Source organism: Lactuca saligna, chromosome 4, assembly GCF_052625555.1.
Source record: "Lactuca saligna cultivar CGN05327 chromosome 4, ASM5262555v1, whole genome shotgun sequence".
In the NCBI taxonomy this organism is placed as follows: domain Eukaryota; kingdom Viridiplantae; phylum Streptophyta; class Magnoliopsida; order Asterales; family Asteraceae; genus Lactuca; species Lactuca saligna.
Genome location: NC_136420.1, coordinates 196,789,270 through 196,861,358, shown reverse-complemented (window position 1 = coordinate 196,861,358; position 72,089 = coordinate 196,789,270). Strand labels below are relative to the sequence as shown.

Genomic DNA, 72,089 nt, shown 5'->3' with positions numbered 1-72,089 from the left:
GAATTTTAGCAAACAATCCCATATTCGACTTTTTGACCACTTCAATATCCCACATATTGATGTTGGAAATTACCCATTTATTCCATCTTGGGATGAGGTGATTGGTGCGCGACGAAGTGGAGCCGGAGGAAGTGGAGCCGCCAATGATGATGAGGAGGATGAAGATTGATTTTTTGTGTTTTAATCAAACAATTTTTATTTTCTATTTTGTTTTTATTATTATTATTTGGTGTGTATGACTTGTTTAAGATTTTATTTTGTTTAATGATGGTATGCATGAGTTATTTTTCAGGATTGGATTAGGATTGCTTGCTTAGGAAGAGTTTAGAGTTATAGCGAATAGATGTTATCACGAGTGAAAGCGAGTCAAGGAAGCGGAACTTTAACGTCAAAGTGTTGAGTCCGGTCCTAGGGGTATGAGCAATTGAGTCCAAACATGAGAAAGAGTTAGAGAAGTTTTTAGAGGCTAAAACAGTTGCAAAATGCCAAGTTTTTTTCATTCAGTGGCCTACTCGTCGAGTGCACTTAACTGACTCGACGAGTCACCTTGTATTTTCACATATTCTGAGAAGGCGCGCTGGTACTCGACGAGTCAACCATAAGACTCGACGAGTCGTTCAATTTTTATACCGACGGACTGCAGATTTGATGCTGCTACTTGTACCATTTACTCACTTATTCTTCCATTTCCATTCTTGAAGATCTTACACCGATTTCCGCGTATTTGGAGCGATCCACATGAGATGAGACACCCAAGACATGGATGAGATGTTACCATGTCTAAAGTTAATTGAAGTTGGAGCTTAAATGCAAGTGATCAACCTATCCACTGCTATCCCACGGGAGTTTGTTCCAATTCCCTCTTTAGTTTTTTTTTTATGTTTTCATATGCAATGAGGGCATTGCATCACATAAGTGTGGGGTAGGGGGTTGGTTACATAATAGTCAATTTAAAAAAAAAAAATTGCATACCAAAAGTATTATTTAGGACTTAATTAGAAAATTTTGGTAAAAAAATAGGATTCCATGTTAGAATTGTGTTGATAATTGCATGAAGACCCAAATGTTTAGTTGAGCTTATATACGTTCTAGTGTATTTGTGGCTTCCTTATTTCAGTGAAATCATGAGACAATAACACAACCTTGCTCAGCCTGAGGGATGCAATATGTTTAGCAGCCTAAACCTGAAATGTATCCAAGAAAATTTTTATCATTAGCCAATAAAGGTTGAGATTGAGCGCCCCTGCTTAAGCATGTAGGGATTTGAGTGAAAAAAAAAGTGAGGTATACATGTAAAAAAAAGAGAGAGAATTACAAGAAAAAGTGTAAGAATTTTGGAGCAAATGAAGTGAAGATCTAAAGATCAAAATTCCAAGAAATCCAAAAAGTTAAAGATACCAAAAGTCAATACAAGGTGATGAATTCAAAGATATCAAAGATCAAATTATCAAGAAAGTGAAGAATTCAAAAAGCTCCATAGTGGTATCGAAAAGTTGTAATTCTAGAATATGTATGCTTGGGTTGCTCAATTAAAATACCTTGAGGGTAAAGAGGTTTTCTAAGGATGGATTCGGAGGGTTGCATAAAATGAGCATAGTTCGGGGTGAGTGGGCGAATGTTTATGAGGATTGTGAATATTTGGAGTATGGGGGGTTCTTTAGGAAAAATTTTAGACACAAATGTATGCGTTGCGGTCTTGGCATAATGGCTGGGTTAGATTGGAGTTGTCATACATAATTCTAATGTGTTAAAATTCAGTTTTGCTTGGGGGCAAGAAAAAGACAAGTGTGGGGTATTTTGATATGTGCATATTTAGTGTGTATTAAGTATAGTTTTTTATTCATATATTAGCTAAATTATCGCATATTATGGATAAAAGGTACTTAAAAGTGCTAAATTATGTTTTTCAGTCCAAAGATGAAGCTTGGAAGCAAAAGGAAGCAGGAGAAGCGGTTAGGAGCTCGAGAGTGGAATGAAGAAGAAAAACACTAAAAAAGGCTTCTACTCGTCGAGTCAGATAGTCTACTCGACGAGTCCGGTCGTGGAATCAGAAGGATAATGACTCGGAATTCCAGATAGTTATCGCAATACGGAGAATGTGAGAGGGACTCGACGAGTCACCACGTGACTCGATGAGTCGGATCGCTTATTTAAAGATAACTCCACAGATCGATAAAGGGAGTTTTGGGACGATTCAGAAGTGTTTTGCTGCGATTAAGAAGCCAGAAGAACCCTAGAAGTCGACAAAGAAAGCTAGAATTCAATTCCGGAAGTAATTAAGGCACAATTTCATCATTCTACTTATTCTTTTGTTTTGTCAATATGATTAAGCAACTTGAACTTGTTTGTTTGCTGTTATTTACTTTAATTATGAACTAAAATCTTTAGACTTCTGTTTGGGGATACAAAGTTGACAATATGGTTTGATTGATTGGTAGGATTAATTCCAAGTTGGTGAATTTTTGTTATTTTAGCTTGCTAAAGAACCTTGTGTATGAATAATAATTAATTTTCTGTTAATAGGAAGATAATAAATTAGCATGAACATCTATTGATTATCATCCTCATATGATATGTGACCACTATACTATATGTCTAGGATTAATGAATATGAAACTAGAATTAATAAGGAAATTGAGTAAATTCATGTGCAAGCTCGTAAGATGACCATCAAACAAGAGGTTAATTAAGAATAATAAATTAATTAGCTATTGCAAGTCTAACTTAACCCGAATAATTAATCTAGTAAATATAATTAAATTAAGCAATTGGCCACTGTTTGAGTTAGTTTATTTGCTAAGGATTAGGGTAGTGAACATGAACCTAATCACTTGAATCGGTAACCAATGAAAGAATTAATCCATTGCACCATTACCTTGAAATCAACCATAGAGTTAACCGAGTTGAACTAAACAGAAGTTCCTTTCCAATTATTGAATCTAGTTAAATTGTTATTTTCTAGTCTTAAATTAGTTATAGTTAGTAAGTTTCTAGTCTTGTAAAACTAGAGAAAAACCCTTATTTCTTAATCAACTTAGATAGAATTAGTTTTTAATTTAATTTGCCGTTCCCTGTGTTCGATACCCTGCTTATTTAGCTATACCACAATTGATAGGTTCACTGCCTTTTGTGTGTTATTTGATAATTAAAGTAGGTTTAAAACTAAGTGAGTTTTACACACATCAGCGAGGTTCCTCATTTTTCTTCACACCTTCACCCTTTTTTCTCTTTCAAACATCTCTCTAAACCCTTCCCAATCCCTATTACTTCCTAAGTGCTAGAGGTGAGACCCAAAGCACCAAAACGCTCCAAGAAGAAGAGCTTTCAGCTTAAAAGTTCTGCCCCCTTAGAGCTCGGTTCCTAGCCAAACCTCCAAGTAAGTGAGTATTGTTTACCCTACCTTAAGTATAACTTATGTTTAAGTTCAATATCGTTATTATGAACCTATAAACAATACATGTATTATAAAAATATAATATACAAAATGTAACGACCCAATTTTACGTCCGAAAATTTCATTTTAAGATATTACTTTAGAAAACATTAATAAATAAAAACATTGTTTGATCACACCATAACACATCGCAACCATGTTCTAAAAGGTCAAACCATACATCCCATCAAAATATCAGAGTACAATCCCAGTAAATCTCGTAAATGCGGAAACCGAAGAGTGTGTGTATGACGTGCCGCTACCGCGCCGGCTCCTTCCCCTTCGGTGCAGAGGTACCTGAAAACAAAACTGTAAATGTAAGCACAAAGCTTAGTGAGTTCCCCCAACGTACCACATACCATACAAACACATAACATACGTACTGCCAGGCTATTCTGGGGTGCCTGACTACCCGGTACGGCCATTCTGGGGTGCCGACCTACCCATACGGCCATTATGGGGTGCCGTCTTACCCGTGTCAAGCCATTCTAGGGTGTTAACTACCCATGTCAAGCCATTCTGGGGTGCTGACTACCCATCGGTCCTAACAACCGATCCTCAGGGACTGGTCCCCTCCCGCTACCTCTATCGCATAACATAACAGACCAACATACAAGCATACCATCACATACAGTCAGATAATTCTGGGGTGTCTGACTACCCAGCGGTCCTAACAACCGAACTCTACTACTATTGCATATAACGTATCATGATAGCATATAACATAATAGGTAATAGCAAACCTAGATGATTTCACAAAGACAATCACCTATCATACGTCTCCTACTGGTGGGCCGGCATTGTGGCCTTAGACCCACCGCTACTGGAAGGTAACTCACCTCAAAGTAGCTGCTGAACTGATCGGGAACTAACTGACTGCTGCTGCTCCGGGAGTCCTCCGGCTGTAATTCCCACAACATACTCAATCAAACACTGCTAACTGTCCTTTAGGTAAAATGACCATTTTACCCCCGGTCTAGCTCTAAGCCAATGCTAGAGTCAATTTTCAGTTGACCCGACTCGCCGAGTGGATCTCCACTCGCCGAGTCCCTGGCAAACTATTGTCCTGGGTCCCTGGTTCTACTCGTCGAGTTGGGCTATGACTCGACGAGTTCATCTTCTAACTGTCATTCAACTCCTTCATCCTACTCGCCGAGTTGTATGAACAACTCGTCGAGTTCATCTTCATCCGAAGAACACTTTATGCTAAGACTTGCCGAGTTGTATGAACAACTCGCCGAGTCTGTTCTTGATCTATGAAGATTGCCTTGGACTCGCCGAGTCAGGGCATTGACTCGCCGAGTCCTAACATGGGTGAGTTCAGCTCCCAACTCACCGAGTCACCCCCTGTGACTCACGGCTCAACTCGATACATCATGAAGGGACCAAATCGGTGACTCGCGACCAGACTCGCCGAGTCGCCAATACGACTCGCCGAGTCGTCGCCATGCATCCACCAAATACACCGATTTACTCGATTTCAGTCCATGCCATTCATAGATCTGGACTTCTAGGACACAAATCACACGTAAAGTTTCCAACTTTACGTGTGGATATTCACTAATGTGGATTTTAGGGTGCAAAATGCCTCAAAAGGGTAGATCTAGGATGAACAAGCCACATTGGGCCATAAAGCTAACAGATCTGAGCTCCTGGAGCTCAATCTTGCCTAGATCTAAAGGTTAATCCACTTATTACGAAACATTAAGCACAAACAAGCTTGAAGAATTGCTCAAGAGTGTCCCAAATGAAATCCTAAGCATAGAAACAGGGGAAAACGAGATATACCTCAAGGAAAATGTTGAAATGACACAAGGATGGCTGATCTCCTTCTCCTCTTCTTGATCTACTCCTCTTTCTCCTCAAAACCTTCAAGAACACACCAAAAACACTTCAATCTCTCAAGGAAATAAGGGAAAACGATGTTGGGGGAGTTCTGGGGGTGAATGGGGACGAGTTGGGGCGGAATGAGGGTTTAAATAGGGTGCAAACCCTTGAAACTTAGGGTTTCATCCAGCAGCGGTGACTCGCCGAGTCCAGGATATGGACTCGCCGAGTCGCCCACTTAAACGTGTCCTGAGTCTCGTCCCTACTCGGCGAGTCGGACCTTATGACTCGCCGAGTCCAAGGCTAAAATAGGGCAATGCTCAAATAAAATTCACATACCGGAAACCAGGTGCTACAAATCTCCCCCACTTATTTTAGACTTCGTCCTCGAAGTCTGCTTCCCGGTCCTGAAACAGCTCGGGGTAATGCTCCATCATCTCGTCCATCGGTTCCCAAGTCCATTCCGAACCCTTGCGGTGCTGCCATTGCACCTTTACTAATTCTACCCTCTTGTTTCTCAACATCTTGGTCTTTCTGTCAAGTATTGCGACTGGGCGCTCAATGTAATTCAAGCTGTCATCAACCTGAATATCCTCCAACGGTACCACTGCTGAATCGTCCACCAGGCACTTCCGCAGCTGCGAAACATGGAAGGTGTTGTGGATCTGACTGAGCTTGGCTGGCAAATCCAGCCTATACGCCACCTTGCCCACCCGGGCTACAACCCTGAACGGCCCGATGAACCTTGGGCCCAACTTGCCCTGCTTCCTGAATCGAATGACACCTTTCCAAGGCGACACTTTCAGGAGGACCATATCCCCGACTTGGAACTCCAAGTCGGATCGACGTCTATCGGCGTAGCTTTTCTGCCGACTCTGTGCAGTCTGAAGTCTGCTCCGAACCTGCTGGATCCTCTCGGTCGTCTCTAGCACCACCTCGGTGCTTCCCATGACTCTCTGGCCAACCTCCCCCCAACATATCGGGGTTCTGCACTTCCTCCCATACAACATCTCGAACGGTGGTCGGTCAATGCTCGCGTGATAGCTGTTGTTGTAGGAGAACTCAGCGAAGGGAAGATAGGTATCCCAGCTACCACCGAAATCCAACACACACGCCCGCAACATGTCCTCCAAAGTCTGGATGGTCCGCTCACTCTGACCATCTGTCTGCGGGTGAAAGGCGGTGCTGAAATGCAGACGAGTGCCCAACTCGTCATGGAATTTCTTCCAAAATATGGAAGTAAAACGCACATCTCTGTCCGAGATCACCGATACTGGCACCCCATGCCGTGCCACAATCTCCCTGATATAGATGTCGGCCAATTTTTCGGCCGATATGCTCTCCTGAATTGGAATAAAGTGAGCACTCTTGGTCAATCTATCCACGATGACCCAAATCGAATCCACTCCACGTGCGGTCCTGGGAAGCTTTGTGATAAAATCCATCGTGATATCTTCCCATTTCCACAGTGGAATGTCCAACGGCTGCATCTTGCCATGCGGTCTCTGATGTTCGGCCTTGACCTTCCTGCAGGTCAAACACCGCTCGACGTACCATGCCACATCCCGCTTCATGCAAGGCCACCAATAATCCGGACGAAGATCCCTATACATTTTCGTCGCCCCGGGATGAATAGAAAATCAGGACTTGTGCGCCTCCTCCATCAAAATATGACGCACGCCACCGTGATACGGCACCCACACCCTACGGTGCAATGTCAAAAGTCCTCTGCCATCATAATCAAAGGAGGAAACCTGACCCACCACACGCTCGCTCTTCCGATGCTCCTCCTTGATAGCCTCCTGTTGAGCCTCCCGAATCTGCTCCAACAGGGGAGTCACCACAGTCATCCTCAAGCAAACGTCCTTGATCGGTGCCGTCTTGCGGCTAAGCGCATCGGCCACCACATTGGCCTTCCCCGGGTGGTAAAGGATCTCGCAATCATAATCCTTCACCACGTCCAACCACCGCCGCTGTCTCATATTCAGATTCGGCTGGTCCATGAGGTACCTCAAACTCTTGTGGTCCGTGTAGATGGTACACCGAACCCCGTAGAGGTAATGCTGCCAAATCTTGAGGGCAAAGACCACCGCCCCCAACTCCAAATCGTGCGTCGGGTAATTTGCCTCGTGAGGCTTGAGCTGCCACGAAGCGTAGGCAATGACATGCCCCCTCTGCATCAGAACTGCGCCCAACCCTGAAATGGACGCATCGCAGTAAACCACAAAATCCTCTACGCCCTCAGGCAGGGCTAGGATCGGTGCCTCACACAATTTCTGTCTCAGCATCTCAAACGCAGCCTGCTGCTCGGGTCCCCACCGAAAGACCACGGCTTTCTTCGTCAGTCGTGTTAGGGGTACGACTATCTTGGAGAAATCTTGGATAAATCTCCGATAGTAGCCCGCCAATCCCAGGAAGCTCCGAATCTCGGATGGAGACTTCGGGACCTCCCATCTCATCACGGCCTTGACCTTGGCCGGATCAACCAGAATCCCGTTTTGGTTGACGAGGTGTCCAAGAAATTGCACCTCGCGCAACCAAAACTCACACTTGGAGAACTTGGCATACAAGCTCTCCTTCCTCAGGGTCTCCAATACCTCCCTTAGATGCTCCTCGTGTTCCTCCTGAGTCTTGGAATAGACCAAGATATCATCGATAAAGACTATCACAGACCGATCCAGCATCGGTCTACACATGCGGTTCATGAGGTCCATGAACGCGGCAGGAGCATTGGTGAGCCCAAACGGCATCACCACGAACTCGTAATGACCATAGCGTGTCCGAAACGCAGTCTTCTACATATCCTCCTCCCTGACCCTCATCTGATGATACCCCGAACGCAAGTCAATCTTGGAGAACCAAGATGCTCCCTGAAGCTGGTCAAATAGGTCGTCAATCCTCGGAAGCGGGTATCGGTTCTTCACCGTTACCTTGTTCAGCTCCCGATAATCTATACACATCCGATGCGACCCGTCCTTCTTTCTTACAAACAGAATCGGGGCTCCCTAGGGTGAACTGATCGGCCGAATAAATCCCTTGTCTAGCAGCTCCTGTAGCTGCGTAGACAACTCCTGCATCTCGGGAGGAGCCAACCGATATGGTGCTTTGGCTATCGGAGCCGCACCGGGAATGAGGTCAATCCGGAACTCCACCTGTCGCTCCGGAGGTATCCCAGGTAGTTCCTCCGGGAAAACATCAGCAAAATCTCGAACCACCGGGACCTCGCTCACGGTCGCCTTACCCGCCTCCCGCGTATCCATCACATACGCGACATAACCCGCGCATCCCTGCTGAAGGTAGCGCCTAGCCCTCGCTGCTGAACATACAGTGGGTCCACACTGCGGCCGCTCTCCATGGATCACTAACTCTCCCCCGCTTGGGGTCCTGACTCGCACTAGCTGCTGCGCGCAATCTATCACTGCCCCATTAGGGCTCAACCAATCCATACCAATAATCACCTTGTTCCCACGCAATGGAATGGGAACCAAGTCTACCAGGTAACGCTCCTCAAACAGTCGCAGAACACAATCTCGAAACACCATCGATGCTCTCACCGATCGATCGTCAGCAATCTCTACCTCTAACGGGCAATCTAACTCGCCTGAAGTCTCATGAAATCTCTTGCTAAGAGCAAGAGAAACGAACGATCGGGATGCACCCGAGTCGAACAATACCTGAACCGGGATGCCGTTCACATGGAACGATCCTAATACACATGTATACACACGGAGTACATATCAATATCATAACAACGTAAAATAAAAGATAGAAGGAAGGAATCATACCCGTCACCACATCGGGCGCGGCGCGTGCCTCCTCGGCAGTCAACTGAAATGCCCGAATCCTCACCACTGGAGCCTCTGCCTTGCCCTGACGGCCATCCATGATCCGCAGGGTCGCTGGAGCCGGCGCCTTCACTGGCGCTGAAACTGTCAACATGGGGCAATTGGCCTTCTTGTGGCCCCTCTGGTTGCAGTGGAAACACAGCAACTCCGATGTCTGAATAACTGTCGCAGGAGCAGTGCAATCCCTGCTGATATGCCCAAACTTGCCGCACTTGTAGCAGCCTGACGATCCCATCCTGCACGCCCCCTCGTGCGGCCTGCCGCACCTCCTGCAGCGGCTCGGTCCCGACTGGCCTTTCGGCCTCCCATCTGATCCCTTGGGCTTCTTCCCCGAAGCCCCTGCTGCCTGTCCGTCCTCAAGTTTCCGTTTCCGGATGTGCTCCAAATCTATCTCTCTCCCTAGCCCTGGCAATCATGGAGTCCAGGGTAGGGCAAGCCGAAAAGCTAACATGCTCCCGAATGTCAGCTCGTAGCATATCATGGTAATGAGTCCTCTTCATATCCTCGTCACCTGCATACTGGGGCACCAATAAAGCCCTCTCTCGAAACTTGGCGGTGATCTCCGCCACGGTCTCTGTCGTCTGCCTCATGTCTAAAAACTCCCTGGCCAGCTGCTGAAGCTCGACCGCTGGTGCAAACTCTGCCCTGAACCTAGCCACAAAGTCCGACCAGGTCATTGCCTCGATAGCCGAGGCTCCCAATGAGTCACCCACTGACTCCCACCAATCCCGGGCTCGGTCCCGTAAACACCCTGCTGCGTACCTCACCTTCGACCCCTCGGGGCAGAAGCTGGTCAACTGGGCGGACTCAATATCCGCAATCCACCGCCTGGCGACAATGGGGTCCTTCACCCCATGGAAATCCGGCACACCACTGCCCCTAAAGTCCTTGAAGGACAGTGTGCGAGATCCCGACTGGCTAGAGGCCAAGTCGCTCCTGAATGCCCGTAGGCGATCCTCCATCAACTCCACGATCCCTTCCTTGATCGACCCAAAGATGATGGGGGTTGACTCAAGGATGCCCCTAGTGATCTCCGACGTGATGAACTCACGTAGCCTCTCATCGATCGGCTCGGTGCCTGATCCCGAACCTGACCCCTCTCCTGACCCGCCATCTATCGGTCTCGGTCGAAGTACCACCATTCTGCAAAACATCATAATAATCATTAGTGGTACTGCTATTTTCTGAGGGATCTCAACCACTTATAGGTTCCTTGGTCTCGTCTTGGCCTTCCTCGGCTCGGGTACGGATCCTCTGCTTTCAGTAGTACGGGCCCATACTACCTTCCACATCTATCCGTACCTTCTCCGAGGAATTCCTCGACTCCACCAGCTCCCCTTTACTACTGCTACTCTCTGTTATTCTCATCCTAGGCTTGCCCTAGGGAAAACTCAAGTTCAACACGACTGGTCCTCAGCTGCTGTAGGTCTCCTCATAATGCCAGTTAGCCACCACCTAAACACCATCACATGTGATGAGGATTAGATAATCCTTCAAGTAAAAGATCCATCCCTACAACGGTTGGACTCAAACAAGAGCTGCGCAATAGGGCCAGTTCCAATACTTTGGGATTATTCAACCCTGATTACATGCGGTGTGACGTGTTTACCTAGTGGCTAATTCCCATTACTCAGAATCCCACCAAGCACGAAGCAAGCAGCATTCAGATAAGGGAAAAACAGACTCAAGCCAAAACTATTCTTATAACAAGAAACGACACTTAACATAGAATGCTAAGCTCATACTATCAGGCATAACCTAAACAGGCTATCCTACTGTTGTCTACTCAATTCTAGCATGCAACATTCATAAAGCTGTAACACATAAGCAGGCACATAAGGCATCACTCCTAGATCCTTAGCCTATTCTAGCATGCAGTTCTACGTAAGCTGATAAACATAACATAAACTTGTATGGGTACTATGGGGAATACTTACTTGAGCTCGGCCGGTCGCGCACGTCACACACTTTGCTCTTCCTTATGACTCTTTTCCGGGTTTTATAGAACAATTTCTTTTGGAAAATCTTTCAATCCCTCGATTTGAGTTCAAACACTCCCGAAGGCGTGTCCGAATCCCTCAAACCAGGGCTCTGATACCAACTTGTAACGACCCAATTTTACGTCCGAAAATTTCATTTTAAGATATTACTTTAGAAAACATTAATAAATAAAAACATTGTTTGATCACACCATAACACATCGCAACCATGTTCTAAAAGGTTAAACCATACATCCCATCAAAATATCAGAGTACAATCCCAGTAAATCTCGTAAATGCGGAAACCGAAGAGTGTGTGTATGACGTGCCGCTACCGCGCCGGCTCCTTCCCCTTCGGTGCAGAGGTACCTGAAAACAAAACTGTAAATGTAAGCACAAAGCTTAGTGAGTTCCCCCAATGTACCACATACCATACAAACACATAACATACGTACTGCCAGGCTATTCTGGGGTGCCTGACTACCCGGTACAGCCATTCTGGGGTGCCGACCTACCCATACGGCCATTCTGGGGTGCCGTCTTACACGTGTCAAGCCATTCTAGGGTGCTGACTACCCATGTCAAGCCATTCTGGGGTACTGACTACCCATCGGTCCTAACAACCGATCCTCGGGGACTGGTCCCCTCCCGCTACCTCTATCGCATAACATAACAGACCAACATACAAGCATACCATCACATACAGTCAGATAATTCTGGGGTGTCTGACTACCCAGCGGTCCTAACAACCGAACTCTACTACTATTGCATATAACGTATCATGATAGCATATAACATAACAGGTAATAGCAAACCTAGATGATTTCACAAAGACAATCACCTATCATACGTCTCCTACTGGTGGGCCGGCATTGTGGCCTTAGACCCACCGCTACTGGAAGGTAACTCACCTCAAAGTAGCTGCTGAACTGATCGGGAACTAACTGACTGCTGCTGCTCCGGGAGTCCTCCGGCTGCAATTCCCACAACATACTCAATCAAACACTGCTAACTGTCCTTTAGGTAAAATGACCATTTTACCCCCGGTCTAGCTCTAAGCCAATGCTAGAGTCAATTTTCAGTTGACCCGACTCGCCGAGTCCCTGGCAAACTATTGTCCTGGGTCCCTGGTTCTACTCGTCGAGTTGGGCTATGACTCGACGAGTTCATCTTCTAACTGTCATTCAACTCCTTCATCCTACTCGCCGAGTTGTATGAACAACTCGTCGAGTTCATCTTCATCCAAAGAACACTTTATGCTAAGACTCGCCGAGTTGTATGAACAACTCGCCGAGTCTGTTCTTGATCTATGAAGATTGCCTTGGACTCCCCGAGTCAGGGCATTGACTCGCCGAGTCCTAACATGGGTGAGTTCAGCTCCCAACTCACCGAGTCACCCCCTGTGACTCACGGCTCAACTCGATACATCATGAAGGGACCAAATCGGTGACTCGCGACCAGACTCGCCGAGTCGCCAATACGACTCGCCGAGTCGTCGCCATGCATCCACCAAATACACCGATTTACTCGATTTCAGTCCATGCCATTCATAGATCTGGACTTCTAGGACACAAATCACACGTAAAGTTTACAACTTTACGTGTGGATATTCACTAATGTGGATTTTAGGGTGCAAAATGCCTCAAAAGGGTAGATCTAGGATGAACAAGCCACATGGGGCCATAAAGCTAACAGATCTGAGCTCCTGGAGCTCAATCTTGCCTAGATCTAAAGGTTAATCCACTTATTACGAAACATTAAGCACAAACAAGCTTGAAGAATTGCTCAAGAGTGTCCCAAATGAAATCCTAAGCATAGAAACAGGGGAAAAACAAGATATACCTCAAGGAAAATGTTGAAATGACACAAGGATGGCTGATCTCCTTCTCCTCTTCTTGATCTACTCCTCTTTCTCCTCAAAAACTTCAAGAACACACCAAGAACACTTCAATCTCTCAAGGAAATAAGGGAAAACGATGTTGGGGGAGTTCTGGGGGTGAATGGGGACGAGTTGGGGCGGAATGAGGGTTTAAATAGGGTGCAAACCCTTGAAACTTAGGGTTTCATCCAGCAGCGGTGACTCGCCGAGTCCAGGATATGGACTCGCCGAGTCGCCCACTTAAACGTGTCCTGAGTCTCGTCCCTACTCGGCGAGTCGGACCTTATGACTCGCCGAGTCCAAGGCTAAAATAGGCCAATGCTCAAATAAAATTCACATACCGGAAACCAGGTGCTACACAAAATGTTATTATAATATCTTTTAACTATTCGCGGTACGGGGAATCTGGTTTGAAGGGCCGCATATGGTTGTTGGATTTTAGAAGTGCTTAAATGCCAAAATGGTATTGCCCTCCGGTGTTTCATGTCTGACCACTATCTGTACATAGTGATTGAAAAGTATTTTTTAACACTTATTAAACAATATTTCTCGTAAATTGTCACTATAAATATTAGACTAAAATCTAGCGGTAATGGTACTAGGTTTCGCCGAAAGAAAATAGAATTGTTAAAAGCGAAGCGCTGCCCGAGTTTGGAATCATCACTTTAACAAGTGTGTGCATAGTTACTTTCATCTTACACATAGATATGAAGTATTTAAAATAAATTACATGCTATGTGTGTATATTATATGTGTTCCTGATATCTATGCTAGACGAACGATTTATACATGCTTACGTGATTTAAATTGCATATGTATTTTTATATTTATAAATATATATTTGGTAGTGACGGGTGATAATAGATAGGTGATGATAAATAGATGATAAATAGGTAATGTGAGATGTGAGGAGATAGATGAACCTAACGCCACTTAATTAACAAAAACTATTGTCTAAAAAGTATTTAGGACCACATTATGCATACACATATCACAAAATAGCTATTTTATGAGGTTTGCAAAATAACATTGTTATATCTCTAAATGTTCTACAAAATATATTGCCATATATAAACTATCAGCTTACTTTCTTTACAAATTATATCCTTTTTAAGCATTAAAATGAAATTTTTTTACCTTTAAATAGGAACTGATTGGTACATAATAATTTTTTTTTCATACACAATAATTGGTATTAAAATATTATATTGTACAACTTCATAAAACATAAATTGTTGTGTATGAAAAAAAAATTATTATGTATAAATCACTTTCCTTTTGAATTGATATAATTTTAACCTTTAAAATTATATAATTTAACCTTTAAAATAACATTTTAACCTTGTAGATAGTAGTTTTTTTATTTAAAAATAAAAATCATATATAAAAATAAATGGAAGTTTATCCTCCTAATTTGTAAAATTATGTTGTTATATATCTAAAGGTTTTCAAGCATAATCAACCAAATTCCACTCCTTTCATTGTGAACCAAGGTTTCCATTAGTTTTTTATATCTACACTCCACACTACTACACTCCATCCTATTTTAACTAGTTTTGACTTTAACTAGTTTTGACTTTTGACTATCGGCCTGTTAGAGAAATTAAATTGTTTCTTATATTTTATTCTTACAATTATTCCTACCCATTAAAATTATACCAAATCACCATTCAATTTAATTGTATTTGATATATTCCTAATATAGTCTTAATGATTTAGTTTAAAAAATATGGAAAGATGACACTTGTCATAATTTTATTGGGTAAGAATATTTGTAGGCATAAAAAGTAGGAATCAATTTAATTTGTCTTTATTAAAAACAAGCATAAGTTACTGTTTGAAGAAAAAAGCCACGCTTCCTGTTTTTTTTTTAAATTCACCAGGCAACTTAGTTTTGTAGATTTATTTTAAACATATTACTTCTTTTCCTATTTAAAAATATGTCAAAACCCATATGTTTTAATAACGTTTACCGGTAATAGATACGTATAATTTTTTTGTTGCTGGTCCGCGATCAAAACCCATATGTTTGATCTATTAGTAAATGATATATTATTATATTTATTATTATTTATATGTAAAATAAATTTTGCCATTTAATTTTATTATTTTATAGGTATTTAGATCTTAACTTCCGTTGCTTTTCATTTTATGTTGTGTTTTAATCATTATGTTGTAATCCGTTAGTTCATGCTTTTTTTGATTTTCTTATGTTGAATTCATGTATATAACAAGTAACAAATCATTTTTTAAAACGTAGAAGTTATTAGTTTAAAACACATTAGTTTGAAAAAACCATTCCAGGGTATTTAATTAAAAGAATGAATAGTTGAGATATGATGGTGCATGTTCTTAACATGCGCTAACATTTACTATATAATTATATTTAATTAATTGTAAAGGTAAAATAGTAAGAATGGTTAAAAAATATATATGGAATATGAGATTTTCATGAGAAATATTATTTTTAATATCATTTTCAATTTGAATTTCAATTGTAATTTCCCTTTTAATTTACCGTAATGGAATATTTTTTTTACTGAGTAGTCAGAAAAATAAAACATACTTCATTCCTTAAGAATTTGAATTTCTTTTTTACCACCTATAAATTTCATTTTTTTTGTGATCATGGAAACAGTTAAGAATTAATGACTTATTTTATATTATTCTTATGCTTAAGATTTACTATCTTTTAATAATTCTAATGGTAGACGATAAAATTGATTAAAAAATGACATTCTTGTAATTAGATGACCATAACTAACATTCTTGATTAATATTTGAACATTCTTGAAAAAGAGTTTATAATTCTTGAAGAATAAAACATTAATTTCAAGTGCATAACCAAAATTCTTGAAGACTAATTCAACATTATTGAAATAATAAAAAAAACTTTCTTGAAGAATAAGACAATAATAACTGAATATTCTTGAAGAATAAGATAAAAATAAAATAAAAACCTTAAATTCAAATACATAAATATAAGATTCCCATAAGGATGTAGATGGTTCACAATTGCAAATGAACATTCTTATGAGAATGAAAATTAAGTGTAATTGTATAAATCTTATGGCTTTTTGTACAATATAGGAGTTGATTACAACAATCATGAAGATGTTATAGGTCTTTGTTGCTTCCTATAAGGTGGATAAGGAACCAAAAGGTGTGGATTTGTTCCTTGTTTTGTAAAAGGAGCATGATAAGATGATTTTCTAGTGACCTTGCTTGAAAACCCATCATTGTGCCTTCTTGTACTTGATCATCATGCTCCCTTTCATGTAGTATTTATCTAAACCGTCTTCATGCCCTTGATGATAAGGAGTAAGAATGCATAAATAAGAATAAGAATAAGTGAAAATTGCAAACAATTCTACCAGAATTGAACATGTTTATATTAGCAAAACAAACCTACATTTGGGATGATTCTAAAAGAACACATGAAAGTAAAAATAAAAGAAGGAAGAATGAATTACAATATGTAGTGTGATATTTAGATCATTTTACTTAAAAGAGCAGACACATAGGAACACATTATTTGCAAAAAAATGTTGCCAACAATCAGTTAGTATGCATCATCATACTTAAATAAACTTTGTTACATAGATGCTATATCTCAGAGAATTAAAGATGTTAGATCTCAAAGAATCAGCAAGCATAACCATTTTTGAGTGAGATCTATAAGTAACTGCTAACAATTTCCCTTCATCAAAGTTATAATTTCTTTCGTTTCATTCAAGAGATATTAACATCAAACCTTGTTTAACATTAAGAAAATCATGAGTTGATAATACAAAAAACCCACAAAAAAGTCACTTTATTCTGACCAAAAATCAAAGGTTACTCTACAAAAAATCGTTTAATCTTATGCATAATAATTTGGGGTTTTCATGATTCATCTTATAAGTATTTGTGATTAGGTGAGCATTAGTAAAGGGGGAAGAATTTGAAGTGTAAATCAATAGCTTCTCTACTTTAGTAACCAAGAAATTTGAAGCAACACAAAGTATAATAACAATATTTTTAACCGAATTTAGCTTCTAATTCATAGTTATAAGAAAAAAATAAAAGATTGAGATGATGATGATTGATTTTAAGGGTAGTGTAATACCTGGAATCTATGGGCCAGTTGTAGATGGCTTATTCTTTTTCTTCACCTCCTTAAGCTCTAGGTGAGTTTCCATAAACATATTCAAAATATTTTGATGTTCGATGATAGAATGTGAATCCAGATCCACACTAGGCGCCTTGATAAAGCCACCTCAACTTAGATTGAGAGATGAAATCATATGGACATGCTGAATAATTAATCGATGGAGATGGGATAGAGGTTGGACGATCGTAATAGAGGCAGTGGATCGTCAGAGGTGGACTGCGATATTATCTATATATTACCTGAAATCTTGATGGAAGTGGGTTGCCGGAGGTGGACTGCGATATCATAAACCCTAATCAAATTGAAATCACGATTGTAGTTTATGTAAAGCAACTCAAATATATAAATTAGTTACAACAAATTACACTACTAACTCATACTGGGAGATAAAGAATAATAAAAAGAATTAACAGAAAACATTGTATAATTGAAATTAAGTGAAATAGAAATTTATATAACCTGCGAGAAGGGAGATTATGAAAGCAAAAATTGAATCGTGGAGACCACATATATGCCGACGCCGTTGAGGGTGCCACCTCAGCACAACGAGCACGCTACAATGCCCATACCGTCTGCTCTAACAAATGTTTTTACTTTTGCTTTCATTCAAATTTGGACAACGCTAGTTAGAAAAAAAATCAAAGACCACAACTACATTATATACATTGCAAGAACCCAATACGTAGCCCAAAAGGCCAACAGACAATAGTGTTTGCAATGCTATTGTATATATTTTTTGGAAGTGAATGCAACACAATTTTTTCAATGTGATCTTTAAAATGTTTTGGGTAACATACAAATGTATAGCCTATGTTGACTACATTCGTAAATATGTAATAGTTGCTTGGTGTATATACAATAATACAAAAAGCCTTTTACAAAACACCTAATTGCATTGCGAGGGGTGCAAAACCTCATTTATACTCATTCACAAACTATTATGAAAAAGAATTTTTATCACAATATAAATAATCATATTTGATTACGGAAAAATGTTGTATGTTTTAAATGATTGTTAATTTGTTTCTGCAAACTTAATAAAATTATAAATGAAATTTCTTTTTGAATGAAAATCTAGGGACTTTCAAACCTCACAGCCATACAAAAGCATAATGTTTGCATACTCGTACGAGGAGCTTAACTGCAACATTATATATATTAGTGAATGTACATGCAGCCCATCTTGTATGCAACCCACATAGTTTGTATCTTTCGTTGATATGGAGACAATAAGATTCAATTGGTGATCATCTTTAATATGGTATCACAGCTTACCTTCCCTAATTAATTCCTTTCCATAATTTTCTCCATTCCTTTTCTTTTAAATTTACAACAGGCCGCTACCCTAGCATCCATTGCATCTCCGCCGACCACCCTATTCTTCATTTTTTTTCATTCACGATGACACCTCCCAAGGGAGGAACACAAGCAGTACAGCTTGGGGGCCGGAATCAAAACTTCATAATTGAACTATATTATAACATATCAAAACTTCATAATTAAATTATATTAACAAGTTTTATTTGGTTCAAAATAATGATATATCAAAAGTCTAAATAAGAAAACCAATATAAAGATTGTTACATTGTTAATCAAAGTGGAATACGACGATCTTTTGCATTTTTAAAGTCTTCTATAATTGTCTCTAAACTAATCTTTTTAGCAAATTCCCTTTCGAAGTGCAAAACCAATGAGTCATTTAAACACTTGTCTTCCATTTTATTCTGTAACCTTGTTTTAATGATGTTCATTGCTGAAAATGATCTCTCTGTTGTAGCAGTAGAAACTGGAAGAGTAAGTATGAGACTAGCTACTCTATAAATAAGATGAAAGTTTGCTACTCTTCTAGTCTTTATCAACCATTGACACAATTCTGACATAGATGTCAATTGTTTATAATCTGCATGTTGAATGACATCAATCTCATAATGTTGAAGTTGTATCTTCAAAACTACTTTCTCTTGTTCATTGAAATCTTCAGGATAAAACTTCTCTACTAACTTAATTATATCACCACTTCGAAAAGGCTCATCAACACTTTTAGGATCTAAAGTTGTTGAAAGTCGAAGCAACTTCGTTGAGTTATCGTTGAATCGACGATTGAGTTCCATTATTTGACAATTAATTGCTTCGAAAAATATATCCACTCGGTAATGATGTTCAAGTGTATGATTACTACACTCGTTACGAGCTCAAGCCCCTCTACTAAAGTATGGAGAAGACATATCAGTGATATCAATGTTGCGTTCCTGACAAAATGACATAACAAGACAGAGCAAACCATCCCATCTTTCATCTTGAGATTGTCTTTGTAAAGCTTGACAAAGTAAATCAGTGATCTCCATTATTTCTTTCTCGAGATGAAGAATAAAAATGAACTCAAATGTAGTAATAGCCTCATATGCTGAATCTGCACCGCCTTTGATTGAACCAGTGCCATCTTTAATAATTTGAAGTAAAACCTCACAAGTTGGACTAAACATTTTGATTAAGCTCGAAACTGATTTGAGGTGAGAACTCCATCTAGCATCACCCGCTCGTTGTAATGTACCAATTTGATTAAGACCTCTACCCATCTCTAACTCATCAATAGAAATCTTATATGAAATTTCCTCGGCTTGTGCACCTCTAAGTTGGTCGGAACACTTGGAGGAAGCACCAACAACATTGACAACAAAAGATAATCGAGTAAAAAACTTTTTTAATGCAACAACTCCTCGTGAAGCGGCTATTAATGCTAATTGCACCATCATACCCTTGCCCACGAATTGACTTAAGATCAAGATTATTATGTGACAATACATAATAAATTGCATTCTTAAGCGTTTATGTTGTAGTGTCAGGTACATGAACAAGCCCAAAGAAACGCTCCATAACAAAGCCATCTTTATTTAAAAATCTCAAAACAATTGACATTTGTTCTTTGTTAGACTGATCACATGCTTCATCAACAACTAAACAAAATTTTCCACCATCAATCTCCACACAAATCATCCTCTTCACCCTAGTTGATATGAGGTTTAGAACCTCTTTTTGAATTGACAGTGATATATATGATGCATATTTTGGAGCAGTACGAAACAATTCTTCAATCTTCGTGTTAAAATCGCCAATTGCCTTCAACATTTGATGAAAATTTCCTTTGTTTATGGAATACAATCCTTCATCGTGGCCTCTATATGCAACTCCTTGAAAGACACACCAACGTACTACATAAATAGTAGCTTTCAATCTTAATCTATTATTTTACGCTCTTCTTCTGTAAATGTCTCAAACACATTTCGTATATCTTGCGCTCGGTTTAACAAATCATCACATGATTTTTGTGCAACGTTGTGAATAGATGTATAATCAGTCCCTATGTGATGCAAAAAAGCACAACTTTTTCCACCAACTTTCTTCTAATTTTGAAATCCATCTATAGTAAATGCTTGTTGGCCGTAATGTCCCATTCTAAAAGGCTTGTTAAATAGAAAACACGGAAAACAAAACGTAACATCTAAGCTCTCTGAATATTCAAGCCAATGATATAACTTAAACCAAGAAGCTTGAAAATTATGTTTATGGGTTTCTGGTCCGGATTTTGGATATACAGAAAGTGTTTGTTGAAAGGGACCAAGATTAATACATGCTCGCCTAATAGTATCTCGTTGATTAAACGGATAATCATAAATTTGCTTACGCAAACCAGGATCTTGTTCCAGTGTGTTAAGATCTATTTCATCAATTTCAAGATGAGATTTTTTGAAACGGCTAACGGTATTAGGAACATTGGGTGTGGGGGCATCTTCATCCAAAACGATCTCCGGTGGCTTTTCAGAATCTTGAACATAACTTGGGTGTTTTCTTTTAAAAAACCCATGAATAGTTGATTGTTTTTTCATGTTGATATCCACTACAATAAACAAATGATTTCCTTTTTATAAAAAAGATAATATAAAATATTTATGATATAAATTAGTTTTATATCAAAACAACAAATATAATATATATATATATATATATATATATATATATATATATATATATATATATATATATATATATATAGACACACATTCGTCCAACCTATACAGATTTTCAATTCCAAGGAATTTATATGCAAATAAATCAACATTTATTTTAAAATAAAGAATAATAAACTAATACATATAATAAATCAACATGAATAATAAACTAGCTGGGAAAGCTCGCTCCGCGGGATTCGGTTAAGACCAGTAAAGTATGTTGCTATTGTCTACAATCCACGGGAGTTTGGTTTTGACCATAGTTTTTGTGTTTTGATAACCGAATCAGTCAAGCTATCTTTAAAATCACATACAGAGCAAAGCTAAAAGGACCCAAGTTAAAATTCAAAATTTTATATAATCCATATAAAATTTACAATTTAGTTCTTCTATAGAATCAACTCGGTAAATTTTGAATTTGAAGGCACTAAGTGAACCTCCCAAATCCACAGGTGAACGTACGCTTGACTTGGTGCGCACATCTGTTCCAGAAGGTCCAATACTGTTTAAAAAATATCAAAAATGAAACTAAATAAACAAAGGAAAAGCCTAAAGAGTGTATAAATAGGGCATAAACTACAAAAACTCCAAACCTCCAACACCAAACCATCCACTCCAGCCACCTCAGACCCAGCCGGGCCACCGACGTCTCCCCTATACACAGGCCCCAAAACCCCGATTTTTTTTATTACTGAAATATATAAATAGGGCATAAACTACAAATATCTTCATGCATATAAGGATAATATATAAGATGTATTTATGAAAGAAAACACAAAGTCTAACACCTCGATTATAATGTAAACAAAATAAAAACTCGAGTTGTAGCCACAATCCATAACAAAAAAGCAGAAGATACAATGGAAACATGCTTGAATCAATTTAGTTCACACATATTATACACAAAAAATAGCAAAAATTTCCTAGATTAGGGAACCCTAAATTGGGTGTTTCATCAATTTCATTAAAACAACCTAATCTTACAACAAATTACTAATTAAATGAAAGGTAATTTACAACCCAATAAACAAAACCCTTTGAAAGCAGGAAATAGAATTAAAACTTACTACAAAATTTCTTATCAGGACTCTGTCATTTCAGATTCCATATCTTTCCAGAAAGTTGTTTCAGGTTCATGCATATCCAATTTCCAGCACCTGTTACAATTACAAATCTACAAAGGAAGCTATGTTTCATTTTTTATATTGAAATCAAGATACATTTATTAAGATAGGAAACTTACCATTAGCTCTTCTTTGAAGAGTAGTCTGGTCCAAAACTGTTGAAACCATTTTTTTATGTTAAAATCAAAAAAATTTAACTATAAAAATTGTATGCATGGGCAGTTTGGTCCAAAACTGTTGAAACCATTTTTTAAGTTTAAAAACAATGTGTAGGGGCAGTTTGGTCAAAATAAAATATGTATGATGAAGTTATAAACCTAGATTCTTCATAATCAATATATTTTGATGATATGAAATCATAAATTTACCTATTTGCATACATGATACATACACACAACAAATAACTCAGCATTCAACATTCTACCATATTAGATTATTGACTAAACATGGTTAACCATGTTTCCTGAAACTATAAAAAAAATATTAGTATTTATAGAAAGTTAGAAACTTTATATGTTTGTTAAAAAAAAGAAAAAGAAAAAGAAAAAGTTTCCACACCTTTTATATCCTCAAATTGATTATAAAGCTTTCTTCCCCTGATTTATTCTTTGTTGTATTTGACTTTAAGATGCTCACACTGTGCAACTAAAAGTAATGATAGAAACTGTTAAAACTTACAATAGGGTGAAAATTTAACCATGAATTTACTAATTTACCCACCCATTCTTGAACTGTAGAAACCATGTTATTGAGATCAGGAAGAACTGAGTCAGCACAATGGTGTGCTTGAAGAGAGAGCTGAGAGTGGTCTGGTTTCAATATCTACTTCCTAGACTGCAACCACCCAAACTTTCCTATCATGTTCATATCTACCTGATATGCCCCTCAATTCATCAGACTGTTTCTCCATTTTTTGGTCTAAAAATAAACAAAATTAAGAATTTCTAACATCTATAACAAAATTATTATTTATATCTGCAAATGAAAACAGGATAACAAAACGATAACATTAATTTCATAAGGAAAAAAGTCACAAACATGCATATACATTTATACATAGAGAGACTATTAAAGATTTCATTAAAGCGTTTATAAACATGAAAACAAGAAAAACTCATTTAAAAGTATAGTGTTGTTGTGTTTGCATTAAGTAGAAAAAACAATAATAATAGAGAAACTAACCTGCAGTTGGTCTTCACATCTTTTAAGTTTTTCACTATATTCTCTAATATTAAGAAAATATTTATGAATCTGCAAGAAAAAAGAAATTTTACAATACGAATACAAAAAAATAAAAAAAATAAATTAATGGAAGTATGTTAATTGAACATCAAAGTTGTCTGACCTTAATTGAACATCAAATAATTTCATTCTTTCTTGTTGCTTTATATTCTTTTATTTGATTAATGAATATAATAAATGAAGTACATACTTGTTTTTGCAATCAGCAAATTCTCTATTCGCGGGCAATTTAAGAAGCCCTTCTAGTAGCTGGAAACATAGGTCACACAAAATCAGTTGATATGCAACAAAATGTTTTTTAGTTGTACCAGAATGTGAAATGTTGGAAGAGCAACAAACCAGATACATTTAGTGCCTTTGTGTCCTCAGATAAAGACAGTCGATATGCATGGACATCGTTGTACCCTGCAAAAAGTGATGAGTATATTAATTGACTATAAAGAGCGTATAATAAAAGGATCTGAATTTGCATCTAAAAATGAAGAAAATACGCAATCTGATACCTATTGGTTCTTGATAAGATTACCGTAAATTACACTTTCCACAAACAAATGGCCCTAATTCAACTGTTGTTTTGTTACCTTTAAATCATGTTCATCAATTAGGGATTCGTACTCCAAACCACCTCCATCGCACAACCCAAACACAAAGAAGAGTTCAATAGTTATCTGCGAATTCAATCAAAATCGTTCAAAAACAAAGGTTGTCACACCCCAAAACCGGAACGGCGGAAACGTTCTGGGGTGGATGACGTCATGTCAAGTATCACAACACATGCATTATAGTAATCAAAGTACAACAAAACATTGCATTAATAGTAATAGTTTTACAAGGTTACATTACAACAATTTAAAGTAATACAGTAATAGAATAAATACAGCATGGTACAAAGCTATCTTCATCAACAGCTCCGGGGATGTACCTGTCTAATGCTAACCTGAGAATACAAGTTATTTGAAAAGCGAGTATCAGCATTTTTACAAATGCTGGTGAGTTCATAAGCATTTAGTGACATTTCATTCAAATAACTTAATAAAGTGATAGTTTAAGAGATTTCAGTGTATTAGAGTTCCTTCCAGAAAATCCTATATTTTTTTAAATAAAAGCAGCCTTCTACCAAGACTGGTCAGTGTAATGTGGTAAGAAGAAGTTTCCCTTAATTGCTAATAATATCAAAATACTGAATTTGATTATTAAAGAAAGCAGAGGCATCAGGGAATAACATATGCCTCAGCAGTGAGGACTGCTGACTAAGGCAAAAGAGTCATAGACTCCAGGAAAGTATCAAACTAACGACACGCCTGGTTTAGTCTAACAAATGGAGAAACAGACCCCCGAAGGTACCAAATGAAAGGTACAACTGGTAAGGTCTAAAACAGTGAACGCAGACCGAAGACGATACCAAATGGAAGGTACATCTTGCAAGGTCAAACAGTGATAACAGACCCCAGACGGTATCAAATGAAAGATACATCTTGTAAGGTCAAACAGAGATAACAGACCCTAGACGGTATCAAATGAAAGATACATCTTGCAAGGTCAAACAGAGATAACAGACCCCAGACAGTATCAAATGAAAGATACATCTTGTAAGGTCAAACAGAGATAACAGACCCCAGACGGTATCAAATGAAAGATACATCTTGTAAGGTCAAACAGAGATAACAGACCCCAGACGGTATCAAATGAAAGATACATCTTGTAAGGTCAAACAGAGATAACAGACCCCAGATGGTATCAAATGAAGATACATCTAGCAAGGTCAAAACAGTGTGACTCTGAAAAAGGTGACATCAGCATACAGTGTAAATCGCCGACGAAATACTGTTACCTTAAAGCCATGAATTATAAGGCAACCCAGGATACTCGTAACCATACTGACTAGAGTACTAGACGCCCTACAAGCATCTATATAATGTGACATTTGTCACCCCTTGGCTTGGTAGGCCGTGGACTGTAGCTAGCAGTCAGGGTGCGGGGTTGTCAATCCCGTATAGGCCTATACACACAATGTCCGCTCTCCCTACAGGAGACTCTGGTTACCAACTAGACGACGGAGAAGGCCGCGTCCCAAAGATGCATCCCAAATAGAGGATAGTGTGTTACTAGGAGGGAGTGGGTTTCTTATGTAAGTGTAGACTAGAGGTATAGACTCTTAACTGAATTGACTGAAGAAAACTCATATGTCTATGCTCGTATACGTAATATATAACTAATGAATTGAACGACCTTCAGATGGACATCCGATCCCACCAGACCACATCTCAACGAAGAAAAGGAAATAGGGCAGACAAGCATTCCTAAGTCCTTCAATAATTATTTATATACATCTATACAAGCATAAACATACATTTAACTATGCTTGAGTGTGTATCATACGGTGAAGTATAAGTGTACAATGGAACATCTGAGTCGTGAAGTATAAGAGTACAGTGGAACATCTGAGTCGTGAAGTATAAGAGTACAGTGGAACATCTGAGTCGTGAAGTATACGTGTATAGTGTGGGATAATCGAACCATGAAGTATAAGCGTACCAAGTATAAGTGTATCACGAAGCAGAGACGACAATAAGTGATGTAAGAACATCTATCAAGTATAAGTGGAGTAAAGTCGTTATCCAGTATAAGTGAAGGAGAAATCGTATCACTAAGTAAGAGCGTGAATAAGTATAAGCGTCATCAAGTATAAGCGACTATAGGTATAAGTGAAAGTGTTACCGAGTCAGAGTATAAAATAAGTATAAGTGAAGCAGCAGTGTTTAACAAGTAAAAGTATACGTCAAAAAGGGAAATCTTTAATGAAAAGCCTTTATGTACAGAGAAAATCACAAATTTTATTCCTTTGTAAAATACGTTTAAAACCTTAGAGGATCTTTCATAAACCAATTTAGGATGAATTTGAATAAATCAGTATAAGTAAAAGTTATGAAACAGGTAAAAGTCATTTTAGTGTCCCACTCGGTAAAACAGTGTAAAAGTGGTAAAATCTTGTGCATGCGGGTTATCAATCATATGCGATTGACATGATCACTGGCATGTTTAACTTGTATTCCCCCCTATAAAACATTTAAAAGCATTTAAAAGGTTCATTCAGGGGTATGAACTCACCTGGTGTAAGTAGGTCCGACGAAAGTGTCGATTGGGCGTTCGGGGTCACGCAAGGACTTGAACACACACAAGGACCTATTTTAACATATGATAACATATGTTCACATACAATTAGCATATAATATACTAATTAAACAATTATACACACTCAAAGGAGTGGAAAACACTTTTGGTTGAGTGTTTGGGGTCCCGGGTAACGTTTACGGGTGCTAAGGGTCTCTTATCAGTTGTGGGACTTTGCTATACTCACATATCAAGTGTGTAAATGGATTTAAAACACCAACATGGACCAAACAAGGAGTTTACGGCCCAACCTAAGGTAGTTTACGGCCGTAGACTCCCTAGGTTCTATTCTTGGGTGTTTGATGCTTCTAGCTTGTTCATTGAATTATTCTAAGCATTTTTCCTAAAGGGCATGAGTGGATTTGAGGCCTCTAAGGGTACTAAACAAGAGTTTATGGCCTAGGAACTCTCCCAAGGGAGTTTACGGCCGTAAACTCTCAACCTTTGAGTTTAGTGAAGTTTTAAGCCCCTATTGCTTTCCTAGAATTTTCTTATGAAGTTTGATGCTATTTTGGTTGATTAAAACCAACATTTGAGGGGGTTTTGGGGAGTTTACGGCCTAGACACTTGCTTGGGCCGTAAACTCCAAATCAAGCCTCATTTCATTGTGTTTAAGTCCTTAAATCCTTCCTAGCATTTTATAGAAATAGTCTAAGGCCATTTAAGGGACAAAAACCAACATTTTGGGCATGTTTGGGGAGTTTACGGCCTAAGCATGTGCTTGGGCCGTAAACTCATTTTTATCCTTCATTTTGATGTGTTTTAGTGATATAAACCCAAAATACCAAGTCCCTAAATTATGTATGAAGCCTAAGGGTGGTTTGGGAGTGTTTTTGGGGCCTTTTAACATGATTTTGAGGTGTTTACGGCCTAAGCTTGTGCTTGGGCCGTAAACTCTCTTTTGTCCCCTAAATCATTGTGTTTTGATGTTTAAACACTCCTAGGCAATCCCCTTAATTTATTTCCAAGCCTATAGGGACAAGTTTGGGTCATTAAGGCCTCATTTTGGGTGTTTAAGGCCTAAGGAGGTTCTTAGGCCGTAAACTCCTTTTTCATTGCTTCTAAGTCCGATTTTTGGGCTATAAACTCAATTCAATATGTTTAGAATAAGCTAGGGTAAGCGGACTTACTATTTGGAAGTGTTTGGTTGCGGTTTCGGGGCGAAAACGGGTCTAGAGAGAGAGTATAGAGAGAGTGTGTAAAAAGTCTCCAATAGACTCCACTCACCCTTATATAGGGTTTTGAGTTGGGACACAGTGGAAGTCTACCCGATACTGCCGTTAAACGGGGCTTTTGGTCGCACCCGATTTAGTGGTCGTAATAATAAACTAATATTTTCCAAGTAAATGGAAATATGTGCTATGTATTTTATTTTCTTTTATCACGACTTAACGGCATATAAACATACACAATTGAAATGTTTATTAAACTTGAAGACTTCTCATTAACGGAACTTTTGAACAGTGGAATATTCCGTTAACGGTAACGGAGAAATGTAACAGGACAACTTGGGTTGTCACATCATCCCCCCGTTAGAGGGAATTTCGTCCCGAAATTCAGATCTAGGTAAGGAAGTAGGTATGAATGGCCTAGTAGAGGTAAGAGAGTACTTCCTATGTGGTTGTCCTTGCATCCCCAAGTGATCTCTGGTCTGTGTTTGTCATTTCAACAGACCCTCGCGTACGGGATGCGGATTCCGTCTCGTGTAGCTAGTGGGTTCCAACTGGTGTATCTACAAGGTTAGGGTTCTCGATGGATTCTATCAAGATGAGTGAGGTACGAAGAGTGTTGTCGGGAATTCACGTATCAAGTCTAAGAAGTGAATCGATCGAATGTGAACCTTGTGGTATATCCGAAAGTAGTAGCGGCCTGAAAAGGGTCGGACCATGTCTCCATGAGGATTCTCGGATGGTCCTAAGCTCTCGGAAAGGAGTAGAGCTTTTCAGTACTAAGAACATAGTGTACTTCTATGGCAAGATCAACACTGGCGTGATCGCCATTACTAAGTTCCTAACGTTCTCGCTTGTACTGGATGTGTAGTCCTTCAGGTTAGTCCTTAGGAAGCTCAGGTGGTCTTCGGTTTCGTGTTTTCTTTCAACTGGCTGATAGAGGCTTTCTAGATCGTCGAGTGGGTTGTGTGACTATGGTTATCAGTTTGCTATAGAGTGTCTATCTTACGCTTGTGCAAAATGGACCTGCACTAACGAAGATTGAGATACGGAAACCCTGAGGGTCGAGGAGATAGGGTTTCACCTAACGAGCATTGGACTATCTCGGGAGGTAGTTCTTATTATCTCTGCGTGAGATAGTATTCGTGGAACACCTAATAATCCAATGAATCTCTAAGACTGTGGTTTATCCTAGCATGGAAGGTGTATGTTCCTGCATAACCCTTCTACTAACACCAAGGCTGGTGTCAAGCCTATGATCTCTTCGGAATCCAGGTCATGAGATTTAACGCAGCTACTTTCACACTTGACCAAATATTCTTGGCTGCGAAGGTTATCCTGTGGTTCTCAGTATCCTAGTGTTCACTTTGGAGAATGTATTCCATCGTCTACAGGGTGACGACGATTTCCTCCATGCAATAAGGTGGAGGATGATAGGCACCACTTGTCTATAACGAGGTGGATGAAGTGCCTGAGTAGTGCGGGCATATACTGCAACTACTCATCCGGAGATTCTGGGTTTTCTCGGTCTAGGTTAAATCTAGTGAGTATAGAGTCTACTCACTCGGAACTTTTAAGAGTTCAACCCGTAGTGATTTTCTTGACTTCGGCTCCTATGTTATGGAATATGGTGAAGGTGTTTTGCTAAGAGGTCCGTGGTAGAGCTCATACTAAGCCTAACCACAAATACCGCGTGTATGCGAGCAGTATAGAGTTGAGGTCGGCGGGACGTTCAGCTGTGCGACTCCACCCCAAACCCACAACCCAACGAGGAACAGGGAATAGGGAGGAAACACACACCTTTAATCTTTTTGATCTCAATTATATGCCACCCTTATGCATATACCTGATTATAGCGGTCAGTCTCATGAGTTCTATTCTCTAGGTTCACGAACCTGATGTGCGAGGTGCGAAGGGTCTCTCGGGGAAATTATACGGAGTATGCTTCGGTCGGATGTCATCTTCTAGAGTATCTTGTAGTGTGTTTCACTTCGGTGTTCATCTGACTACGAGGGGTCGGTCAACAGTGTATGGTATCTTCCCTTGGGTGCTTCGGAAGGTTTGAGATAAGAGGGACGATTGACGGATCGTATTAAGTTGGTTTATTTGTGTTAGGTTCAGGTTCGGAAGAACCTTTATTTGTCGATATGGCTATGGAGAAAGTTCTTTTTACACAGCACTTAAGGATTTACACACGGTTGCACGAAATCAAACCATGATCAATAGAGTCGTCGAAATTGGCACACTTCGACATGATATAAAGTGAAGATCGATAGAGTCATGTGACGAACAGGCACACAAGTTCGAGGCGTCTTGGGTTTCGTCCTACGTATCACTACCACGGATACTTGGACCGATAGATTCGACGCGGAACTATAGAGAGTTCTAAGTGTTTCCGAATAGAGTATCTTTTCATGAACGGGTTCTCACGAGGCGTTTCTATAATCGCCACACATATACTAGTCATGTACATTTAAGGTGGGGAGGACTATTGACTGAGCGACCCCGCCCTAAATCCACAACCAAACGAGGAACAGGAGATGAGGCGGCATTCGCTCACTCTAGGTCTGTCCATCTTAAATATACATGGCCGTAACGTATATGTTTAGCCACTATAGTTTTACCTAATAAATTTTAAATTTTATAACAGTGCTGCGACTTTCGCCTTGCTGGAAAGAATTTACATTGAATTAGTCTTTTAATGTATTTAGCTTTGTTATCTGAGATCGAGAGTCGTACCAAAAATCTACCGAGTTCCTTGACGTTTCTCCCTAAGCAGTAGTGTCAGGCTCCTTCTGTGTCTTTGTCTTTTCCTTCGGTTGGGCAATCCTTCTTGAAGTGTCCGAACTCGCCACATAGGCGGCAAACCTGTGTGGCCGCCGCATTGGCGATTGATGCAATACGTTCCACCGGAGTTCTGCATACACGAGCAGTATGCCCCTTCATGTGGCACCTAGCACAATAGAGTTCTCGGCAGGCACCATGATGATGGTAGCTGCACCTGCTGCAGTGGGGAAGGTCTCCTAGATACGGTCTTCTTGGAGTCGGGAGGGAAGGGTAGACAGGGGTACAGACTGCCTCAGCTCGTTGCCCTTCGGAAGGTCCTTGAGCCGAGGTACTTCCCTCCTCTATCTTGAGTTTTCTCTTTAGTGGGTTCAGTTGAGGTTCTTGGGTGGCTGAGTATGGAAGTGTGGGTTGATGTTGTCCATTGTCAGGATTGGAATTTCCAACAGGCACCTTGCTAACATTGGCGTTGTTAGCATTCAGGTGAGCCATGACAGCTGCTACGGCTGCTGAAACTGCAGCTTGGAACGTAGCTTCATCAAATAGGAGAGTAGGTTTCTTGCTTGTGGATTGGTTACGCTTCTTCGGTGGCATGGTTTTTCCTACACGGAAAGGAATACAAGGTAATGAGAGACGATGGTTAACCCTGGACGTTTCTGTCCTGAACGTATTAGGCATAATATTTTTCCCGTGCCTCGGGTATTGGTTGTCTGAGTGTCGACCTACATCCCTATGATGTAGTCCTGGTAATCGAAGTGAGTGTATGAATATCGGAAAAAGGCCATAAGATGCAAGTCGTTCCTACTAAGTTACCTTTATACTGAGAAAGGTTTCACTCTCCGGTCTGGAGAGATTTGAGAACAGTTCGGAATGAAGCTGCGGGAAGAGAGGCTCATGAGGGCTTATGGCTAAATAACCTCATAGAGGTGTGAGGATCCGCTCTAAGCGCATTACTGGCAACGGGAACAAGGCGATTTACCTAACACATAGCGTGAGCAGTGTAATCACTAACTCACTAAATTGTATTATTTTATGGGTGTATTAGCGTGAAGAACACGAGGAAAAAGACACTTCTCGGGGTTCCACGTACTGGCTCCCTCGGTCTGCCTCGTATCCTTGACTGGAATTGGCGTTGGTTTCCTTCGGGTAGTTTCCTAGGGTTCTCTCCTCGTACGGACATATTGAATTTCTACTCCGCCTTCCTTCTGACTCCGACTATGGGTGTCATCACTTCATGATGGATGACTGGGAATCTCCGAAGTTTAGGCGAATTTCTCGCCGTTGTCCCTAAAAGAACACGGGCACTTGGTGCATTCAATAGTCTCGACCCAGTTCATTTATTTCCGAACAGGAAATCTTCTAAATGAACTTCTTCGGGGTCGGAATCAACTCTTCTGTTATGCACTGAAGTGGGTAGGGTTTACTACAGGGTTCGTGCGAGAATGGAAATGTCTAAAGAATCCTAATAGATTATTAACATTTCGCTGGATGATCCACATCGAGTCCTGCTACGATTACACAGGGTATACAAATCATATATAGCTTAGATCCGATAGGCCTTTGAATATGTGATACTACTCTAGAACCACATCCCAACGAGGAGAAGGAAATAGAGCGAAACCACACATTCTTAGTCTATGGGATCCTTATTATATATAACCTTGGAAGTATACCCTCTGTAGTTGTAGGTATATCAATAAGGATCTTTTAATTCTCACACCAGGTTATCTATGTATTCCAAATACCCCTATGGTATTTTAATTCTTGTTCGTTTTCTCATCTTCTGAATGTCATTCTGGGATTAGTGTGAATCTTTTAGCGCTCTAAAATACTCCTATAGTATTTTAACTTTATGTTTGGCTCTAACAAATCCTAGTTGGTAAGTTTCAGACCTGTTGCACACCGCAATCACTCCCGAGCACACGTTCATCGCATCTCGAATAAAGGTAGTTGATCATGTTACATTTATTCCAGCGTACGATTACATAATTGCCCAGATTTGTCTGTAGTGCTCAACATCCAAAGACTTTTATTCTTGTTCTTCTTGTGATACTTGTGTTCGAGTGCTTAGATTCCGGATGTTATTATACTTTGGTAAAATATGGTTATATTTTAAAGTATAATTTCTTGGTCAGAGTGTTTTATCCCTTTTGTATTTATAGGCTGTATATCTTTTATGAATTGATATACTTAGCTCACTATAAACAATGCTCTGATACCAATCTGTCACACCCCAAAACCGGAACGGCGGAAACATTCTGGGGTGGATGACGTCATGTCAAGTATCACAACACATGCATTATAGTAATCAAAGTACAACAAAACATTGCATTAATAGTAATAGTTTTACAAGGTTACATTACAACAATTTAAAGTAATACAGTAATAGAATAAATACAGCATGGTACAAAGCTATCTTCATCAACAGCCCCGGGGATGTACCTGTCTAATGCTAACCTGAGAATACAAGTTATTTGAAAAGCGAGTATCAGCATTTTTACAAATGCTGGTGAGTTCATAAGCATTTAGTGACATTTCATTCAAATAACTTAATAAAGTGATAGTTTAAGAGATTTCAGTGTATTAGAGTTCCTTCCAGAAAATCCTATATTTTCTTTAATAAAAGCAGCCTTCTACCAAGACTGGTTAGTGTAATGTGGTAAGAAGAAGTTTCCCTTAATTGCTAATAATATCAACATACTGAATTTGATTATTAAAGAAAGCAGAGGCATCAAGGAATAACATATGCCTCAGCAGTGAGGACTGCTGACTAAGGCAAAAGAGTCATAGACTCCAGGAAAGTATCGAACTAACAACACGCCTGGTTTAGTCTAACAAATGGAGAAACAGACCCCCGAAGGTACCAAATGAAAGGTACAACTGGTAAGGTCTAAAACAGTGAACGCAGACCGAAGACGATACCAAATGGAAGGTACATCTTGCAAGGTCAAACAGTGATAACAGACCCCAGACGGTATCAAATGAAAGATACATCTTGTAAGGTCAAACAGAGATAACAGACCCTAGACGGTATCAAATGAAAGATACATCTTGTAAGGTCAAACAGAGATAACAGACCCCAGACGGTATCAAATGAAAGATACATCTTGTAAGGTCAAACAGAGATAACAGACCCCAGACGGTATCAAATGAAAGATACATCTTGTAAGGTCAAACAGAGATAACAGACCCCAGACGGTATCAAATGAAAGATACATCTTGTATGGTCAAACAGAGATAACAGACCCCAGACGGTATCAAATGAAGATACATCTAGCAAGGTCAAAACAGTGTGACTCTGAAAAAGGTGACATCAGCATACAGTGTAAATCGCCGACGAAATATTGTTACCTTAAAGCCATGAATTATAAGGCAACCCAGGATACTCGTAACCATACTGACTAGAGTACTAGACGCCCTACAAGCATCTATATAATGTGACATTTGTCACCCCTTGGCTTGGTAGGCCGTGGACTGTAGCTAGCAGTCAGGGTGCGGGGTTGTCAATCCCGTATAGGCCTATACACACAATGTCCGCTCTCCCTACAGGAGACTCTGGTTACCAACTAGACGACGGAGAAGGCCGCGTCCCAAAGATGCATCCCAAATAGAGGATAGTGTGTTACTAGGAGGGAGTGGGTTTCTTATGTAAGTGTAGACTAGAGGTATAGACTCTTAACTGAATTGACTGAAGAAAACTCATATGTCTATGCTCGTATACGTAATATATAACTAATGAATGGAACGACCTTCAGATGGACATCCGATCCCACCAGACCACATCTCAACGAAGAAAAGGAAATAGGGCAGACAAGCATTCCTAAGTCCTTCAATAATTATTTATATACATCTATACAAGCATAAACATACATTTAACTATGCTTGAGTGTGTATCATACGGTGAAGTATAAGTGTACAATGGAACATCTGAGTCGTGAAGTATAAGAGTACAGTGGAACATCTGAGTCGTGAAGTATAAGAGTACTGTGGAACATCTGAGTCGTGAAGTATACGTGTATAGTGTGGGATAATCGAACCATGAAGTATAAGCGTACCAAGTATAAGTGTATCACGAAGCAGAGACGACAATAAGTGATGTAAGAACATCTATCAAGTATAAGTGGAGTAAAGTCGTTATCCAGTATAAGTGAAGGAGAAATCGTATCACTAAGTAAGAGCGTGAATAAGTATAAGCGTCATCAAGTATAAGCGACTATAGGTATAAGTGAAAGTGTTACCGAGTCAGAGTATAAAATAAGTATAAGTGAAGCAGCAGTGTTTAACAAGTAAAAGTATACGTCAAAAAGGGAAATCTTTAATGAAAAGCCTTTATGTACAGAGAAAATCACAAATTTTATTCCTTTGTAAAATACGTTTAAAACCTTAGAGGATCTTTCATAAACCAATTTAGGATGAATTTGAATAAATCAGTATAAGTAAAAGTTATGAAACAGGTAAAAGTCATTTTAGTGTCCCACTCGGTAAAACAGTGTAAAAGTGGTAAAATCTTGTGCATGCAGGTTATCAATCATATGCGATTGACATGATCACTGGCATGTTTAACTTGTATTCCCCCCTATAAAACATTTAAAAGCATTTAAAAGGTTCATTCAGGGGTATGAACTCACCTGGTGTAAGTAGGTCCGACGAAAGTGCCGATTGGGCGTTCGGGGTCACGCAAGGACTTGAACACACACAATGACCTATTTTAACATATGATAACATATTTTCACATACAATTAGCATATAATATACTAATTAAACAATTATACACACTCAAAGGAGTGGAAAACACTTTTGGTTGAGTGTTTGGGGTCCCGGGTAACGTTTACGGGTGCTAAGGGTCTCTTATCAGTTGTGGGACTTTGCTATACTCACATATCAAGTGTGTAAATGGATTTAAAACACCAACATGGACCAAACAAGGAGTTTACGGCCCAACCTAAGGGAGTTTACGGCCGTAAACTCCCAAGGTTCTATTCTTGAGTGTTTGATGCTTCTAGCTTGTTCATTGAATTATTCTAAGCATTTTTCCTAAAGGGCATGAGTGGATTTGAGGCCTCTAAGGGTACTAAACAAGAGTTTACGGCCTAGGAACTCTCCCAAGGGAGTTTACGGCCGTAAACTCTCAACCTTTGAGTTTAGTGAAGTTTTAAGCCCCTATTGCCTTCCTAGAATTTTCTTATGAAGTTTGATGCTATTTTGGTTGATTAAAACCAACATTTGAGGGGGTTTTGGGGAGTTTACGGCCTAGACACTTTCTTGGGCCGTAAACTCCAAATCAAGCCTCATTTCATTGTGTTTAAGTCCTTAAATCCTTCCTAGCATTTTATAGAAATAGTCTAAGGCCATTTAGGGGACAAAAACCAACATTTTGGGCATGTTTGGGGAGTTTACGGCCTAAGCATGTGCTTGGGCCGTAAACTCATTTTTATCCTTCATTTTGATGTGTTTTAGTGATATAAACCCAAAATACCAAGTCCCTAAATTATGTATGAAGCCTAAGGGTGGTTTGGGAGTGTTTTTGGGGCCTTTTAACATGATTTTGAGGTGTTTACGGCCTAAGCTTGTGCTTGGGCCGTAAACTCTCTTTTGTCCCCTAAATCATTGTGTTTTGATGTTTAAACACTCCTAGGCAATCCCCTTAATTTATTTCCAAGCCTATAGGGACAAGTTTGGGTCATTTTGGCCTCATTTTGGGTGTTTACGGCCTAAGGAGGTTCTTAGGCCGTAAACTCCTTTTTCATTGCTTCTAAGTCCGATTTTTGGGCTATAAACTCAATTCAATATGTTTAGAATAAGCTAGGGTAAGCGGACTTACTGTTTGGAAGCGTTTGGTTGCGGTTTCGGGGCGAAAACGGGTCTAGAGAGAGAGTATAGAGAGAGAGTGTAAAAAGTCTCCAATAGACTCCACTCACCCTTATATAGGGTTTTGAGTTGGGACACAGTGGAAGTCTACCCGATACTGCCGTTAAACGGGGCTTTTGGTCGCACCCGATTTAGTGGTCGTAATAATAAACTAATATTTTCCAAGTAAATGGAAATATGTGCTATGTATTTTATTTCCTTTTATCACGACTTAACGGCATATAAACATACACAATTGAAATGTTTATTAAACTTGAAGACTTCTCATTAACGGAACTTTTGAACAGTGGAATATTCCGTTAACGGTAACGGAGAAATGTAACGGGACAACTTGGGTTGTCACAAAGGTGGATGAAATTAAATAAGAACATATGAGGAACCTGGTGGAAGATAAACACCAGAAGCGGTCAACGTATTTTGGAATAAAGCGTTGTGGTGGGTAGCGGAATTGTAGAAGAAGAGGATTAAAGGAGAGTGAAACAGTAGACGGTTGCGTGAAGTAGGAGAACAATCGACCCGAAGAAGATGATGCAAGGTGTTATGGATCCATTCGTTGTCGAGCTTTGTTTATATCCTTTCCAATACAGGTTTACGGTTTTCTAGAGTCGATGGGAAGCAGCGGTAGCAGCACTGTCCGGCTTCGTCGTCGGTATCTGGAAACATTACAAGACGATCGCCACTGTCTCTCGTCTAACCCGCGAAAGCCTTACGCTTCTCTGTCAAATACTGTAGCAGGCGGTGGGAAAATAACACAAATCGGATGTTGAATGGGTGATGAGAAAGCGAGTGGGGGGAAGATAAGGCAGAACCGGTGGGAGGAGACGTGGGAATGACACGTATCAACCCCATCCTTATCCTCACACCACTCTTAATAATCTAAGGGACAAAATTATCAACACCACAAACTTTATTATATATATATATATATATATATATATATAAGAATAATTGAAGGGTCATTTTTGCCAAAAAATCAGATGTTCACTATTCATCTTTTAACACAACTTTAATATATATATATATATATATATATATATATATATATATATATATATATATATATATATATATATATATATATATAAAATAATGTATACATATTACGTATTTATTAATTCATTTTGTATATCTAATATCTTAATTCAATATATGTATGTGAGAGTATAAAATGTGTAGTCAATTCAAAATGCACAGTTTTTACTTTATTAATAACGTATTGTCTATTTGCCTAGTGCCCTAATATATAGACTATGATATATATATATATATATATATATATATATATATATATATATATATATATATATATATATATATATATATATATATAATCTATTAATAGATGTATAAAGAAAAAAAAAGAAACATATGTACCTGGAAAAGTGAGAATGAAGACAACGGAGACTCGATAAGGTGCAGGCTCCGACGACGATGGTGTCGGAGTTCAGGTTTCAATAGCCAACAGTCCAGGCACCGGCGAGGCGGTGACTAGCAACGAGTAGAGAGGGCATACCATACGAACGATGTGAACAATCCAACGATCGGAAAAGTGTACAAGACAACAGTGGTCTTAAAGGACGGCGATGTTCTTCCGATGAGTTTCGAGAAATAGTATTATGGTGGCCGAAATAAACTTTGGATCGTAGGTTTAAACTTTTCAGTTTTCTTAAACCCAAACTTGGGTTAAATTGTTATAGTTTGGATTAGATCGTTGAGTTTTTACAGATATTATGTTTTCTTATTTTATAGAATCCTAAATAAATAAGATTGGCTCTGATTTTGTTTGTGATATTCCGATAATTATGATATCGTTTATTATACATACATACATATATATATATATATATATATATATATATATATATATATATATATATATATCCAACTATAATATCTGATTATGTATAACAGTCATTAGAAGGCATAAAATCTGGGAGGCCAGCCCCTAAGACGGTCCGCCACTGACACCTCCTATACCACCACCTCATAAAGTTTTTAGCATCAACAATATCAAATCTCACATACCTTTGATTCTCGATCTTGAAAAGGCTCAATTACGACTCTTGGCGCCATCTTTTCTCCACCTTCTGTGAAGCTTAGGATGCTATTGATCATATCGACAACACTTATGGCAAAACCACTCCGGCTCCTACCACACCTGAATGGAAGAAGGTTGATGTCGTTGTTCAAATGTGGATTTTCTTCACTCTTTCTCAACCTCTTCTCGACATGGTTCTTGTTCCCGAAGCAAATGCCGAGGAAAACGCTCGTCAAGTTTTGATTAATCTTGAAAAAATATTTCGTGACAACAAAGAATCGAAACTCATGCAACTTGACAACTATCTCCGCAATATAACCATGGGTGATCTCTTGGTTCTAGCCTATTGCTCGAAAATTCAGAATCTTGCATCTTTAATCCGCAACCTTGATGCTAACTCCAAAGTTCATGACAAACACCTTGTCAACTATGCTATCAATGGTTTGTCTTCTCGTTTTGAATACATCTCAACCATCATCTGCCACACCAAACTGCTTCCTTCATTCCACGAGATGCAATCCATGCTATTATGTGAAAAACAACGTCTTTTGCTTCCCCAGAGTATCCCTACTCAACCACATGTCGATCACTCCTCCTTTCCATCAATTTTACATGCTGGAGAAACTGCAACACCACATAATACTCGTAGGAATGACAACCGAAGGCAGCAAAATAATCGCCGCTGCCAGCCACCCCAAGGCAACCAATAACCGGCTGCATAAAATTATGTCGGCCAAAATACTGTCGGCCACAGCAGCTCGCTGGCGCATCTCCAACAACGTTGTTTTCCTCTGTTGGGTGGGTTATCGTACCTGCGGTCCAGCAACCACAAGTCCAACAGCAACAACATTTTTTAGGCCCACTCACAGCCCATCTTACGCATGGACTAGACCACAATATAGCATTCTTGGATCTCCTCCTAACAGGCCCACTAATTCCTATGCAGCCCACGTCAGTGTTGGGTCTCACGCTGGAACTGGACAACAACAAGATAATTCTTTGACACCTCCTTGGACTTGGTTTGGGAATGATCAACAACCTACATCTTTACCTCAAATGTTTAGCTCATTGTCGTTGCAAGATCTGGGTGAATGGATAATGGATACGGGTGTGACGGATCATGTTCATGCTAATGCAGGTATACTCGATTCCACTTGTAATAATCATAACTTTCGTCATATACTTGTCGGGGACGGATCCAAAATACCCGTGACTGTGACCGGACATGCCAAATTTCTTATTAAAAATCCTTATCGCCCTTTACATTTTTATAATATTATTGTCACCACATCAATTATTAAAAATCTAATTTCCGTTCAAAAATTTACTCATCACAATAACTATGCAATTGAATTTGATGGGTTTGGTTTTACTGTCAAGGATTACATGACACGACAACCTCTAATCCGATGTGATAGTGATGGTCCACTCTACCCGGTCATCCCACCACACCTCAAGCCTTCGTTTCTGCAAGCCCTTCTCTTTGGCACCAACATCTCGGTCATTTTGGCAATAAAGTTTTAGATTCTTTAATTTCTAGCAATTCCATATTATGTAATAAAAGTTTGTGGAACACTATTTGCTCTACATGTCAAATTGGCAAACACACTAAACTTCCTTTTATGTCGTTTGATTCTATTATTTCTAATGTTTTTGACATTATTCATTCCAATGTTTGGACTTCTCCTATTTCTAGTGTGGGTGGATTAAAAATATTATGTCATATTTCTTGATCATTTTTTTGATTATCTTTGGGTTACCCTTTAAAATGAAAATTGGATGTATTCTCCAAATTTGTTGAATTTGTCACCTTACTCAAAAATCAAATTGACATTACCATTAAATATCTTCAATGTGATAATGAGGGCGAATTTAATAACACAAAATTTCATGCATATCTTTCCAAACATGGTATTCAATTCGCTTCTCATGTCCCCACACATCATCCCAAAATGGTAAATCGGAACGAATGCTTCCTACAATAAGTAATACCATCCATACCCTTCTTTTTCAAGCCCATATTCCACCCAATTTTTTTGGTAAAAGCCCTTCATATGGCTACCGATTTACTCAACATACTTCCATCAACCTCCATAAAAAACGAAACCCCACACTTTCGCCTTTTCAAACAACACCCAACCTACACTCATCTTCATGTTTTTGGATGTCTATGTTTCCCTCACATTGAATACCCACATAAACTCTCACCCTGCTCCTCACCTTGCATCTTCCTTGGCTACCCCTCTCATCATCGTGGGTACCGTTTCCTTGACTTGTCATCCACAAAACTATCATTTCTCGTCATGTCACATTTGATGAGAATACTTTTCCTTTCCTGTCTATCACACCAACCAAATCTCCCACTTATACCTTCCTTGATGATGATTCTGATCCACCTCCCTCATCTCGATTTTATTCCCACACCGAAACTACCATACCTTCATTAGTCTCTCCTTCACCTTCTCCTACTTCCACCTCTACCATAGACTCCCTCTCCCTTCCATCCCATAATAACCCTACTCAAACTGTACCCATTCACCACATGACCACCCGATCCCACAACGGTTTACTTAAACCCGTTGACCGCCTCAATCTCCACAGATCGTCCATCTCCCCTGTCCCATGGTCATACTTACAGGTTATGAAGGACCCTAACTGGCAACAAGCTATTCATGATGAGTATAATGCTCTTATTGCAAATGGAACTTGGACCCTTCTTCCACGACCCACTGGGGTCAATATTGTTCGCTCTATGTGGCTTTTTCACCACAAGTTTCATGCAGATGGGTCTCTATCTCGCTACAAGGCACGACTTGTAGCTAATGGTCACAGTCAGCAACAGGGTATAGATTATGAGGAGACTTTCAATTCGGTTGTCAAACCATCCACTATTCGTACTGTTCTCAGCATTCCAATCTCACGCAATTGGCCAATTCAACAGTTGGACGTGAAGCATGCTTTTCTTCACGAAAATCTCCAAGAGACTGCCTATATGCACCAGCCTCCCGGATTTAGAGACTCTCAGTTTCTAGATCGTGTATGTCACCTACAAAAATATTTATATGGTCTCAAACAGGCACCCAGAGCTTGGTTTCACAGATTCACTCAGCATGCCTCTACTAATGGTTTTTAGCGGATCCGCACTAACCTATCTTTGTTTATCCTTCAGACTCCTAATGATATAGCCTATCTATTACTTTATGTTGATGATATTATCCTCACTGCCTCTTCTACAACTATGCTCCAACAGGTTACTTCACAGATGATCAATGAGTTTGTCGTGAGAGATCTCGGAGCTCTAAATTATTTTTTGGGTATACCTACAGTTCGATCCACTATTGGCTTATTTCTTTCTCAATAGAAATATGCTAGTGACATTCTCCAGCGTGCTTATATGATGAACTGCACCCCATGTCGCACACCAGCTGAACCAGTTCACAAATTGGACTTCTCCGGGATTCCTATTCAGGACCCGACTCTCTATCACAGTCTGGCTAGTGCTTTTCAATACCTGACATTTACCAGACCAAATATTGCATTCTCTGTTCAGGAGATATGACTTTACATGCGCAATCCTAGAGACCAACACCTACAAGCACTGAAGCGTATTCTTCACTACATTCGAGGAACTCTCGATCATAGGCTATAAATTCATGTATCCACTACTAGGTCCCTCACAACTTACTCTGATGCAGACTGGGGGGATATCCTGCTTCTGGACGTTTCACTTCAGGATATTGTGTATTCCTTGGAGACAACCTCATTTCATGGTCCTCCAAGCATCAAGATGTCATTTCCCGATCCAATGCAGAGGTGGAGTATCATGGCGTAGCCAATACTGTAGCCGGAATGGCTTGGCTTCACAATCTTCTTTTAGAGCTCAGATGTCCCACTGGCAAGCAACATTAGTCTATTGTGACAATGTTAGTGCGATATATATGTCCTCTAACCCAATCCAACACCAACGGACCAAGCACATTGAGATCGATATTCATTTTGTTAGAGACAAGGTTGCTCTCGGATACATACGGGTCCTACATGTCCCTTCAACAACTCAGTATGCAAATATCTTCACCAAGGGGCTCCCATCTACTATGCTTCTTGACTTTCGTTCCAGTTTAAATGTTCATTCTACACCTCCCGATAAAACAGTGGGGGGATATTAGTGAATGTACATGCAACCCATCTTGTATGCAGCCCACATAGTTTGTATATAGTCCATATATTAGCCTTATTCTAATCATGTATATATACCTGGTATCTTTCATTTATATGGAAACAATAAGATTCAATTGGTGATCATCCTTAATATTATATTAAACCCAAAAGCAAAGTCACGATGTTTAGTTCTGTTTTTTATCCCATTAGTTGCAACCTATATCCTTCAATTTGGTCACTGTCATTTTCCCAAAATCTTAAGGCACTATTTTCACTTTCATAACCCATTGCTTTTGAAGAAATTCATGTTCGAGTAGGCTAATCTTCTTGTCTAGAACTTGGATATTAAGAATGTCACACCCCTGGACAAGACGACGGAAACGTCCGGAGGCCAGTGACTTCATTGTGCAGTATCATAAGAATTGAATATACATGAAACATAGCAAATCCATACATCATACATTAATATAACAAACTTACATTGTTTACAATACTTGTTCACTTCAAAAGTTAAACTGAAATAACAAGAGTAGCAATAACATAATGCAGCGACGCCAGCCCTCGATCGTGGTGATTACCTGCTTACTTGATCGCTGAGAATACAAGTTGTTTGAAAAGCGTCAACATAAAATATATTGGTGAGTTCATAAGAATTTTTGTATAAGAATTTGTGATAGTTTTGAAACCCAGAAAATTCCAGTGTTTTCTTGTCAAAAACTTTGTAAGACTTGTTTCCAATCAAGTATAGTTGCATGTGTGTGCTTTAGTTTATCATCTTTCGGAATTGTAAAAAAATTCGTTTTTCCCTAGAGAATCCTATATTTTATGTGTGTGTGTGTGTGGGTAATCGCTTGGTACTCTTAAACCCTACAAGACTGGAGAGGTGTGAGAAATCAACAGGCGGTTGTGGACTATCCGCACAATGCAAGTGGACGATCAACACAACGAATGTGGACAATCACTACCATGCATAGGGACAGTCAACACAATGTGCCAATTTATCTGTAAGGTTCTCCCTACATAAATTTCTAAATAACATTATTATATTCTAGTGAGCCGTTATAACCATACAAATATGATAGAGGCCTATCTTGGCATTTCTCAGGTGCCCAAATTGATTAAAGACATTTGTCACCCTAGACTGGCCGGTCTGTTGTAGCGAACATCGAAGGTGCGGGGTGTCAACTCCATATAGATCTATACACAAATTTCCGCTCTCCCTCTAAGAGACTCTGATTATAACTCTTTACAGGACTTTAAACTTACACACACACACACACACACACACACATATATATATATATATATATATACATTGGAGATTCGTCTGACTAGAATACTAACGGATATTTGTGCTAATAGTTGAAATCCGTTATCTAATAAATAACAATAAGTGTACTCTTTGAATATAAATATCAAATTCGTTTCGTAACATTAATTGTGCATCATTGTATATGTATATCGTTTTCTTTTGTTTATGAAAAAAAATCCACAATGAATCATATTGATAAAAAAATGATCAAATATTATCGATATTGGCAAAAATTGCCCATATTTTTATAAAGCATCAGCAAGACCCATATTTGTCAAAAGGTGTCATAAGTGGCCCAAAACTTAGTGAATAGTTGAAAATAGCTCATTTCTTTTGATTTGCTCGTTTTAGACATATATTCATAGTAATGTTCTAAAGCCCTTGTTTATCCAAAAAATTCATTTTTCGTCCATTAAAAATTGGGATGTTCAATGATTCTTAAATTTCATCCCATTTTCCAAATTGGTATATATATATATATATATATATATATATATATATATATATATATATATATATATATATATATATATATATATATATATATATGGCTGAAAATAGTCCCCAAATTATCATTACTTCCATAATTTAATCACTTCCAAAATATTATATTAAGCATCTTGTTTAAGCATTTTCTTGAAGTAATTCGTTATGGTGCTAGACATATCAATTCATGAACTATATATTTCATAAACATGTTAGTTTTTGTTTCTAGCATATATTTTGTGATATATAGTTCAAAACCTTGAGACTTGCTAAAAATATCGAGTTCTTGAATCATTATATGGAGTTCATAACTTTATGCACATAAATCATGTACATGCATAAACAAGCAAATATACTAGGATTTCACAAGACCCTTGACTTGTATTCTCCCCTAAAAGAGTGAAAACTTGTGACAGGTGGGGTATGAAGCTCACATTGAGTTGGTTGATGAGTTGGAGTGATGGTGTAAAGATCTCAACCCGAACTCTTGAATTAGAGGATGAACTTCCTTGGAGGTAATTTTATCCTAAGGGTTCAACACATTTTATTGTGTGTAAATAGGATGACATGAACATAGAAATGTATTAAATTACTAAAGATTTACGAAATACTCACAAAAGATTAGAGTAAGCTTGAAGACTGTAACTCCTTGTGAAGCTTGAAGTTATTCTTGAGAGAAAATGGAAATAGGCAGGAGGTAAAATGACAAGAGATGGCGGAGCTTTTTGGAAGGAAGTCGTCCAAATATAAGGAGTAGGAAATTTTGATGTGATATTTACTTGGGAATCCGTTGGTTAATTTCATGGATACATGTTGAATATTAAAATACTTGGGGAAATGGGGAACAATATCTAATCAACAAAGTCAACACTCTTATCCTTATCTTATTTACATCTTATGATTTGGAATAATACCTTCCTAAATCTTAAATATCATTTTAAATGATCAAATTTGGCATAAAATAGGGTTTTAAGGGATCTAAGTTACGAAAAATATGAGTTTGGTGGGATTCTCGACGTCAAAATGTATTAAAATGATGAAATGGTCCGAAATCCAGTGTCAAATGACGACATCTGAAGCCAAGCCTCAAATTCCGGAGTTAAACCACTAGTTCCGAATTGCTTCTCAGGTTCCGGAGTCGCACAGTAGCTTCCGAAGTCAAGGGTTGCGAAGTAAGCCCCAATCCAGAGTCCTTTCCTTCCGATGCTGCGAGATTCTAAGGCTGTGAAGGCTTTCAGTCCGAAGCTGCGAGATCTTCCAGAGTGGTAAGAAACTTTTCGAAGTCATTAGTTCCGGATCAGCAGGTTGTTCGGAGCGAGATTGTCCAGGTGAAGGGATCCTGGAGCCAAATCCGAAGGTTCCGAAGTGCGAAGCTGTCCGGTGCGGTTAGGAGGTTCTGATCTGGGCTTGCTCTTTAAAGTTTTCTTCTTTCATTTTGAGTTGGTTTTAACTAAGGAAACTACAATGGGGAATTTGGGGGAGATTTGAGATACATAGAGAGATTTGGGAGAGAATTGAGATACATGGAGAGATTTGGGGGAGATTTGAGATACTTGGAGAGATTTGAGATACATAGAGAGATTTGGGAGAGATTTATGTTTTGCGTTATAACAATACATGGCTTATTAGGAATCACAATGTAAACCTTAACGTTTTAGCACAAGCTTTACAATTGTTGATGTTCACATAAGGACATAATTTCCTAGCCAAAAATGCTAGTTGTGATAAAGAATCACTATAAAACCAAATCTGTAATCGAAGATGAGAGATGGTATTATGCTACAACCCTCAAGTTAGTATAAGTATGATCATGAGAGAAGAATGTAAGAGTGAAGGGTCGAAACTTTCTTGGTGAATGATATTTATAAGAGTAAATTACACGAATGGTCCCTATGGTTTGAGATAATTTGCACGTTTGGTCCCTAATTTATTTTTTTAACTCGGAAGGTCCTTATTATTTGTCTTTGTTACGCGTTTGGTCCATACTGTTTGTTTTTGTTACGCACTTGGTCCCTATTTTACCTAAAAATACTATTATTTAAATAAGGAAAAATGATGGAGTATGTAAGGTAAGGTGATGAGTAGGGTTGGGGTTGTGTTTATTTAAATAAATTAAAAAAATCAAGGGCAAAATAGTCTTTTTAGGTAAGATAGGGACCAAACGCATAACAAAAACAAACAGTAGGGACCTTCCGAATCAAAAAAATAAGTTAGAGACCAAATGCCCGAGTTACCCTAAACTATAGGGACCATTCGTGTAATTTACTCTATTTATAAGGATGGAATAACTAATAATTTTGTTGGCGATGGCGAATGGTATTCATAAGGTTCGAATTGCTAACAATATTTGTCTTCTGCTTGTACAAGGTATGAAGTACCTTATGGGAGTGTATCTATCATTCCTCCTCCATTTGGATGGTCTGAGTGTTCAATTGTGGGTTCTAATATAGTCTAAAGATGAGGGTCTACTTTTTTACAAAGTCATTATAAAAATAAACAAAGTTCTACTAGTTAAAAAAAAAATCATTATATTTTGGATAATTATCATAAAAATTTCTATATTTTAGTTTTTTTTTTTTTCCTTCAAATTTGACGTCCAAAATGTAATTTAACCAAAAGACAATACGTTATCATGTCACGATTAATGTTACGTCACCAAAAAAATGACACAAAGAATTACTAGTTGACCAACTAAGTGGTTGACATTGCAAAAAATAGAAAATTTAACGACTAAATTATAATTAAAAAAGGTATTTTAAAAAGAGAAGTTTATGAAAACACAGTAACTTTACTGCCATTTACCTAAAAGATAATTAAGATTTATCACAATTATAAGCAATAGTAACTTTATAAACATTTAAGTAAAAACCATTTACAATATGTTTTAATTTTCATAAACCATTTCAAAAAGTTTATAGATTTAAAATATTTATTTTGCCATATATGTATTCTGTTTGAAATACATCTATTTATAGTAATATATTTGTATGATTGAAAAAAACGACGAATGCTTCTATTTATAGTAATACTATATTTGAAAGTAGCTTTAAAATCAACACGTATCCATTCAACATTCTTATCCCAAATAAAGGTTACATATATACTTTTAGTGCCTATCCAAAGTATTCGTATATCCTACATAAATAAATATATTTAATTTATTTATGTATGGTAATGGATGTATGTTTGATGAAAACATTTCATACATACGATTTTCTTTCTCTTTTATGTTATAAAGAAAACGTACTTCATATTATTATATATCCTTTTCTTTACGATATATCTTAGCAAATGAATACTTTTATATATGAAATATAACATAATGTCGGTAACATTTGAAATATATGTCAACAAATTTCTGAAATACCTGTCAACAAATTTCGAATCAATATTAAGTACGGAATATTATCGAATATATAATAGGTATTATTGTATGACATGTACTGTAAATTTAGTAATCGATAACTAACTCCGTAAAAAAATACCTGATAAAAACACCTCATCAATTATTATCGAAATTACCAGTATTGCAAACTGCAGGATTAGGACGTTACAAGTGAACTCATCAAATATATATTTCACTTTTGCGTTTTCATCTTTTAGTATTTTAACACTGATGTTTAGTGATTTTGCTGAACCAAGTGAAGTTGTACCTATGGTGACCCCAAGTTTAATTGTGAGCAACTTGCTTGACTTTGTTCTTGAGAATTGAAGTAAATTCTGACTTATGTCTATACTATCTTTTTTTTTTTTTTTTTTTTTTTTTTTTTTTTTTTTTGGGAAAGAATCTACTAACTATTGTTGGTTAAACATTGTTTAGTAGTTTATTGATTTTGTATTTTTCTGAATTCTGATTTTCCACATAGCATCGTTTAAATCTCTTGTTTTGTAATTTTAGCTTAATATTTTGAATTTTGATTCATTCTTGTTTTCAGGGCCGGTCCAAATATATATGTGGCCCGAGGCGAAAAGAAAAAATAAAGGCCCATTAAAGGAAAATATAATAAAGATTAAAAAAATATCATTTATTATTGACTATAAACACATTCAATTAACAATAAGAAGCAAGCCAAATTGTTTATCTTTTAAGCTAGTTTGAGTTTAAACCAACTTTAGGCCCTAAAAATCATTTTGGCAATAATTGTTTTATATATATATACACTATATAGCCCATAAATTTTGGGCCCCAGGAGTCGTGGGCCCTGGGCGGTCGCCCGGGTTGCCCATCGTCTGGACCGGCCTGCTTGTTTTGTTTTGAGAAACATCATATTTTTCCACATCTTAATATTCGTGTCTTGTTATGTTTGGGGAATTAAGATATATATCCTTATTAATTCTGAATTCTTGATCTCCACATTTCTTTTTATGAACAAGTTAATGTTTTTCATATATTAATTATAAATTCTACTTTTCGATATTTTGTTTTGGTTTAATTAGTTAATGTTTTTCATATACTAATTACCATTGTTTTGTTCGTTTTTCACTTTTTAGATCAACTTTGCATCAAAGGCCAATTGCTCGAATAAATTCAATTTGCAAAGTTAACTTAAAAGGGGTAAGCCAAAATATATATACACATTTAATTGTTTTTTATCCCTAAGGTTTAAACATAATCCAAATAACATTTATGACACTAGAGCAAAGAAACATACAATAACTCCGACCCTTGATCAGTAGGTTATTTAAGTAGATTTTGGACCTTTTTCACGTGAAGGGGCATGCATACTCAATGGGGCTAAGTACTTTACCACTCTTAACGAAACCTAGAAATGCCATAATCTCTCTACAAACTCTACCATACGGATCTAGACGCAAGAAAGATGGGAAGAACAGCCTAAAGCTAGTAAGCATCACAAATGACAAAGTTAATGTCTGGGCCACAATAGGCGGGGGTTGAAATCGCACACCCATGGTTTTCTTGATCACAATCTCCATTCCAACACAAACCCCTTGAATTAGAAAGAAGCAAGTGAGTTCTCCTGTTGGTGTCAATCGCCCAAGATGGTAAAAGACCAATTCGTGCATTACTCCAGACACTAAAAATGTCACAAAAACAGCAGGCAGTGATACCCATCTTTGAGGAACCACATAGCTAAAGATGGAACGTGAAGGATGGTATATCGTAGCACGTAGTATGTTAGACACCAAGATGTTCCATCTTTTTCCCCAAAAGTTTTGCACCGATGTAGCATGGTGAGGGTTATCAAACAGTGGCTCGAATTCAACTCTAACTATATATCCTGATAAAGACGTTGTCAAGGCTAGAAAGAGTTCGAGAAGAACGAATAGATAGTATGCATGTAAAGATGTGGTAAGTAACGGGTGAAGACGATATTTGTAACTGTGTGCCATAAGTATTACGATAAACAGTAGAATCGGAGGAACATAATCTTTGAGGGATTTCTTGTTCTTGGTGATCATTTGAAACGATTTTTCTTGATTTGATAAGATTTTAATGGGTAGGCAAGTAGTAAATATGAAGTGAGATAAAGAGAGAGGTGGATACAAAGACAAGGGACCTCGGCCAAAGGCATATAGAACGAGCTTGAAGGTTCCAAGCAAGGATATAAAGAAAGAGGTTAGTGAAGATAAAAACATGGTGTGGAGATTTAATGGAAGACATAGGAAGAGACATATGACTGGAAATAGAACCATGAATCTAGTTGTACCTTGCCCAATAAACAAGCCAACGCCATAGCAATAGAAAAGTGATGCCAAAACAATACTTCCATCTACTATTAGATTGTAGACCTCTCCTTCCATATCAAGAGCTTCTTTTTTTTTTTTTTTATCTTCTTTTTTTCCTTTGTTCTAAGCATAACTTATAATTAGTGGTAGAGCTATATATAGCCCTAAAATGTGATAATATTTCCACATCATTTTGCTATTTAAAAATGGTTATTAAACGGGTTGGGTGCACATTGAATTATAATGACCGACTATATTTGGGTGGTGTGTAGGTAAGCATATTACAATAAATGTAGCTACTTAGATATCGGAACCAAAAATCATAAGGCAAATTAAGTTCACACCGACACTTCACCCTATTTAATGTATATCATGGGCATCGATTTCATACAAGCAAGTAAAACTAAAGGGAGTGGAACGACATCGAGGGTGCGGTGACAATGGTATGCTATACGCCGCATCGGGCTTCAACATGCTCCAATTTGCTCTCTTTCTCTCTCAGTGTTTTAAAAACCGGTTTGCACCGGCCGGTCGAACCGGTTGGACCGGGAACCGGGGAAAAGAGCGGTTCAACTATTACCGGTTTTATATCAATTTCTGAACCGGATTGAACCGGCCGGTTTTTAGAAAAACCGGTTGAACCGGTTAAATTAAATAAAAATACATAGAAAAAAACCATTTCCAATAATAAACTTTGGTAAACTTTTTCACATCTATTTAGATTTCTCTAAATAAAAACATATGATATATATTATGATGTTTTTTGATGCACTTGTATTCATTTGAAACTATATTTTGTTTTCGTGTAATACTTTATTTTGTTTTTGATGTGTGTGAATTGATGTAAAAACTTATAGTTATTTGTTATTTTAATGTATTTATATTGGTCTACAACTTATTTTTATGTGTATTTTTAATGTTTGAACTTGTACACGTCAAATTTATTATTTATATATGTATGCATGTGCAGAAAAATAAGTACAAAAATGAAAATTATAGAAACCGGTTGACTCGGCGGTCGAAGCGGTTGAACAGGAAACCGATCGCTATACCGGTTCAACTAAAAAACTGATTTTTAAAACATTGCTCTCTCTCTCTCTCTCTCTCTCTCTCTCTCTCTCTCTTTCTCTCTCTCTCTCTCCCTTCCTCACCCCCACCCCCCAATGAATATATGTTTTTTTTTTTTTTTTTTTTTTTTTTTTTTTTTTTTTTTTGTTTAACCAACAAGTAACTAGAGAAGGCAAAAAAGAGATAGACGTGAGTCGAGATTACACAAAGCTTTAAAAACAACTTAGTGGGAAAACATACCACTCAACCTACTTATAATGACAATTCGTTCTTGTATGCTTCACCCATGTATACACTAGAGACTTGATGTTATCCGCAACCTTTGTTGGGTTTTTGAATACCCAATCCCATATTGACTTCCAGATCATCCGTATAGCACCATAGCACACGCTAATAAGGTTCTTCCCCCGTTTTGGGCAATTTCCCCAATTCCTTGCAATTTTGATCAACTCTCCAATAGTAGCAAATTGTCGGGTATGAATATCACACAATTTAAAGATCCATTCCCAAACTGTAATAACAAAGGGGCAACAAATTAAGATATGACCAACATATTCATCTACCTGTGAACAATAGGTACATATTGTGGATGTAATTGGCACCCCTCTTCTCATTAATGCGATATTTGTGGGGATACATCCCAAGTTTGCTCTCCAAATAAAGGTCGTGATTTGATCGGAACTTCGTGTATCCATGGTATAACAACTTCATAAATCGTCGATTGAAGATAATCAAGTTTTGATCTAAGGACATCGACATGATATATTCCATTATTGAAAATGACATATTACCACTTATCCTGGCCTACTGTCGGCTGAGATATACCAAGTCTAGACGATAACATGTTGATGTTGGGGTTTATTCACAAATAGTAAAAACTACAAGTTTAGCAACCGGAGTAATTTTACATTTGAATAAACTTAAAATCATTTTACCCACCAAGGATCCTTTTGAAAAGCTAAGAAAGATTCAAACAACCATAGAAAGCAAAATATTACAACCTTTTAAGTTATTGATTCTCATGGGAGATGAAAGTTAATGAAGTGATGCCTAAAGCTCCAAAGAAGAAGTTGTTTACAAGTATCCACCAATCAAGAGTAAACTACCAAAACATGTTAGTCTTCACTTATATATATGTTGTTCTTAAACTTTGAAATTTTATACAAAATGAAACTTAAAGAGAAACAACATATGAACCCTTAACTCTTACACCGAATTGCAAGACAAAATAGGAGATGGGAGGTCATCTTGTCCTCGGTTATTGACAACAAGAAAAGAAGAGAATAAGATGGAAAGAATAACCAAAAACTAGTAGCAAAGCTCTCCATTTATACCTCCTCATGTGCACCAGATTAAGCATAATAAATGGAAGAGTAAGGTACATTCTTACATGCATGGTGCAAGACTTAACCAATACTACACTTCATGTGACATCCCAGAGTTTAGATATGAAACTGTAGACAGTCAGTTTAATGCAAACTTCTTTATAACTTGACTTACTGAGCTTTAATACATATTTTGAAAAATATATAGTGTCATTACAACTATTATAAGATACCAGATAGTATCTTACTTCCAATGTGGAAAATCTCAAATGAATCAAACAACTCAAACTACAACCCTAGTTAATACGTCTGAAAAACTAAAATTTCATATTGAACATTTATGTGAAAAGAAAACACTCTAGTCTTTTAGTACATATTCACTCTATTTTCAAAAATATAAATAACGACCAAAACGAAGTTCATTTGCAAAATGTACGACCGTTATAAGAAACAAAACCAGTATAATATTGATTTTCTCAAAACTGCTAAAACCGCTTCTATCCGTTGAGGCACTTGCATACCTCAGATGGAATTTCGAGATCGCTTTTGGACTCAAACTATGGTCTAATATTTAGTTGTAAACTCAAAATATTTTTAGTAAAACTATTTGCAAAAGTCGAAAAATCAGACGTTTTAGGTTAATTAGATGCGAATCTTTAAACGCGAATTCCCAGAGTTCTACAACTCAAAAAATTAATCCGTTTGAGTTTTTACAATACTGTAATTGTACTCTATCATTCGTCACTTTTGAAAAAAAACATCAGACTTCGGGATTTTTGCATGCAAAAGTAGAAGGATTTTTGGGACTTTTTGCTATGTGTGACATCACCATGGCCCACCATCCTTGCATGACATGATCAAAATCATCCAAATTTGGCCTCTTCCTTCCTCCCCATGTCCAAACACCTTCCTCTTACTTAGATTGAGTGTACTTCTCATTCTACTACAAAGCATGGATGATCTTGGAGTGTTTGACTTTTTATGAGAGTATGATGCACATCTAGACTAGCAAGGCTGGATAAACACTATAAAAAGGGAACTTGGCTCTCCATTTTCATCCCAATTCACAATAATCACCTCTCAAACTATCCCTAAACATGGTTTGGCATGTGGAATTAAAAATTGCACAATGAACATGGTGATTTAGGTGTTCAAGAGATGTATTGAATATGCATGCTGTTACAAAAAGGGACATAGATCTACATCTACATAAATAACACACACACTTACACCTTAACAAAGGAAAGATATCACACACTACACAAGACAATCATGTGCAAGCTGCTTGAGTTGAATCAACCTCAATTCCTCTCTCACTCACGATGAAAGCTAAGAGCTTGCTCGAAGACAACCTTTACTTTATAGTTGTAATCTATCCTATCCTATCCTTTAGGCGGGGATAGGTTCATAGGAGGACTTGGTTACATAGGAAGGAAAGGCTTAAACTAGAAGGGATAAGAAATGAAATTTGTGCAAAACTCTTAGTAGAAAAACTCCCTCTACCTTATGTTTACTTCGCGATAGTCTTACCTCAACATTGTCAAGCCACACTATCTACCAAAATTTATTTTTTTCTGACATTATATCCTATATATCGGAGATATAATGTTTGAACTTCGACTTATGGTAATCGAACTTAGTAATCAAACTCTTTCCCGGCAAGAAGATAAAAGATTTCCTTTGGGAAAGTTCCACTATAGTTGGGAAAGGAAAGGACCAGAGGGCACAATCCATCATTTCTTACAAAGTCTTACAACGGATGTGAGCTTAACAACCCTCGTGCCATGCCCAAGCCCTTACCTTCGCCCTATACCAAAAGATATTAGTTCATTGATCAACTACCACTTGATCCCCTAGGTAAAGGAATTTCTCTAGGATGTGAGACCATACAAACTAAGCATCAACAAATGATCACGAGTTTCTCAAACTCCAAATTGATCACCCAAAAGTTAAGCATAAAAACACACCCCAAAAATCTTCAATAAAACCAAACCCATTTCGAAAATAAATCACTTCCGAACTTCCAATTGCATCATTTCGTAAGCCTCAAAAATTCAAGGTCACTTCGGTCTTCAAATCCGCGTAATATGAAAATTTCACGTTCGAATTTCCATATAAATTTCTCCCACTTTTTATAATCGAAATTTGATTATAAAACCTTCAAAGAAAGAGAACGTGGTCTATTCAAAAATTTTTGTATCAAAACTCCCCCCTTAACATGTAGCATAAATTTTGTGCTTTAATCCAGAAAATCCAAAAAATATTCAATTTTTAGCTTCGTTCACGGATCGCCTTTGACAAAATTTCTCAAAAATGAGTAGAAATTGTCAATTTCAAAATTCTGCAGTGACCCGGTGCGTCCAAAACAGCCAAATATGCAACTCTTCCCCTTTTTCAAAGTTGGGTATAAAGCATCAATTTGAACAAACTGTAGGGGCCTGAAATACATTCTCTTCAAATTCTCAGCAAAAGCAGTCCATTTTCGAATTTGGGTATGAACCACCAAATTTTCGAAACTTCAGGGACTGATTTTTGAAAATTCTGCCCTTTCTTCAAAACATACGAAATGTTGTCCAAAATGTCGAAACTTCACCCAATTGTCGAAGTTGGGTGAAAATTGTCGTATTGTCGAAAGTTGATCCATTTGTCGAAGTCACCAAAAAATCGAAAGTTCAGCGACTGATTTCGAAAAATTTTCATTTTTCTTCATAACATACGAACATTGCCCAATTTACAAAATCTTGCCAAATTAACGAAACTTTAAGGGTCATTTACGAAACTTTGGTTTTCTTTTTCAATTCATAGGAATTCACAACCCTTCGTACAAAATCTCAACACCCTTCGTACGAAAATTTTCACTCCCCTTCGTTCAATCCATACCCAGTTAACCTTCGTAAAAAAATTCATGCTTCGCTTTTCATATATTCAATTCATCCAAACACGACATCAAAGTGTCGTTATTTCCTCAAACCCAATATTCATCAATTGACTCCAAATATCAATTCTTCGAATATAAACACTTTCCCCTCCTCAATTTATGAACCCACGCATTCATAAAAGTTATCGATTCCAAATCAAGAATCGATTGTCAGTGACATACTAAATGTTGAACTCTAACATCAACACACAATCAACCATTCCTCAGTCAAATAACCTTCAATTTTGTAAACAAAACTTCTAAAATTTTCGTTCTCAAAATTCGTTCTTTGTTTTTGGTATAACCAATCGACTCCTTATTTTTCCTTCAAACATCGACTCCAACTGTAACTCAACGCAACACAATGATTTGAACATCAACTAAACTATTCCAAACAAATCTATCATTCAGAATCGGCTTTTGACCCCCAACTTGATATCAGATTCGAAAAATCAACACCATATAAGTCAAATTTGATTTCAATACTTCCTTCCTTGTGGATTCGAGCATACATCCACCATTGAAGTTGAATGGTAACATTCTATTGTGATATGTGCATAATTAGTCATATGTTTAGTATAGATTTTTATCAATTATTAGCTAATTATTTGCATAATATGGACAAAAAGTACTTAATAATGTCTAAATTATATTTTCAATCCAGAAGACATGCTTGGAAACAAAAAAGAAGAAGGAGAAGCAATTAGAAGCTAGAGAATAAAGAAAGAGGAGAAAATATGGAGATACTCAGCGAGTCCACGCACCTACCTGGCGAGTTACCAAGAATATTCGCGAAGAAAAGTCAAAAATCCTTGTCGTATACGGATTTCTCCTATCAACTCAGCGAGTTGGGCACCTACTCGCAGAGTAGACCCGGTTTTGAGATAACTATAAATATTGGTTGACATTCTGAATTGGAGAGTTTTTTGGCTTCCTTGGAGAGCAACCTGCGACTGCAGATACCTTTGGAGACCTGAAGAACCCTAATCTTTGGTTATTAAGAAGACTCAAGGTGACTTACGTTAAATTTTCCACTTAATCTAGAAGTGAATCATGTTTAGTTTAATTGAATTCGTTTTTAGCTTCTCTATGATTGTAATCATGAGCTAAATCTCGTAGTTTCTGTTTAGGAAAGATTAATTTACTCCTATGGTGTGATTTATTATTTTGTTTGATTGATTATTGGTGATTTTATTAAATTAAGTTTGTTAAAGAACCTTATGCATTGATTATAACTGTTTTCTATTAATTGGAAGACAATTAGGCTGCATGAACATCTCTTAATTGTCAACCTCATATGATTTATGTGAACACTTCATTATATGCTTAGGATTAGTGAATATGAAACTAGGATTAATTAGAGAATGGGTAAATTAATGTGTGAGCTTGTTTGGTAAACCAACAAACAAGAGGTTAGTTGAACCGCCAATTTGATTAACCAATTACAAATCTTATTTAATCAAAATAATTGAACTAGGGAGTTAATTAGTTTAAACACTTGATCACTGCTTAAATTGAGTAATTTTCTAAGGGTTGGTAATAGTGAATGCGAACCTAGTCACTATAGTTGGTAACCAATAACAATCAATATATTATTCTATCATAAAATTGACCATATGAGTGAATTAATTGGACCTAAACAGAAACCTTTTATTAAATTTGGTGAATTTTTACTTCTTTTAGTTGTTTAGTTAATTACGTGTTAGGAGGTGTGTTTAAGTTTCTAGTCTTGTAAAACTAGAGAAAAACCCTTTACTTTTATTACTTGTCTAGTTAAAACTAGAGAAAAACCCTTTACTTTTATTTCTGTTCCCTGAGTTCGATACCCTACTTATTTAACTATACCACTAAAAAACAGGTTCACTGCCTTTGTGTGCTAAAATTATATTTTTAGAGTAGGAATAAAACAAGTGCATTTTTACACACATCAAGTTTTTGGCGCCGTTACCAGGAAACGGTTCAAAAATTAAATCTAATTCCTAGTTTTAGCGATCCTTTGTGTGAGTTTATCTTGCACAAAGTTATTTTTTTTAGTAATTCAGTAAGTAGGTTAAGTTTTAGTATTTATTAGTTTTTAGTCGTTTTTATCTAATTTTGTCTATTTTTGAGTTTTATACAACTTACTCGCCGAGTGCATTCGACTCTACTCGGCGAGTACCCTGCTGTTTGACAGTTTAATTTTTAATTTCTTTCAGTTTCATTTCTTTGTTCTTTTGACGTGTTTTTCTTGTTTTGTTGTAGGAATTTCATGACCAGAGGATCCAACACTCCACTGGTTCCACCTTTTGAAGACCCAGAATTCGCGTTGAGGAAAAACAAAGGCAAAGACGTTGAAAGCTCGAATACACCTAAGAAGTCGCCTTTGTCTAGCTTGAAGACGGTTTTTGGTAAGAAGAAGAGAAGAAAATCAGGAGCATCCAACGCCTCTTTAGCAAGCGAAGACCCAATCAAAGAGGACACCGAGTACGAAACCGGAGAAGAAGAAGAACCTACATTCGGGCACGACTCCGATTCCGGCGACGAATTAGCTATTCCTATGGCTAACATCGATGAAGTCCCCATGGGGGAATGGAAGAAGAGGATACGCGATGATACCGACCCGGGACTTGTGCAACCCTCAATTCCCACGACTACCACTTTTGAGCTTAAGTGTCACATACTTGCTCAACTCAAGGAAACCCCCTTCTACGGAAAAGACAATGAAGATGCTTACAAACACTTGGATGAAGTTAATGATGTAGCTGATTATTTCAATGTTCCAAACGTGCCTCGCGAAACTCAGCTACTTCGAATGCTTCCGGATCCATCACTACATGGGCCAAGATGAAAGAAGAGTTTATTGATCAATTTTGCCCATATTCCAAAATAGATAAGTTAAAGAAAGCCATAGCCAAATTTGAGCAACAAGCTGGAGAATCACTTTATGAGGCTTGGGAGAGGTACAAAAGTCTATTAAGAAATTGCCCACATCATGATCTCAATAGTCAACAAGAAGTCTCCATTTTCTATGATGGAGTGAATGTTACAACAAGGACAAGGCCCACTCACAAAGAAAGCACCCCCGGTGATAAAGCAACTAATTGAGGAATTCTCTAAGAATTCTGGGGAATACCACAACCCAAGGAATGATGTGACGAAGGGGCAGCTTATGCAGCTTCAGAAGATTTGTCAGCAATCATGGCTATGTTGAAAACCATGGATAAAAGGATGGATAAAATGGATCAAACAATACATGCTATTTGGGTGGGTTGTGAGAATTGTAATGGACCTCATCTTACTAGAGATTGTGACTTAGACAAGAATGGGAACAAGAAGGTGCAAGCATGCTACTTCAGTGGTGACAAATATGATGATGACTGGCGAAAACCAAAGAAGGAGTGGCTTCCTTATGAAGAGTACAAGAAAGCTAAGGAGGAGAAGTATAAACAAAAAGGAAGAGGGTTTTACCAAAAGGAGGAGCCAGTGCAAGAAAGAAAACCAAGTTTGGAGGATATGCTTACTAAATTTGTAGCTGCTTCAGAAAATAGACACAATGACCATGATGCTACAATACAAGAGACAAGAACAATACTTAGAAATCAGCAAGCATCTATCTATAACATTGAGACACAGCTGGGGCAACTTGCCCAACAAATAATTTAAAGGTCACCGGGAGAACTTCCTAGTAAAACCGAAAACAACCCACGAGGCACACATATAAATATTGTGACAACTAGAAGTGGGAAGATAATTACCCCTCTGGCGCCTATTCAGAATGAAGAGCCCAAGGAGTCACAAAAGGAGGATGCAGAAAAACCGAGCCAAAGTCAAAATCCGCTGGACACAGACCCTACTCACCAAGTCCAGAATATAGACTTGACGAGTCTATTGCCTAATCAAAAATAAGTCAGATTCCTGCAAAGCCATTTCAGCCTCCATTTCCATATCCAGCTCGAGCTAAGAAAGAAAAGAATGAAGAAGACTACCAAAAATTTCTAGAACACATAAAGGCTCTTCAAATCAACATACCATTCATAGAAGTGGTTGCAAAAATGCCAAAATATGCCAAATTCCTCAAGGAACTGCTAACTAATAGAAGGAATATAGAAGAAGTGAGTGAAGTGGTTCTCAATGAGAATTGCTCAGCTGCCATGTTGAACAAGCTACCGAAGAAGAAGGGTGACCCGGGAAGCTTAACGTTGCCTTGTCAATTTGGGAATTTGGCCACCAGTCATGCTTTGGCCGATTCAGGAGCAAGTGTAAACCTCATGCCATATTCATTTTTCAAGAAACTAGATCTCCCGGAACCAAGGCCAATCCGAATGGCAATCCACTTAGCAAACAAAACTGTTACATTCCCACGAGGAATCTGTGGAGATCTCTTGGTAAAGGTGGATAAGTTCGTGTAACCCGCAGATTTTATAATCTTGGACATGGAAGCGGATCCTCAAGTCTCGATCATCCTTGGAAGACCTTTCCTTAACACAACAAGCGCTATAGTTGACATGCAAGATTCAAAACTTACACTACGGGTGGGGGGTGATTCAATCACTTTTGGGGTTGATCAAGCCATGAAGCATGCAAGGAATAGTGATGATACGACATTTTCAATTGATGTGTTGGATGAATTGATGGAGGAATGGAATAATGAAGAATCAAACAAATCCACCATCATTTTTGATGAAAAACTCGATGCTGAAAAAGACCTACTGGAAATAGAGAGACTACTGGAAGAAGCTGCTTATGATGAGTTAATGAAGACCATGGAGCAACCTACTCGCCGAGTAGGCCCGATCTACTCGCCGACTCCATCTGAAGAATCCCGAGAAATCATGAATTTGACACAGGAATCGACGATTAATTTACCTATACTTGACGTGTTCAGCATGCAGAACGCAAAAACTGAGCTCAAGGCACTACCAGATCACTTGGAGTATGCATTCCTTGAAGATGGTCAACAAAAACCTGTTATAATAGCTTCTGACCTCTCCAAATCTGAAAAAGAAGAATTAGTTCAAGTCTTGAAGAAGAGGAAGAGTGACATTGCATGGAGTATCACCAATATCAAGGGAATAAGACCCTCTTATTGGTCTCACAAGATCAACCTGGAGGAAGCAGCAAAACCGGTAGTGCAACACCAAAGAAGATTGAACCCAAACATGCAAGAAGTGGTCAAGAAGGAAGTAGTCAAGCTTTTAGATGTGGGGATTATTTATTCTATTTCCGATAGTCCATGGGTTAGTCTGGTTCAACTGGTACCCAAGAAAGGAGGGATGACGGCCGTAATAAACGAGAAGACCGAGCTTATTCCGACCTGAACGGTAACCGGTTGGAGAGTGTGCATCGATTATCGAAAGCTAAACGATGTCACTCGTAAAGACCATTTTCCTTTACCTTTTATTGATAAAATGCTTGAAAGATTGTCCGGCCATAGTTACTATTGTTTCTTAGATGGATTTTCAGGTTACTTCCAAATACCTATAGACCCAATGGACCAAGAAAAGACCACTTTCACTTGCCCGAGTGGGACTTTTGCCTATCGCCGCATGCCCTTTGGGTTATGCAATGCACTTGCGACATTTCAAAGGTGCATGACGGCCATATTCCACGACATGGTGGAAAAATTCATGGAAATATTTATGGACGATTTTTCTGTTTTTGGATCTTCCTTCCACGATTGCCTTGCTAACCAGGATTTAATGCTTGCAAGGTGTGAAAAAACCGATTTAGTCCTTAATTGGGAAAAATGTCACTTTATGGTTAAAGAGGGTATAGTTTTGGGCCACAAGGTATCCAAAGCGTGGATCGGGCAAAAATAGATACAATTGCTAAATTACCTCCACCAACTAATATAAAAGGCATTAGGAGTTTTTTAGGCCACGAGGGTTTTTACCGCCGTTTCATAAAAGATTTTTCTAAAATAACTAGACCTCTAACACAATTACTTTTAAAAGATGCATCCCTTAATTTCACTAAAGAGTGTCTAGAGGCTTTTAAATTTTTGAAAGAAAAATTAACTAATGCCCCGATCATCATTGCCCCAAATTGGAACTTACTTTTTGAAATAATGTGCGATGCAGGTGACTTTGCATTAGGAGTTGTCCTTGGTCAAAGGGTTGATAAGCACTTTCGACCCATTTATTATGAAAGTAAGACTCTGAATCCGGCCCAAGAAAATTACACCACAACTAAAAAAGAATTACTAGCCGTGGTGTATGCTTTTGACAAATTCCGCCCTTATCTTATCTAAAACCACTGTTTTTACTAACCATTCTGCTATTAAGTACTTGTTTGTTAAGCAGGATGCAAAAGCCAAGATCGATACGGTGGGTTCTCCTTTTACAAGAATTTGACATTATAATACGCGATAAAAAGGGAATGGAGAATGTAGCTGCCGACCATTTATCAAGACTAGAAAACCCGCACTTGGAAGCATTGGAAGAGGGTAAAATGGGAGACGACTTTCCGAACGAGTACATTCTAGTAACCGTAGGGGAGGAGCCATGGTTTGCGGATATAACTAATTATTTAGTTACCAAATTTATCCTAAAAGATTTTACCCACCAACAAAAGAAGAAATTCTTTTCAGAAATAAAATACTACTTTTGGGACGAGCCATATCTTTTCCGAATCTGTGTGGATGGGATCATAAGGAGATGCGTATTCGGGTGTGACAACCCAGTATGTTCCACTGCCTTGGTTGTGGGTGTGACAAATTGGTATAAGAGCTAAATTGGTTATAGAGAACTCGTATCCTCAAAAGAGGAATACAACTATAGCAATATGCTACTAATAAAATTATTATTATTAATTACCCTACTTCTTGAATATTTACGGGAGAGGTAAATATTTTGAAGGGTCGCTTGGGTTGTTGGATTACAGAAAACCTATATGCTAAAGTGATTCTTCCCTCTGATGCTTCTTGTCTGGCCCTAATCCGTATTTGATAGTCTTGGAGTACAAAACAAAAACTAATAATAATGCAAACCTCACCAATAATAATATATAAGAGTTATATATACTCTAACCCGTAATGAGAACACTAAATTAAATTGTAACATATACCATCAATTAAAACTACTAACTCAACCCTTTAGGTCAAACGCCTCAACTAAGGTTAGTACCGTACATAAGTCATACCAAAAAATAAACCTAGAACATGCACCTATATTATTTATGGTCGGGCCGATATACAACCAACCTTGAGTAAGGAGTTTAATAGAGTATAATGATTGAGAGTTTTAGAGATTGAAGAGTGTTCTCAAATATTCATTGCAGATACCTAGTACCTTAGAATCCTTATGTCAACCTTAAAACACTTATATAGTCTTAAAAACATATACATTTAAAAACCTATCACTAAAACACTAAAGAATTTCCAAGCCTTTTATATAGATGGTTGGATTACCCGACGACCATCTAACTTGGATGGACCTTGCTGATACATAGGATCTTCATGAGGCCCCGCTATAGCTAACAGGACACCCATACTTCCCTGAGGGTGATCCAATAGCCCCAGCTGACCTCTTGGAAAAGGAGCATTCTTCATAGGAATAGGAGGATAATGATCCAGAGGAAGTTGGAAAATATGATGATGAGGGCGTATTGTAGCAAGCTCAATAGATAAGCAATGACAGTCCCATAGAGGATGAAGAGGGCCTCACTGATGAGGAACCTACCCCTCCTAATCCACTATCCTCACCACCTAGGCCCATTATCAGCCATACCACCATCATAGCAAAGGTCCCTTTCTGATGAGGACCCCAAGGATGAGTGTTTCTCCAATATATCACTTGGACCCATCCACCCATGCTTTCTGACCCATTAGGGGTTAGAAGAGAAAATTAACTTTGCCCTATGAGCCAGCTTGGCTCACTGAGATGAGGAGGGCTACTAATGATCCTACACAATTCGAGATAGGCAAGTCTTCTTTGGCTCTGCCACATATAGCACTGAGGGATGATCCTAAGAATGACCCGATCCTTTGACGAATGATTCAAGGTGACTGAGTATCTTATAGAGTCCAGTCCTTAGAAGAGCTCCTTAGAGCTTCAGGTACTACTTTTAGGGCCTTTGATCAGAGAGTTGGAAGACTCAAAGAGGTTAAGAAGGATGACACAGTGGCCATCTAGACCCTCTACCATCATATGGGTGCTAGTCACACTGAGGCGAACAATTTGAGTGTTGATTTTTGAGCCCTGGCGTACCCCAGATTGTTGAGAGTCGGCTGGATGTAGCTGAGCACTAAGCGATTGTTGTTGAGCAAAGGAAATGCAGATTTTGGAGCAGTTCGATAAGCTGGTCTTCTATTTGATTCCACGTTTTGGGTGGTAGACATTTCACTTAGGGCGGCTTGTGCCCTAGGGTAGGGCGGCTTGTGCCCTAGGGTAGGCTTAGGATTTTTATGTAATAGCTGTTTTACTGCAAGTGTTTATCACTTCCTGTTTTACAAACGCTCATTTGTAAACCTTTTCCAGTTCTAACCTTACACGGTTGGTACTTTTGTAACCATTATAACCGGAAAAAAATAGTTATAATCTATGAAACTGCTTTCTAGTATTTGTTAAAGTTGGAACTCATTATCTATATTTCTTGTAACACACTATCATTACTCAGATAAAAAAATCAGTTAAGACTCTAACACTGTAATTTGGAAATCCTACAGATTTCACTAATACAATATCATAAAAATGTAACTCATAAATACTTGTTTATGACTACATAGTGTAAAACAACCTAACGTGGTCGTCTAAACATATTAGGACAATGCCTCCACAAAAAAGTTCACGAGTTCTTCCACCACCAACTCCTTAAGTCACTTCTGGAGCTATACTACCGGTAACCCAAGCTTCAAGAGAAACTCCAAATTCCAAAGCAACTTCATATGGAACCACTAAAATCCCATCGGTTATCAATGCCTCAAACTTACCATTTTAAATAGATCCCATGCTAATGCAGGCCCTGCTTGGTGGAGGTACTCTAGTTGTAAACCAAAAAAAATCCAAAAAAATGGTGGAGGTACTCTAGTTGTAAACCAAAAAAATCCAAAAAATTCCTATAACGAAAACACTGGGAATAGTAGAAATGGTGGAGGTACTCTAGTTGTAAACCAAAAAAATTCCAAACCTTGTACACACAAGGATTTCATGGGTTGCAAACCCCAATCCTTCTTCGGCATGGAAGGATCTGTCGGTCTATCCTGCTGGATAAAGAAAATGGAGGCAATATTTTGCGTCAGTTCTTTCTCTGATGACCGTCAAGTCAAATATGCCACTGGCTCATTAATGGATCACGCCATGACTTGGTGGAATAATCATGTGAAGTCCATAGTAACTGATGTATCTTATGCCATGGATAGGGAGCTTTTAAAAGAAAAAATTATCGAATATTACTATCCTTGATAGGAAGTCCATGCTCCGGAATAGGAGCTTTGGAATCTCAAAATAAAGGGATCGGAGGTGACTGCCTACACCTCCACATTTAACGACCTCGCAAACCTTTTTCTGGGGATGGTGAACCTGAAATACAAAAAGACTGAAAGGTATATATGGATACTAGCTTCACCACTTCAAGTTTTGGTCACTACATCCATAACCACTACCTTTGCTAGTGTTAAGCAATTGGCGTATCAATTAATTGAATAGTATATCCGTCAGGGTACCATGGCCCTATAAATGGAAAAGAACCAGACTGGGAGTACGAAACAGAAGTTCTATGGAAAGTCAAGGGGAAACTCCAAGCATCAAAAACCTAATTCGGAACCCATGGTTGTTTATGCCACAATCACAAACAATCTCACCCCATCCAAACCCTATTTTGGGAAATTACCCCAATGCACTAAGTGCAATTTCCACCATATCGGAAATTACATGGTCTACAACAACTGTAACTTGAGAGGCTACACCTCTAAGTATTGTAGAAAGTCCCCAAACAATACAACCTTAACCACCGTTGCAGGAGGAACTCATAATTGCTTCAAATGCATCCAACCAGTGCATTTTAAGGACTACCCGTAATTGAAGAATCTGGGTGGCCAAAAAGGAGCATTTGGGATAGGTTTATAAGATGCTTTCCAGGAACCAACTGTGGTTATTGGTATGTTTCCTATCAAAAATCTATATGCTTTCGTATTATTTGATATTGGTGTTGATAGAAGTTTTATTTCCCATTAGTTTAGAAGCATGATAAACCATAAATGATGCAAAATTAAGAAAGCTTACGCGGTAGAAGTAGGAAATGGCCAGTTAGAAAACACCTTAGAAATACTCACTAATTGCCTTCTCTCCATGAATAACCATGTCTTTCATGTCGACCTAATGCCTATGACTATTGGAAGTTTCGATGTAATATCGGGATGGATTGGTTATCTCTTCATCGAGCATAGATTTCAAGTTACACAAAGGCTATTCGACTACCTTTACCCAACAATGAAGCCATTGTGATTTACGGAGATAAATTAGGGAAGAATTTAAGAGTCATCTCTCGCATGAAGGCGAGAAAGTGTTTATAGAAAAAATGCTTTGCTTTCTTGGCCCACGTGGTAGATATGCAAGGCAAGGGTGAGGAAATGAAAGATATACCATAAGTGTGCGACTACCTGGATGTATTTCCAGAGGATCTTCCTGGAGTGCCTATTGTTACACAGGTCGAATTCCGAATTGATCTAATCCCAGGTGCAGGACCAGTGGAATTATCTCCTTATCGGCTGGCTCCATGGAAAATGTAAGAACTCTCAAGTTAGCTCCAAGAACTTCTTGACAAATACTTTATCCAACCAAACTTCTCTTCATGGGGAGCTCCGGTATTGTTTGAAAAAAAAAGTATAGATCGTTTAGGATATGCATCAATTATCAAGAGTTGAACAAACTCACCATCAAAAACCAAAATCCATTCCCAAGGATCGATGACATGTTCGAATAGCTGCAAGGATCTTGCCACTACTCGAAGATCGATCTGAGATCCGACTATCATCAACTCAGAGTTCAAGAAGCATACAATCAAAAGACGACATTCAAGACTCGGTATGGTCACTACGAGTTTCTGGTTATGCCATTCGGACTGACCAACACACCATCCGTATTCATGGAACTTATGAATAGGGTGTGTAAACCCTATATGGATACATTCATGATCATATTTATCGATGACATATTGATATATTCACGAACCAAAGAAGAAAATGGCCAACATTGAAATTAATTCTAGAACTATTAAGGAAAGAGAAGATTTATTCAAATGTCTCTAAATGCAGGTTCTACATTAATGCATTTCCTTAGCCATATAGTAAGCAGTAAAGACATTTATGTCGATCCCATGAAAAACAAAGCGGTTAAGGATTGGAAAGCACCAACGACGCCAACCAAAGTATGCTAATTCCTAGGGATTAGGGCTATTATCAAAGATTCATTAAGAATTTCTCCAAAATAGCCAAGCCTCTCACTGCTTTAACCCAGAAAGACAAGAAGTTCGATTTGGGAGACGGATAAAAGTTTGCCTTTTAGAAATTGAAACAATTTTTGTACATTGTACCAATTTTATCTCTTCTAAACGGAACATAAGACTTTGTAGTATTCTGCGATGCGTCACACCAAGGGTTTGAATGCGTATTGATGCAAAGGAATAAAATCATTTCATATGAATCCAAAAAACTTAAGCCAAACGAGGCCAAATACGCTACTCATGCATTCGAGTTGTGAGCGATAGTGTTTGCCTTAAAATTTTGGAGAGATTACCTACGGAATGAAGTATGCCATGTTCATCGTCAGCAAAATCCTTCAAAACATCTTCGAACTGAAGGAGATCAACATGAGACAACAAAGGTGGCTTAAATTGCTAAATGATTATGAATGCAATCATCCTGGTAAAGCAAATGTCGTAGCAGATGCTTTTAGCAAGAAATAATGAGCAAAAGCACTGCGTGTAATGCCTTTAACCCTAAGCATTTGCAATCAATCCTATACCCGAAGCGTATTGGACACGATGCACACTGTTTTATTTGCTATGTTCTCAAAATTCGAATTGTGAAGAGGAATGACGTAATCATAATCGAAATTTTAAGAACACACTATGTACCTTTGACTAAATTTATCAACATTTCTCAACCTAATCCTTTAGATTTGAAATGAAGCATAATATTCTCTCCCTTAATTATAGCAAAACAACTTTACAACCCTTACGACTTTGCAAGGTATAACTCTTGTTTTTCTATAATTAATATTGCCAACTTGCAATACTTTCTATAATAATCATATAATCACAACTTTTATGCTCCCACTATCATAATGATTACTATAGAACATAACACTTATGCTCCCACTAGCTTCGACATGTATTCATAAACATCTTAACTTTCAGAAAGACAATACCTATTGAATTTCTTAAGTCCATGTTTCTAATACTTAGAGATTTGATAATCTTTTATCAAGGCTTCTTGAACTTATACACCTTTGCCTTTAGATAGTTCATATGTGTGTCTCAACAATTAAGACTAATTGCCAAACCTCACAACTCAAATTATGGAAAGGGATACCGTAACCATGATCGAATTCGAGAATGCAATTTTACAATCACTATCTTCTTAAAATCTTTCTTAGTGAAAGCATTTCCTCACAATCATTTTCATGAAGGAGGAAATCTTATGACACTTAGATTTAAATGGTGTATTTGTTCCTATCCATGTGAATTTGTTAAAACCAAAGTTAACGACAAATTCAAACTCATATGGACCGAGACTTTTTTTAATCTTGATTTCTTGCCTTATGGTAGCACAGCTGCCCACCATGTCTTCTAAGTAGTTAAGCATCTCACCCTTTTCCTATCAATGTACCTTTCATTGATCAAGGTGCTTTGCCTTTTATGCATTCAAAATGAGTACTCAAAGAACTCGCATGCATAATTAACTCAATTGGAAACAGCACAGAAACAAAATAATGTTAACACGATAGGTTGTAAACCTCAACTCGTGTGCTAGTGATGATCAATAAGGTTTATTTGATTTGTTCTTGAAACCTTTCAAGACCATTAAGACTCCCACTAACTCCTTGACATATAAGAATCTCTTGTCAATAAACATTTGTTGACAACCAAATATTCAAGAGTTAGTGTAGCTTTTATCAAAACACTTCATAAATTGGTCCTAGTTGGCCTTTGTCTTATCCAAAACATCACAACTTTCCACATTTGATGAATGTTATAAACCTTTAATACTTTTCACTCATTGTCACAATCTTAACTTTAATACTTGTTATTGGAACAAAGTATGATAGACCATTTCTTCAATCCTTGATTCCTCTTCTTAAACATACAATTGTACTAAGACTCACTTAGAGGATCAATTGATATATGGTTCTTAATCATTAAGACCCATTATAAAGCATAAAAGCTACTCTCCCTTCTTTCTTAGAATGGAGAAACTTTTATCTTTCTTCCTAATTGATTCTTCTTATTCGTTCTACTATTGATCTAAACCCTTTAATCAGTTCAGAATTACACTTAATCTTGTAAGTGTAATCATATTTACTAAGCCTTTAGTAAATCATGATGAATATCTTTGTTACTCTTATGGTGAACTTGATCAACACACAACTTTGTGTTCTCGATCTCCTAGTCCTTCACTTGACACTTTGTCAACGAATTTGTCTAATTTCCAAATATGAAATTTCTCATTCATCATGCAACCAAGTTGCGTGATTCCAAATTTCCGTCCAATTGAAACTTTGGGCGATGAGAAACTCTCCCTATTTGGTAAATTCTCGACATTTCCATAAATAACATAACTAAGAATCATATCCATTCGTTGTAGAAATATGCAAACATCAATTTTCATAACGATTTCATAGCAAGGAAGTAAACAAATAAATAAGTCAAACGAAAATTTATTTTATTTATAAAAGCAGCGGAAAACATTTATCCTTACAATGCAAAATCTATTGAAAACTATGTAAAAGGAAAATTTCTATCATAACTATCTAAGCTCCAAATCCAATCTTCAAGTCCATGCGATCGAGATCCATCTCTTGTGATTAGATTCATCTTGCTCTCTTATCAAGCTTCCTTTCTTTTCACCGATCCTGCAAAACATTCAAATGCAATCTTATCACATCATGTATTAAGAATCAATGAATAGGAACTTAGCGGAGTTAGATAGTGGATTTTACCTGAAGCGTAGTCATACTTTTGACTCTCCCATCTCTTAGATCTCTTAGGTAAATAGGGCAACTTTGTCTCCAATGCCCCTTCTCTTGGCAATAAAATCAAATTGACTCTTTTGGAACAACACATGGAACTACTTCAGACATCGCCTTTCTCTTATGATCAAACTTTTCGATCATTGCATGTCTTTCATTGCCATTGTCTATATCCATAGAGGTCTTGAAGGCAGATTCGCCAATCAACTTTGCTTTTCTATTGCGCCAAACCATTGCTGATTCAGCAGCAATAAGCATATAGGTGAGATCATTAAGGGTCACGTCGTGGTTCATCAGATAGTACTTTCTTACGAACTCACTATACGAGTTATGAAGTGACTGAAGAATCCAATCAACAGCCATCTCTTCACCGACAACGGATCCCATCATTCTTAACCTATCAATGTGTGACTTCATCCCTAAGACGTGTGCATACACCGACTTTCCTTCTTTATGTTTACTTGCCAAAAGGGCTTGAGTGATATTAAACCTTTCAATTTTACAATCTTGTGGGTTAGGGAGAATAATTTGAGGAGGAGGAGGAAGTGAAGCATGATTTCTTGTTCCTCGATCGAATTGTGGAATATCATCTTCATGTGGAATGCTTGTTCCACGGGATTTGGGAAGACCATAGTGGTCGAACTTTGACATCCACAAAACGGGAGAAAACAAGTTCAAGTTAGTTGATCGATTGAGTCCTTAGTAAATCACCCAAATGAGATACCAAGGCTAGGACCCAACAGAATACGCTACAACCTAGAAAAGGGATGTCGTAATCTAGTTGCAGAACATTTGAAGGTAAGTGAATGACGATTCACTAATTTCCACCATGAAAAACGAAAAAGAAATTTAAGTTTTAAATCTATGAAAACTCCTAGATCCTTTGAGATTCATTGAACATTTCAATGGCATGTTTAAATCTCGATATGCCCCTCTTGTTTGTGACTGGGATGCCGAGGATCACAAAGCGGGTGTGAATAAACATGCAAAGTTACATGGTGCCCTCACATGTTACAGTCACCTATTCGATGTGCCGGTAAACCACACATGCTCCACCGAACTATGACAAACATTGAGTCACCCTTTGCTACCTTTGCTTAGAACCATTTAGTGTGCCGGTAAACCATGCACGCTCCACTAACGTCTTCACAAGGGCACAAAGTGTAATTTCATGGAATTGCATGAATTCACTCTGCCTAAGTAACTAAGATTGGGAATTTGTAAAAATATTTACTTACTTTTGTATTTCATTATACTTATAATGGAAGGTTTCGTCCTATCCTACCCGTTCGGCTAACGACCCTCCACTAGTCAAAAGTGCGGTGGGTAAGAGTGGATACCCATTCAATCGCCATTTCATAGGCAATTTCCTTAAACACCCCTTATAGACCAGCTTCGTGAATGAGGCCTACTAACGGTAAGACTGACTTTTACTCATACATATATATATATATATATATATATATATATATATATATATATATATAATGTTAGACTTTTAATGTTATATATAGTATAGGGTGCATTTTACACTTTTAAAATATTAGGTGGTTAACTTTAACAATTACACTTTTAATTCAATTAAATGGTTAACCTAGACTTTTATGGATTTATTAAGTCTCTTTTAATTATACTCCTTAATTAATTAATAAAAACATAAAGGTGTATTTGAACTTTTCAAAACATTACTAGGGTTTTAGAATTTAACATTCCTAATTAACTTTTAATCAACTTTTAAATTCCAAAACTTGAGGGCAAGTTTTGAAACATTTCAAAAACATTAGGGTTTCAATTATTTAAATTTCAAAACAACAAAACTTTTGGGTTCAAATTTAAACTATAAAACCTAAAGGGAAAAATATGAAACTTTTCATAACAACAAGGATCAAATAACAAATAATTTTAAATTAACATTTAATCACATAATTATCCATATTTGATTTATTTAATGATTTCTTGCAAAACAATTTATCAATTTACTCAAAATAATTAATCAATTATCTTATAAGGAAACAATTATCTTATTAATTGATAAATATCTTCATTTAGATCAAAAATATAGTCAAATATATCATATAATCGGATTAATATTGATCTAACATGATAAGGTAACTATCCATATGCAAAAACAACAATAAATCCCGAGATAAGCACTATCTGACGAGTTGACTCGTCGAGTCAATCTTGGACTCCTCGAGTCACCCTGGACTCTGCGAGTTCAGCTATGGACTCGGCGAGTCCTGCCTCTAGAACACCAAAAAACGAATTTTTTAGATATACAATGCATCAATACAATTGAAACCATCCTAGGCTCTGATACCACTGATGGGTTTTGGTCATAAGACATCCTATGTGCTCATACAAACCCTAATGCTTGGATCTAGGTTTCTCTATTGTACATGCTTTGAATCCAAGACTATAAACCCTAATTCTAGCATTCATGTAATCATA

The 72,089-nt window shown here is 37.9% G+C and overlaps 3 protein-coding genes, 1 non-coding gene and 2 pseudogenes across 4 annotated transcripts; 2 read left to right on the top strand and 4 right to left on the bottom strand.

The window, feature by feature from the left end:
• Positions 1-18,708: 18,708 nt before the first annotated feature.
• On the bottom strand, positions 18,709-19,227 carry LOC145040414 (uncharacterized). The gene has a single exon (XM_078988347.1). It carries the CDS (start codon positions 19,225-19,227, stop codon positions 18,709-18,711), a length of 519 nt encoding a protein of 172 aa, XP_078844473.1.
• An 81-nt stretch (positions 19,228-19,308) lies between these two features.
• Positions 19,309-19,866, bottom strand: LOC145040413 (uncharacterized). Its single transcript, XM_078988346.1, has one exon. The coding sequence runs from the start codon at positions 19,864-19,866 to the stop codon at positions 19,309-19,311; it is 558 nt and encodes a 185-aa protein (XP_078844472.1).
• Positions 19,867-38,671: 18,805 nt separating this feature from the next.
• Positions 38,672-39,229, top strand: LOC145040412 (uncharacterized). Its single transcript, XM_078988345.1, has one exon. The coding sequence runs from the start codon at positions 38,672-38,674 to the stop codon at positions 39,227-39,229; it is 558 nt and encodes a 185-aa protein (XP_078844471.1).
• Positions 39,230-48,848: 9,619 nt separating this feature from the next.
• LOC145038987 (acyl-CoA--sterol O-acyltransferase 1 pseudogene) lies at positions 48,849-50,272 on the bottom strand (annotated as a pseudogene).
• Positions 50,273-58,344: 8,072 nt separating this feature from the next.
• Positions 58,345-58,451, bottom strand: LOC145044651 (small nucleolar RNA R71). Its single transcript, XR_013681598.1, has one exon. It is a non-coding gene; the product is annotated as a small nucleolar RNA R71 (small nucleolar RNA).
• Positions 58,452-59,885: 1,434 nt separating this feature from the next.
• On the top strand, positions 59,886-62,184 carry LOC145040411 (uncharacterized; annotated as a pseudogene).
• Positions 62,185-72,089: the final 9,905 nt, after the last annotated feature.

Bases quoted from the DNA above. Each gene is read 5' to 3' on its own strand.
- LOC145040413 (XM_078988346.1), bottom strand. From the start codon at position 19,866: ATGGTGCAATTAGCATTAATAGCCGCTTCACGAGGAGTTGTTGCATTA.
- LOC145040412 (XM_078988345.1), top strand. From the start codon at position 38,672: ATGTGGATTTTCTTCACTCTTTCTCAACCTCTTCTCGACATGGTTCTT.
- LOC145040414 (XM_078988347.1), bottom strand. From the start codon at position 19,227: ATGGAACTCAATCGTCGATTCAACGATAACTCAACGAAGTTGCTTCGA.